Source organism: Cavia porcellus, unplaced genomic scaffold (assembly GCF_034190915.1).
Source record: "Cavia porcellus strain 051 isolate PalLab524CR breed Dunkin Hartley unplaced genomic scaffold, mCavPor4.1 scaffold_24, whole genome shotgun sequence".
NCBI lineage: Eukaryota > Metazoa > Chordata > Mammalia > Rodentia > Caviidae > Cavia > Cavia porcellus.
The window spans coordinates 36,413,691-36,485,158 of NW_026947507.1; the positions used below are offsets into that span (position 1 = coordinate 36,413,691).

The following is a 71,468-nucleotide window of genomic DNA, read 5'->3' on the forward strand; positions in this document are numbered from 1 at the left end:
ACACATGGGTGTTCTCTTCCTCACGCCTTCCTTTTTGGGAACTGGGATCACTTTCCTTAAAGGAGGAGAGGCCTGGAGGCCCTGGGCTGTATTTTAAAAAAGAATGAGCCTGTGGCTCAAGTCTAGCTACTGAAATTCAGGTTCATTTCTAGCTCTCTCTCTCTCTCTCTCTCTCTCTCTCTCTCAACTTCTACAATTATAAACGAACAAGTACATGAAGGCATCACAAGAAAAAAATAGATAAATGGGATTTCATCAAACTAAAACACTCCTGCCCAACAGAAGAAATATTCAACAGAGTGAAGAGACAAGCCACAGATTGGCAGGGAATATTCTCAAATCATAAATCCTATAAGGATATTGTGTTAGTTACTATTTCATTACTGTAATAAAATATTTGAGGCTGCGTATTTGTAAGAGAAGAAGTTGATTTAGTTCATAGTTTGGGAGTCTAAAATTCCAAACAGCCTGGTGCCAGTTCTCATGAGGACCCACCTGGCTGGCTGTATCTTCTCATGGTGGGTGACATCACATTGGTGGTGACATAACAGTGGTGGTGACATCACAGTGGCTTGTAGCATCACAGTGGCAGGAGAACAGGCGAGAGAAGAGCTCATGTTAGCAAGACAGGGCGAGGCCAGGCTTGTTTTATAACACCGTGTTCACCAGAGCTAATTCAGGCCCACAAGGATGAACTCAGCCTTCTGAATACCATGCCCCAGGGACCAGGATGTCCCCAGCCCCGTGTCTTGCAAGTGCCACTACCTCTTACCATTGTCACACTGAGCACTAATCAATCTTCTAACAGGTAAGTAGTTGAGCAAACACACTGAGATCCTAGCAGGGCTGAAATCCAAAATATAAAGAATTCAAACTACACAACGACAAGGAACCAAACAGCCTTATTTTAAAATGGGAGCACCCCTACACACACATACACCAAAAACTCAATTAGATATTGCTTCATGGAAGACAAATCACCAACAGATATATTTAAAAATCCTCAAAATCACTAATCATCAGGGAGAGGCAAATATAGTCATAATGCCTCACCCCCATGAGGGTGGACTTTATTAAAAAGACAGCAGGCAGTAAGTATTGGGGAGAAGGGAACCCTGGTGCACTGCTGGTGGGAATGTGTGTCAGTACAGCCACTATGGAAAACATCATGGGAGCTCCTCAAAGAATAGAATTGCCATAGGATCCAGCAAGCCCGGTCCTGGGCAAATATTCCCAACAGCCAAGATAAGAAGTCACCAATGGACAAATGAATAAAGAAGACTGAGGTGCATAAACACAATGGAATACTTCCACCCTTGGATGAAACTGGAGGACATTAAGTGACAATCAGCCAGACACTGACAGACAAGTACTCCAAGATCTCTTACATGTGGAATCTCAGAAAAGCCAAACTCAAAGAGATACAGATTGGAATCATGGTTAGCAGGAGCTGGGGATGGAGATGGGTGAGGAAAGGGAGGCAGTGACAATGTCTTAGTTAGAAACAATAATTTTCATTAATCTCTTACACAGAGCAGTGACCATAATCAATCACAATGTGCTGTATGTCTCAAAGAGTTGGGAGTGAATTTTAAATGTTCTCACCACAAAGAAATGACAAGTAGGTGAGGAGACTGGTGTGTTAACTAGTGTGACTTGGCCACTCACAATTTGTACTTGACTCAAAACATCACATTGTACCATATATATAAAATATTACTTGTCAATGAAAGGAAAAAATTTTAAGTGCGTAAAAGATAAACATAAGCATCAAGGACTAATAATAGCAAGCAACTGTCCCCAGGACCCACACACCCTGCCAAAAAGCTACCTCCCGTTTCCCTCCCCTGCAGAGAAATACTTTCTTTTTTATTTAATTTAATTTCTTGATAATGGTTTTGCTGCACTCTAATGTCAGGGCTGGGTAATCTCACACAAGCTCTGGGCTCCCAATTCTTTTGTGCCATTGCTATCCCAGCCCTTTCTAGAAATCTGCAGGCTCTCTATGAAGGATGACCTCCACAAAGAAAACTACCGTACTGTGAAGAAGGCGCTTGAAGAGGGCATTGGAAAGTGAAAAACTGAAAAATAGGCAGAATCAACACTGTCAAAATGTCCATATTCCTCAAACCGTCACACAGACTCAATGCAGTCCCAATCAAAATGCAACAGCGTTCTTTACTGATGAAGATAAAAGTGTCTTACAATTCATGTGGAACCAGAAGAGACCCAGAATACCAAAAGCAATTTTGGGGAATGAGATCAAAGCAGGGGGCATAGCAATACATGATGTCAAGCTGTACTAGAAAGCAATGGTGATAAAAATGGCATGTTAATGGAACAAAAACAGTGTGGATCGGTGGAACAGAATGGAGGGCACGGAAACTCCCCGGGTACATTTAGAGATTTAATCTTCAATAAAGGGGCCAAACGCATAGGTTGGAGCAAAGATAGGCTATTCAACAAGTTCTGCTGGGAAACTGGCTACCTGTGTGTGAGATATTGAAGCTGACCCCTTGTCTCTCACTATAAGTGAAATTAACATCAAAAAGGATCAAAGATCTTGTCTTGGGTACTTTTCTCTCCTTGCTGAGACAAAACACCTGACACCCAAAATTAGGTAAGGAACAGTGTTTGGTCTTCCAACGCATAAGAGACAGAGAGAAAACGGAAAGAAAAAGAGGCTTTATTATGGGCACAGGAGGGCTGCCGAAGAGGCGCAAGCACCCTCTGGAAGGTTCAAGAAAAAAACCGTGGGCTTTATTCAGAATTGACGGGGCGGAGTTAAAGGGGCGGGCAGAGTGACGTAGTGACAGCTGATTGGAGGAGCACTGTAGGACAGGCACAAAGTGGAAAATCAGCTTGGGTTTGAGAGAAAAAAATGCAGGGAGGTGCTGTCCAGCGCCGCGTCAATCCATACATGGGGAAAAACCTGTCAAAAGGTTTATTTAGCTTACAGTTTTTGGAGGTTTCAATCCGTTGTCAGCTGGCTCCAGCGCAGAGTGGCATGGCATAGGGGCAACAAACAGTTCAAGGCAGCAGCCAGCAAAAGCAGTCAGAGCAAAAGTGGAAAGAGAAGCCTCTTCTCCTCCTTTGTGCTGTGTTTAGGCCCCCACCCCAACCCCTGCCTCCCAGGGCGGCTGTAGCTCTCACAAAATCTCTGCGCCGTCCTGCACAGGATGAGGATATTTGCAAAGTAAGGATCCTGTCTGCCTGCTGAGTCTCTTAGTTAGACTTCTAAACTTTTAAAGTTGACACAACGTATCAACTGTGACAGTCTAATCATTAAAACAGAAATGTTAAACCTACTGGAAGACAAAACAGGTAAACACTTAAAGTATGGGTGTAGGAAAGGATTTTCTAAACAGAACCTCAAATGGGTAAGTAATAGCAAGAATCAACAAATGGGATTATGTCAGAATGAAAAACTTCTGTACACTAAAAGAATCAGTCAGTAGAGTGAAGTGACAACCTGAAGAATGGTGAAATTTTTTGCCAGCTACTCCTCAGACAGAGGACTAATACTTAGAATATACAGAGAGCTAAAAAACAATTATCACCTAAAATTAATGATCCAGTCGAGAAATGGGCAAGAGAAGTGAATAGAATCTAAACAGAGGAAAACTATAAGTAGCCAACAATTATATAAAATAACAATTATATGAAAACTGTGGTCAACATCTCTGGCCACTAGAGAAATGTAGGTTACAGCAATGCTAAGATTCCATCTTACTCCAGAAAGAATGATGGTCATTAAGAACTCAAACAATGACAAGTGCTGGCAGGGCTGGTGGGAGTGTAAACTAGTACAATCATTATGGCAATCAGTGCAGAGATTTCTCAGTGAAGGGAGATTAGAAATTCCATGTGGCCAAGTGATTCTCCCGCCTGGCGTCCTCTCCAATGACCTTAAGTCACCATCCTCCAGTGATACCTGCACACCAATGTTTATAGCAGCACAACTCAGAGGGGCTAATGCCTGCAGCATCCTGTATACCCATCAATAGACGACTGGACAAAGGAAATGGGCTGTCTATGTGTAATGGAATATACTGGCTATAAAAATGACACACTTGATACATTTGTAGGAAAATGGATTCACCTGGAAAATATCAAGTTGAACCAGACACATACCATAAGCGTATGGTATTTCATTTGAGTGAGGCAAATAAAAACAAAGAGGATAATAAAGGGATTGAAGGGATGGCCTCCTGCAGTGGGAGTGGTCTGAGGGAACCAGGGTGAGGACAGGGGAAGGGGAAATAGGGAGAGTAAGGATGTGGCACATGCAGGAACCTAACATCCCAACGGGAAAGCAAACACCATGTGCCTTAACACAAGCAAAGATGAATATCTACAAGGATGGAAAATGGGTTAGGGGACCTGGAGGAGGAGGAAGGGAGAGAGGGAAGGGAAGAAACGGAAAAGAAAGAAGCCGCATCATAGACATGCAACCACTGCCTCAGGTGACTGTAAGCTGCAGCAACTGCAAACATGCACTAATTAAGAATTAAAAATTAAAATTAAATAAAAAGAAATCTCTAGAGTCCGGTGTCCAGCCCTGTGCTTAGCCAGGCTGCTGAGAGTCTGAATCACCTGGACTGTGCTGTGTCCAGCAGCGCTGCGCTCCTGGTCCTCTCCCAAAAGCATGGCTGTCTTTCCTGCTGCTGGACCCTGGACCTCTATTCCAGTTCCTCCAGAAGCTGACCCCGCCGCTGGAGTCTTTCACTGGGATGACTGAGACAGCCTGCCTGCTTCTACCTTTGGCCCAGTGGTTGATGTTCATGGTCCAAACCAAAGGATGCTTTTAAATATCGGAACCTTGCCTCGGCATCCTGTCACATTAGCAGGAGAGCCAAAGTTCTTACCTCAGGCTCTCAGCACGCCCATCTTTCTAGCCTCACTCACCTGTTATGTCTGTTCCAGTCCTGCTGTGCTCCTGGTGGTCCTCAATGCCCCAGCCTCCTTCTACCACAGGGCCTTTGCACACATTGCTCCCTTGTGCTGTAACTCTTTCTTGAGTGTCCTGGGGGTTCCTTCCTTGCCTCTTTATACTCCTCATTCCAATGCCATGCTGTCTGGGAGAACTTTCCCAATTACCTTCCTGGCACTTCCTACTCACTTCCCCAGCTTTACAGTGCCCCACTTAGGCTGTGCAGCATACTGTGTGCATTATTGACTCTTTCCTTCCCCGTTAGCAGGTCAGCTCCAGCTCTGTTTTTCACCTCTGTTTTGTGTATCTAGAACAGTGCTTGGTTTAATAACTGCAGAATGACTGGATGGATTTCCTTAAGGTCACTAAAATCCCAAACAACAAACATCAGTGGGTACCATCAGTTCCTGACTTCTGTCCTTTGAAAAGTCAGAGGTTCCTTCTCTCTCTCTCTCTCTCTCTCTCTCTCTCTCTCTCTCTCTCTCTCTTTTGTCTTTTTTGAGACGGGGTCTCGCTATACCAGTCAGGCTGGCCTTGAGTTCACTTCGTAGCCCAGGCTGGTCTCGAACTCACAACGATCCTCCCACCTCAGCCTCCCGAGTGCTGGGATTACAGGCGTAAGCCACCACGCTCAGCAGTCCCTTCTCTTTTAAATTAAATTAAATCCAAAGCTGTAACTAAAAAAAAAAAAATTGAATTAAAGTTAAGAAGTTCTATTCAGTAAAAAACAAAACAAAAAAGCAAACCAAACCAAACAAACAAAAAAACTCCTTAAAGATACTCCTGCAAGACATGATATTATAAGACATATAGCCCAAAAGGATTAATATTCTTAATCTTATTTATTTGATCTGTCATACAAATATATTCCATTGCATCATCGCTTGTAGAAATGGCTTAATGATATAAAAATGACCTTGCAACTTGCTCATCTATTTACAAATATACCAGAGACAGCTTTCTGTTATATTTGCATAGTCCATACATTTAGACTTAATTCACTCCATTTTCTCAACTTTCCATTGTAAGCATTCAGATTATTCTGTTTTGGTGATCAGCCAGCAGCTCGCTGTGGTGACATATGGAAGAATGTTACTGTGATGCATTGCTTGGGCTTGAGTCTCAGCTTCGCCCTTGCTAGCTATGTGCCTTACCAAGATACTTGACTAAAATTTCAGCTCTTGATATGACAGGAAAATGGTGATGATTCTCTGCTCGAGGGTTTGTTGTAGAGGAATTACAGTTGTACATGTAGACAGGATGCCTGTTCTGCCATGTGCCTGCCTACACCATGAAAGTTTGAAAGTGTCAACTGTCTATCCTACAAAATGCACACTTGTTCCTGTTTCTCTGGGTGCGATTTCTAGGAGTCTGATGACCTAGCCAAAAGATAGGAGTATTTTTAACTTTAATTAATACTATTGAATTATTTGCCATGACAATTGTAGCCATTTTTAGTCCTACAAACAAGCAGTATATTATGTGACTATTTTACCAAACCTTTCCCCAAACTGGATAGTACTAGTATTCACAATTTGATTTTAAAAAGTAATAAAAACTTTATTAATGAATGTCAGTCCTAACTTTTCCATCCTTTTGATGTGTTTAAATTTCCTGTCTGGTTTCAAGCTTAATTCCTTGAAACAGAGGATATCCCAGAGCATAGGCTGACTGCCTGGGATCACACTTACAGCAATAGAGGGGAAAAGCAAACCCTCGGCTCAGCCCCCAGTGCCAAGCCCACACTACCTTAATTATCAGAAAATACAACATGTAACGGTTTGCTATCACACAGTAACATCATTGCAGAGACTTGTCTTGTTTTTTGAGTGTTTTAGGTGGCTGGGCATGTGGCTCAGTAGCAATACCCTTGGCAAGCATGCATGAAACCTGAGTTCAATCTCTGGCACTGAAAAAAAAGTTTTTGGTTATTCTTGACCATTTGTTCCATACAAAATTTTCAAGCCAACCTATTAAAAAACCTTCTAGAATTTTTATTGGAACTGTGTTGAATCAGTAAATGATTTTGGAGGCAGTTTTGTTTTTGAGACAGGGGCTCCCTATGTAGTTCAAGCCAACCTTGGACTTACTCTGTAGTGCAAGCTGGTCTTGAACTCATGGTGATCCTCCTGCCTCAGCCTCCTAGGTGCTGGAATTACTGTTTGATAATTGTTATCTTACAATCAATATATTCAGCATCTCTACCTACAAAATAAACTCACCTGAGTGAGGTATATTTTTTCCTTCTTGGTCTTCCTTAATGTTTCTCAGTAAAATTGCATAATTTTCTCCAAAAAGATCTTGACCATTTTTGTTGCATTCATTCTAAGCACTTTAGGTCATTTATTACTACTATAAACAGCAAATTAAAAATTACATTTTCTAATTCTGTTCCTAATGTACGGATATCCATTTGCTCTTTGGTATTAAGACCCTGCTAAACTTTCTTATTAATTCTGATACATTAAGCAATTCTTTTACATTTTCTACGGAGGCAAACATAATGGGAAATGTTGGCTGAAGTTTTTCTCTTCCAATTCTTACTATTTTGTTTTCTTGGGTCCTGTTGTTCAGTAACATGGATAAGCAAAATAATCACAGTGGGAATACCAGTTTTGTTTCTAGTTTATTTCTCAGTTGACAGAGTAAAACCATCATATTTCACTAAGAGGAATCGGAGCTGCCGGAAGCTTGGGGCAGAGAGCCCTTGGCAAGCCTGGGAGTTCCTGTCTGATCCTTGTTTATCAGGTTTCAATTACACAAGTATGTGGATTTTATCACCTGTCCAGTAACTTCTGACCTTAGTCTTTGTTCTTGAACCTTGGCAATTTACTTACATAGATTTCTTAATTTTCTCTTTTTCCTATCACTCTTTTCTACTTTGAGTGTTAAGTTATACTGGTTTTGTAGAATAGATTGGGGCACGTTTCCTTTATTTTATATAATCTGGAAAAGTTTGAATTAAGATTAGAATTATCTGTTCTTTGAATATTTGGCAAAAATTTCCCATAAAACTGCTTGTAACCAGTGTGATTTTAAGTAATATATTCTTTTATGAATGTCAGACCATTTCATTTTCTTATTTTTACTTGAGTTGGTTTTGTTGTCATTATACAGCATTTTGTTGATGTTGTGTATTTTCAAAGTGTCATGCATACATTCATAAATATTCTAATTTTTAATGTCTTCTATATGTGCTTCTAACTTCTAATGTCTTCTATATGTTATTTATTCTTCAGTTGATCTTAGCCAAAAGGCTGAGAAGCGATGCTTTTATTCTAAAAAGTGAACCATTTTTTTCCTTTTTTGAACAATCTGGCCTCATATCTATCTTTTCAAAGAACCAACCGTGGGCTTTGCTGATCCTTGATTCTGTGGTCATTTTTTGCTTCTAATTATTTTTTTTTATTCTGCTGCCCCTTTTCTGCCTTGTTTTATCTTTTATAATTTTCTAACCTACACATTTGAAGACCACCAATGTTCTATAAGCAAAACACTTGCTGTCTTCAGTAAATTTTGAGAAGTGTTTATTTCATTCCTGGTCAGCTCTAGTTATTTCCTAGTTTCTGAAATGGCTTCTTTAACCTAAAGTTACCTAAAAACATGCCTTGAAATTTTCAAATGCTGTTTTAAAAAAAGTTATCTTTCGCTATTGGTTTCTAACCTAATGGGATTTTGGTCAGGAAAGGTGGTCTGTATGAAAGGTGGTCTGCTGTTGGGGGTTAAACGTGTCCCATCTCCTAATCCCTGAGAATGTGACTGTTTGGTGGTCTTTTCTTCGCAGGTGGCAGAGATTACATTGGATTAAGATGTCCCCTAAATTAGTGACGTGTGTCCTTAGGAGAGACACCGACGAGACCCTGAAGAGCGTGGAGATGCCGGCAGCTGCCTGAAGCTGGAAAAGACGAGACAGTTTTTTTCCAGTGCCTTGTGGGCAGCATGGGTCTGCAGATGCCTTAAATTTGAGCTTTCAGGCTCCGGCTTTCAGGCTCTGGTTCTGTGAGAGGACACAGTTCTGCCGTTTGAAGCTTTTCGGGTCAGTAATCCTTTGTCACAGTAGCCACAGAAAACGCATATACCCACCATTCCCATTCGCCATTTAACCTGGATTCTCTTCTCCTGCTGTGAACACTTCACCATGGGTTAGGCCCATTTGTGTGAGAGGAGGGCCAGTCCTGCGTGCCCTCTCCCCTTCCTCAGCCCTCCCTCTGCTCTGGTCAGCACCACAGCAGATGCGTGGAAGAAAAGCCCTTCCACGAGCTTCCAGGAGCAGACAACATGGCCTGTCTCTCCCCTCTCGAGCTGCAGTGAGAGGCAGGTAAAAGCACTTTGGATGTCATGGATAAAGTGATGACTTTGACCTGGAATGATTATGCCCCAGATGATAAATGACCTCTGAAGGGCAGTTCAGAAAAGTGGGGAGGACGCCACTGGGTGCTGCCATCTTCCCCCAGCTGGTGAGAGCCCGGTGGCCTGGGCCTGAGAGGAAACTGTCGTGTCAGGAGGACTGAGCTGAGGATGTGGCTGGGAGCTCTGAGCCAAGAGAAACAGACCAGCAGGTAAACTCCTGGGTTGGAAAAGTCTGACTGTAACAAACCTCATTGTATGGAGGGCCATGTATAGCTCTGAATTTTGATTACATATCAAAGGCCCCAGCCTCTCTGTGAGGGACTCAGGGTAAGTCACGTCATTCACACTTTGTAGGAGAGGGGACTAGAGCCTAGAGAAGCACAAAGGCTTCATGAAGGGGATATTTGAAATGACAGGGAAGGAGCTCAAATGAGTCTCCCAAACTGGGCCACAGCCAGACTTCTTGAATTCTATGTTGCTTTCCTAGGACACCTATGATCTCACAATGGTGCAGGGTGTGAGGTCATGGTGACAAAGAAAGATAGATGTGGTCCCTGCCTCTTAAGGAGCTCACAGTCTTGGAAGTGGGGCAGGAGGTGGGTGAGAGGCACAAAAGCAGATGCTGCCAACAACAAATACTATGAAAAGATGCCTGAGGCAGGCAGAGAAGGGCCTGAGCTCAGTCAAACAAGATTTTCCACCAGGGGTTGACCTGTGCCACCCAGAAGGATGTTAAAGTTCTAGCCCTGTCACCTCTGAGTGTGATGATAATTAGAAGTAGGATCTTGCCAAATACCATCGTTAGTATGAGGTCCTTAGGATGGAAGCCATTCCATGCAACCAGAAGCTGAAGAACACTGAGGAATGGCGGCCATGGCCAGAACCGGAAGTGGCAAGGAAGGGTTCTATGGCCTCTCGGAGGAAGTGTCTTGCAATACCTTGAATCGATACTCCTAACCTCCAGAGGAGGTTATGTAACTGCGTGTCTCCTCTACCTGTAAAGTGATGACAGTCACAGCACCTCCTCTGTTGCCTGGTGGGTTATGAGGGGTAAGAGGTGACTGGCACATGAGAAGCTATCAATCCGCTGTAGGGACGACTCTGCATCAGAAGTGCCTTCTTTCCCTCCCATAAAGCCTGGACTTCAGGCCCTGCTTCCTGTCTGCCCCAGGGCAGATGGCAGTGTTAGCATGAAGCTCGCCCCTCTGTCCTCAGCATCCGCTCCCTGCAGGGCTCCTCCCTTGTTCATTCCTCCCACAGATGTTGACGGACAATGTGCCGTATGTCAGACCTGTGTCAGGTGCTGGGGAGGCCACATGGAAACTGACACATGAATCCCTCCTGGACTCCCTCCTAGTGCAGACAGACTGGCAAGTGAGCCAGCTGGGAGGCCTGGAGTCACCAGCCATTCACATTAGCCCCACTCTCAGACTCCCCTTGGGTGTGAGGCGTTCACCACTAAACTCAAGAAAAACCTAGGCAAATCAGGTCACCTGTATTATCCCTGAGAACAACATAGGGCGCTCAGCACTGTGTCCCCGAAGCACCCCTTTTGCGTTCCCCAAAAGCTGGTCAAGTCATAGGACACAGCATGCCCAGACCAACAGGGAGATGGTAATTGGGAAAACTGAAGCTAGCTGTGTAAACTTCCCTCCTGCTCATGCACTACGGGAGCTGCTCCTTAGAATGCTGGTCACACAATGTAACATCACAAGCTCGTGAATAGGTAACCTGGGGTTGACCTATAACCCCCACTCCCTGCAATAACTGGGTGGCCGCTGGACTTTCATCCTTTCCTGCTTCAGCTTCTCCATGAGCCCTCTCCCTTCCTGTGAGTGCCTTCGCACACCATCTCCCAGTACTTCTGCAGGTTCCGCCGCTACTCCACTGCCCTGGCCTGGCCCTGCCAGGCTGACAAAAAACCTCTCGTGTGCCTTTCAGCGCTATGTTCCACATGGAGCTTCTGGATTTTTCTGGCCATAGAAGGTGTCCTTAAGGCCTTGTTTTCTTGTTTAGTTCTCTTCCATGTGACAGACTCAAGGCTGTTGAGAGAAACAGTTGAGTGGCCATGAAGCCTGGAGCCCAGATGTAATCCACCTGCCAAACAGGATCAGGGGCAAGGGACAAAAGTCCCCAGTTCCCCCTGCAGCAGGCTGTCAGCCTTAATGGATGTATTAATAGAAAGAGGCCACACAGGGTGTGTGTGTGGGGGGCAGGCTTGTTAAAAACAAAACACATCAACAGGCACACAGTGCTTTTGTTAAGGGGAGACAGAGAACAGACTGAGGCCCTGCTCCCAGACAGGGGAGGGCTGTGTTAAGACCCCTAAGGATATTGTGTTTCCAAAGGGGCTCAATCTTCTGTACTGTGCTGCGGGATCAGCAGGGCAGCCCTTTGTCTTCTGGTGACCTCTAGAAGCCTGACAAAGGTGCCATCCATGCTTCTGCTCTCAGCGAGCAAACCATTACTATTTCATCATCAAAACAAAACAAAACAACACAAAACAAAACAAATCAAAACCAAACAATCCCTGCCCCAAGCAACCCAAAGAGCCACCCACAGGGAAAACTGAACCAAGAGTAAAAACAAACACACGGGCAGAAAACGACGCCTCTCTGGAAGTCAGCACTGATAGCTTCTGGATAGGCATTGAAATTTCTCTTGCTTTCCAACAAATGGAATACCAATCCAGACATCATCAACCACCTTAGATATTTTAAGGTATGAACCCTCAGGCACAAAATCCTATTTATGTATTGTTGAAATGGCTCAGTTCTGTTTCAGGATTCCATCTCGCAGTGCACTGTCCGCCTCTCTCTCCTTTTAAAGGTGCCTTAGGCCTTTATTTTTGCTGGTCTAACAGCTGGTCTCTTCCCTTCCCATCTGTCTCTATCTTCTATTTTCATGTACGGCTCAGGCCCACTTCCTTCCTCCACAGAAACCTGTTTCTATGTTTTAAAAACAGCTGAAAGAGGCCTAGCTTTTTTTCCCCCTGGTACCAGGGTTTGAACTCACGACCTTGTGCTTGCCAGGCAGGTGCTTATGCCACTGCAAATCCCCAGCCCTGAGACCTAGCTCCTAATTTAGCTCCTAATTTGATGTTTTCTATCAGTTGTTAGAAAGGAGATTAATACTCCTCTGAGAATAAACCAAGGCTTGCAGGTTAGGTTTAAGTGTGAGATGACATAAAGTCAGCAGTTGTGACTGTGTTGCCTGAGACTAAAATCAACCAAATTGAGAAGGAAAGGTACATTTATTTGGGGCTAAGTAGGATTACAATCCACGAAGACATAGATTGAGAAGTCTTGAAAATATGCTTTGTGATTTCATAGCATTAAAGCTGCCAAGGGGGTTGGAAAACACATCGCTGGTTAGTCGAAAGTCATGACCGGTCCTCTGCTACTGATCATCACCCACTTACATTTCAGTAAACTTGTTTGGCCCAGTTTAAAAAGTTCAGCTGCAGACATATCTGAGATCTGATTGGAATGGCCTTTCATCTTCACCGAAATGTGCCAAACCAATGCCACTCCCTCTGACACTGACCCCAACCCAAGCAGATGTGTGAACACCGGTTTCTTCCTCTTAGGTTTGCACCTACACTGTGCCGTAGGCCAGGAGCCCTTATCACTGCGCTCCCAGTAAATGCCAGCGCATCTGAACTCACACTCAACTTATTTTACTGAAATTAGATCCACATTCAACTAATCATTCTCAGAAGAAAATTCAAGGGACAGAAATCTTTAGAGCAATCACAAAGAGCACTGTGTCTACTGGTCGCTGTGTGAACTTTAATTTTATTGATTCTCCAGACCGCTGTGCAAGTGAGCAACATGAGGCTGCCAGATGCAGAAGTGACAATTATTCTTATTTTAAATGAAAAACATTGGAGAAACAAACGAACAACAACAACAACAAAAATATATATATATATATATATAATTGCTCCCTTAGTTTTCTTGATTTGTAACTGCAAAATACAATTTCAGTAGCAGGACTAAGTTTTAGGTCACTCACCTAATCTATTGAAAGGAAAATTCAACATAAAAACAAAACAATGAAATAAATAACTTACGGAAGGTAGTTTTGGTGCATTGCACATTACCACATGAAACTCTAAAGCTGATTTTTTTTTTTAAAGCTTGCAGAACACATTTGCCTAAGTTTCTTGCTATGGGATACACGCTCCTGACAAGGACAGCTACCTCGGGTGGGCCTGTATGTAGAATCTGAGTACCTGCTCATCAAGAGTGCATCATGATACAACACACAGGCGGGGCGGAATGGTGGCCGGCAGCGCCTACAACACTGGCCTCGGGTCACAAGCATCTGTCACCTGACCCCTGAGCTGTAGAGCACTGCCTATGCTGAGCAGCTTAGGGGAAATGTGCAAAAAAGCCATGGGTGCAAACCCACACTTGTCTTTTACTGTGATGGCCCTATATGGACCATGCCTTTAGAATGCAGCAGCACAGGACCCAGCTATGGAACATAAGCATTTCTTGCTACCAAGATTTAAACAGAATGTGTGTCTTTGGCAAGCGTTTTACCAAGCTGCCAGTACAGTTTCCTCTGCATTCTGTGAGTAAACAGAACTGACTGCCTTCTTGCCAGTCTTGAAATGACTCAATTCTTCTCCTTTGCCATCTCACCCCATCCCTCCCCGGAATGCGACTCACTGTGGCTGCAGATAATTCTGCACAAGTGATGAGATACCTGGAAGAGCATATTTTAAACAAACTGGGGCAGGCACATTTGCTGGTCTGGTAGAAAACTCATCTTGAAACTAATCTAGCAGGAAGGTAAGTGAAACTCTGGTGTGTAAATACATTAGGATTGAAGCCTGGTCAATCCTCTCACCCACGGATGGTAACTGGGTTCCTGAAGTAAGAGAATGCGGCTGTCTATTCCCTTCCCTGGGTCAGATTGTTCTCGAGCGCCAGTGCTGCAGTTTGGATCTAGACTCCTCCCATAGGCCCATGTTCAAGCCTCAGGCCCCAGCTCAGTGCTATTGGAGACGGTAGACCCTTTCAAGGGTAGTCTAGTGGGATCTTCAGGCCCTTGGTGCTTGCCCCTGAATTAATTACGGGGCCCTTGGTTTTAGCACCAGGCATGAAGTGATTGGTTCTGCTCAGCCATGACTGCTGCCTTGTCTTAGGCCCAAAATGAAGGAGTCAAATGATCATGGACTGAAACTTTGAAACTGTGAGCCAAAATGAACCCTTTCTCTTTGTAAGCTTGTTATAGTAATGGAAAGCTGACTCATACAGGCAGCAAACTTCTCATAAAGGACCATTTAGTAAGCAGTTTAGGCCTCATGTAGTCTCTGTTGTCTATTCTTCAACTTTTATTTATTTTAAACCTTTAAAGGTTGAAAAATGTTCTTATCTCAAGGGCCTTTCAGATTTGCAACAGCTTAGCAAGCCCCACTTCAGGGAGTTGTCAGAGGAACACGGTGCTTACCAAGTACAATGGGCCTTGGAATGCTGTGTGGGGACTTCTCCTGGACACTGAGATGGGCTGCTGGGCAGGCTGCAGGCAGAGCTCTTCTGTGTTCTTTTCTACTCTGCTCCAAAACTGCAGAGCTGGACTAACATTTTGCTAAATTAAACAGGGCTTCCGAATCTGAATGCTCTCTTTAACCAATGATGCTTAATAAAGCAGGCAGTGAGTCTCAAGACACACATTTGCCACCAGCTACATAAACCTACCTGTGTTGGAGTCAGGAAGTGTATGATATGTGTGTGTGCACACCCACACGCACATGCTCTAAAAAAAGAACTTCTAAGAAACTATGCATGAAAATTCTCCACATTTACAAACTAAAGAGATAAAAAAAAACCTTAAAAATGTCAATTTGGTTGTCTTTTTTTAGATTTCTGCTTAAAAATTTGTTTTTGTCCAAAGGTGAGTTTTTTTGGTATTAAATTCAGACTCTTTCCTGGTGGTGCCAAGGACAGCTGCAGAACAGCAGTTCAGGCTTCAGAACTGGTCATGCAATGCTGGGGCTCCCCAACGACACCGGGGGGTGAGTTTTAACCAAGGGGGCTGTGGACACCGACTGGAAGCTAGAGGGGAATGCAGCAGTGAAGCAGCAGGAGCTCGCTCCTAAGAATCACGGGGTGCCCGGAATGGACACCGACCCCGGTCCTCTTACTGCTGAAGCCCGTGAAACTTCATGAATTTCCCAATTTTTTAAAAAATGAGGTGTTCTAAGGCTGTTGGAAAAACAACAACAAAAACAACAAAAACCAAAACAGGATGATGAAGGTAAGCGCAGGTGGCCAGGAAATAGGAACACCGTGCAGGCAGTGCCATCAGGTAGGCTTGTCTGCAGGAACCAGTCCCAAGGTCCTGGCCCGGGCCGTGGCATCTTTCACACATACCATGCTCTTGTCAGTAGGAGACAGCTTTCATGTTCCTTCATTGTGAACTTTTAAACTGCCTGGTTCCTATTTTTATCTATTTGAACAATTTGCCATTTTTAAATTCGCAAAGAGCACACTGGGTGACAGAGCAAGGCGACATCAGCTCCTTCAGGTGGAGCTCTGAGGCCAGACAGGACAGAAGCCCTAACCGCTTTCTGGTTCTGAGGGCGGGGCACAGCACCACAGCTGGGTGGCACCACAGAAAGCATCTTGCCATTTCTGCTGACATCGAAGTGCATCTGCTGACAACCTAATGTGCCTCTGAGCAGACCCAAATCCTACTAGTTTTGGTGGACACCCTAAGACTCTGGCTATGCAGCTCAACTCCGTGATCTCTCTTTGTCGCTGCTCCTCCGATTAAAGCTGTTAAGACATGGCTAAATGCAATACTTCTACACAGCAGGGCTCATCAAGTAAGGATTTCATTTTAAAGAACAAAAAAGGCAGAGGAGAAACAAAATCACCAAGGATAAAGAGGAGAAACCCTGAGGCAAAAATGGCTTTTCCTGCAGACCGTCCGTGGGAGGAGTGGCGCCTGCTCACAGAGCGCCGGGCCCCTTCTGTGCGGCCAGGCCCTCCTCCATCCAGAGCACTGCGCCTGTGGAGCCGCCCCGCAGCATGCGCTGGTGGATGCGCCGCAGCCGCAGCAGGTAGAGGAGGATGGAGAGCAGGACCACCAGGAAGCAGCCGGAGAACAGGTAGTGGTTGTAGACGAAGGAGACACCCCGCCAGTTGGAGTGACTGGCCCGGAACACCTCCTGCTGGATGTCTCTGCCATGTGGAGACAAAACCAACAGGACGGGTAAGAGGGCAGTGGGGAGAAACTGCTCAGGATGCAGGGTGCAGTGCCCAGTGGGGGCCCAGCCCTGCGGAAGTGCTGCCGGTCTGGCTGCTGACTCTGCTACTTGTGAACTGGGAGAGCATAAGGCCCAAGGTAGGGTGCCTTTAGGTATTTGTGAGATTACATGGGAAAGCCTGTCCCTGAGTTCCTAGCAGTTACTGGCATTACAATTTGAGTCACAAAAATCAGAGAAGGGAAGAAACCCAACACGGGTCATGTCTGTGATGTCCACTGCACACAATTTGTATAGCTGGCCAACTAACAATATTGCCCAAAGATGCTCAAATAAATGGGGGAGAAAAGGTAATATATATCAGTTAAGTAGGGCTCTTAACATGGGATCAACGAAGCTGGATTTATGAACTTGAATTGGGTAAAATGTGTATCTTTATCTTACCTAGACCAAAATTTAATATTTCTTTTGAGAGCAGAGACAACAAAGTACTATAGCAATAGCAAGGCTGTGACTATCTTACTAATGGAAATACAGATTTTTATATCCCATGAGGGTGGCTGCTGCTACAAAATATCATGGACATTCATCATTACACTGACATAGTAGAAATTACTAATTCTGTTGCCAGATCTTGTTATGCAATGAAAATATATGCCGCTATATTACAGATTTGTTTTTTGTGATAGTTTGATGGATGCATTTCAGTGAAATCGTTTTCTCTGTAATTCTGTATGGTTATATTATACATGGAGAAGTCTAAGGACATAAATGTCAAGAACCCCTGAATCAACCCTCTTGCAAGCGACAGGGTACAGACAGCAGACAATACTGCAGAGGGGGCAGCACGCTATGGGGTGGACAGCAAGGGCAGGAGGAAGCATTTGTGGGGCAAGGAGGCTTCACACTCTGTCCACAGGCAGCCGTGACAGCAACAGCCCACACATTTGCACAGCAGCTTCCATGGGACACGAGCAAAGCCTCTGGTGGGATTCTCCTTACTAAACTGGTAGCCTACCTTAAGGGCAAAAAGCGGGTCCGGTAGAGGATGGCCCCCAGGGTCCACTGCACTTCCTTGTCATACACCTGCAAGGCGGTCTTGAGGTTTCTGTAGTTGACAGGAAATGAGAAGCCCCTGTGGAACACCTCAAACATCCAGGCAGATTTGAAGCACTGATACCTGCAAACACCAAGGAGGAACAGGAGTCAGGCGGGTGTCCGGTGTCTGCGTCAGCGCGGCACAGCAGACTGCGCAGGCTCCGCCATGCTGGCTCCAGGCAGCCAGGGGAACTGCACGCTTCTCCAGCTCCTTCACTCTGCCGTGTGCCATGACAACAGCTCACCCAGCAAAATCAAACAGCTTGTGAAACCTGGTCTTGGATTTGATCCATTACCATTACAGATTTCCTTTCCACCTTTAGATAGGCCATCATTTATTTCCTGAATGCTATGCTCATAGGTTATTATAAAATGAGAAGGCAGGAAGGTCCTTTTGAGCTCTGGTATTCTGTGGTCCAAATGTTTACTAAGAGGTTTTTTTTTATACCAGAGATGGAACTCACAACCTTGAACTTGCAAGGCAGGCTGCTTATGCTGCTGTGCTAAGTCCCTGGCCCCTGAGAGGTTTATTTTTTGCAAAGCACTGTGCTAAGTAAAACGGTTGCTACACTTAGATAATAATAAAAGGAAATTAAAAAAATAGTTGGAAAGCACAGCAGAAGAGGAGGAAGTCATGGTGTAGTGAGTGCCCTGGACTCTGGGACAGGAACTGAACCTGGCTGAGTGGACACAGGGCGACTGGCAAGGGCCCATGTCGTCTCCTGAGGCAGAGGTCCAGGGAGGACCAGAGCAAGCAAAGGCATGAACGGGAAGCTGTATAGCAAAACTGAGCCCAAACACAGGCCATATCTGGGAACCAGCACCTGCCCTCATCTGACGGTAGGTGAGGAGGCACGGGCAGACTGCAGGTGGGACTGATGGCGTGCTCAAAGCGCCCTGGGCTGTGCCCGCCCACCACTCACTTCAGCCGATGGAGATCAGCATGCGATGCGTACAGTCCTCGGTCAAAGCGATCCCGCAAGATCAACCACTTTGTTGCACAGTAATCCTGAAACCAAATTTACCCAAAGTAAAACGTTAGTAAAGGACATTTTTTTTTTAAAGCCTAGGTTTCGGGGGCTGGAAACTGGTGATGCCATCAGGCAGGACAGCACAACAGGGTCAGAGTGGGAGGGGAATGGTGGGTTTGCAGCAGTGAGATCTACAGGCCTCGGGTAGGTGAGGATCAGAAGCTCTTCCTGAGGGGCAGCAGCAAACCACGGCAGGGTCAAGGCCCCACTAGAGCACGGAGGCCTGAGAGACATGGGCCAGCATCAGGGGCCACCAAGCTGTAAGGGACTTGGGACAAGGAAACCTTTGGAGGAACCCAAGGAAACACTGACGGGGCTCTCTCAGAAGCACGTGGGGGCAGACAGCTTCCTGGAAGGTCACCTTCGCGGCTTTAGCAAATTTCATGGCGTTGTAGTCTCCCCCCATGCGCAGCACATCCTCAGTGCAATAGTAGAATTCTGAAAAGCCATAGAATTCGCTGTTCTGGAAGTGAATGGGCGGCTGGTAGACCCCGTTGAGGGACGTCTGCGTCTCATTGGTTTTGTTCATCAAAGGCTGCAGAGTCTCTCGGCAGAGGTTGAAGTCTCCAGTGCCCTGCAGGTACATCTTCTGCCCGTTTTGCTGGATCTCATCTTTAATGTCCAGCGGCAGGCAGGGGTCCAGGTACGGGGAATCAGCAGTCAGACCGGTTTGTGTGCCCAGCAGCCTATGGCACATGGAGCAGATTCATCAGGGGCCAGTGTCCCTCTGTGTGCTGGGAAGCAGCTGCAAAGCAGTGTTCCTGCATGCATACTCTGTGACACTTGCAGGGCCCTGTCTGTGGGCCTCGATAACGTGGTCAGGAGAACTGGACCCCTTCCTGGCCCTCCTGGAGACTCCAACACACAATCATGTGTGTGGCAGCTACAAGAACCACGTCCACAAAAACAACCTGGCCCAGGACCTGATGTTCCCAACTCCAGTGACACCCACTGACATCCTGGCTTTCCCTGCCACTCAACTGCTGAGTGTGTGTTCTTCCAATCGGGCTACTGATATGTGAATATAACCAATAAAGAGCTCCACTACAAGCTGTTCACTTAGTTTAAAAATCAATTTCCATTATAAATAGCGGAGTTATGTCAATTTATGACCTAGGAAACACATGCAATTGCTATAGAAGTCAAGAATAGTCAAATACATCAAGCCACTGTATGTGCTGTCCTATCTCTAAGAGCCACTGACTGTATGCTATGAAGAGACTTTTAAGAAATCAGTAATAAAAGCAATGAGTAAAAATAAAGGTTTCAGGAGGTCTTCAGTAAGTCTGCAAATACGTGATTCAAATGTAATTTTCTAGCAAATGTACTAAATAGCTCAACTTGGTCTTTATTGAAGTTTGCGTCCTCACGAATTTATAAGTGGTCAGTAAGGATGCTACTGATTAGCTCTATTTAGGGCTTTACCCTTCAAAATTGTTTCCTCAAAACAAATCAGTAAGACATAATAATAAGACATCTTACATGATTCTAGGTTCCAATTAATTCATTCAAATAGCTTTTCTGTTCTTTTGGATAAATTTCAAATAAATAATTGCTATATACTTAAAAAAAATCCTTAGACTGAGAGAGTGCCACCTTTGTTTTATATGTTCTGTATTCCAGGAACTTATACTCTTCTTTGTTTTTTTGGTACTGGGAACCAGAATTAGGGCCTCACGCTTGCCAGGCAGGCGCTGTGCTGTTGAGCTACGCCCGGCCCCAGTGCGTTCAGTTTTGAAGTTTCACTGGTGAAGTTTTAAAGCCCTCTCACTCCAGATCACTCCCCGCTCCTGAGTGACTCCCTTCTCTCGGCTCCCAGCCACTGAACAGCTGCCCAGGCCTTCCCGAAGCAACAGCATCCTCTGTCTGAGTCTTCTCCAGCCCAGAGCTCACGCTCATTGCTCACTGTGGGACCCCAACAGAGCTGCAGGTGTGACATCACCCCGGCCTTCCCGCTGTTTTGTGGCCTCGGGGAATTCTCTATTCCAGCGGGTGAGGCACAGGTGTGAGAGAAAAACCCAGAAAATGCATTCTTCTGGAGCCTGATGGGGCCAGGACTGGCGGCGGTACCCTGCCACGCTCCTGGTCCTCGAGCTCCCACAGCCTATGTACTTGTGCTGAGTGAACTCCCTGGGGGGCCTGGGTCTGCTTTTGGGGAGGGGACCCCAAGTCTTCGAGGGACTGCTGTGTCATGGGAGGTGCTTTACCTGTTCTTCTGAAACACGCTGGCAAACAGTCTGTCTTCATATCTCTGTCGAGCGGCATTGCCACCAAACCCAAGGAACGTGGCGACATAGACCCGGTATACATGCTCAGTTCGGTGGACATCGCATCCCAAGTTGAATTCAGCTAACAAGTTTTTAGCTACTTCCTCCTGCAGACATAGGATGACGAATTTTAATATTTTTAAAGCAACTTTACTCCTGTTTTAAATATAACAGCTCAAAAAGTCACCTAACAGTGGCAAACATTTTTGCTTGTACGTTTCCCAAGGACTCTTTCAAGTACTCTGTTTTGTTTTTTGAGACAGGGTCTGACTGTGTCCTTCAGGTTGGCCCTAGACTCTATGTAGCTCAAGCTGGCCTTGAACTTGCTGCAATTCTGTCTCTGAGTCCTGACTGCTAGGGGATTACAGGACTGTGGCACGTCCTCTGCTTAAGTATTCTTCGTAATTTGATAGATGGTGCTGACTTGAGAAATTTCAGCTGTGCTGCATATTGGTAATACTGTGACTTTCCAAGAAAGAAGTCAGCAAAATAGTTCATACCTTCTGACCCTAGAAATGTATAAAATCTACACTGTAGACATAAACCTAAATACAGCAACTTCTCTATACACAAAAGTGATCTTTGTGATTCTATGCTTAAAAAATATCACCAGAAGGTTTTTAATTAAAATAGTAATAGTGATTCACAGAGAAACATGGTTATGCAGTGTTAAACAAAGGATACAAAAAGATCATACAAAATAAAATTGTAACTACATTTAAAGGACTATAAATAAGGAAAAAGAACGAAATTTATCAAAATGCTAATAATTTCTTTGGACGATGAGTCTATGAGAAATTTGAAATGTTTGCTATCAGTTTCCCCCCAAATTCCTTTATATGGCACTTGTTACTTTATATTAAGGATGGAAAATATGATTTACATAGAGTGTAACAGTTTGTACGGTAATGTCTGGAAATGGAAAGTGGGAAATGCATATTAAAATCCTCAATTTATGAAGAATTTTTCTTCTTCTTCTTTTTTTTTTTGGTACTGTGCCATGGAGCTACACCCTTGGCCATATAAAGCATTTTTTCAAGGAGCTTAATAAAGACACCCATGACATCTTCTGAGTGCCTTGTTGTGGGGCATGAGGATACCCTGTGTGCACTCTCATAAGATTGTAACGTATGGTCACACAACTACTGAGGGATAGGACGATGGTGTCATCTAGGCACGGCCCGCTCCATAGCCTGTGAGTTACCACACTGGGTCGTGTCCCTGCCTCCTGGGGGACAATGCAGAAGACCAGACTTCTGTGGTAATTTACAGTCACAGACACAGACCAAGTCAGGGCCCCAGCCCCCTGAGCACCACAGCCCGTGACCGAGTGCTGAGGCAGCAGGTGGAGAAAAAGCAGAGGAAACCCTGGGTTCAGTGGACATCACCTTCAGTCCTTTCCAGAAATTCTGAAGCTGACTGAGGCATGGCAAGAAAAAAATTAAAAAAAAGAATTTTCCCCAGTGATAACTTAAAAACCTGATGCTACTGAATTAAGTTTTTAAAACCCTGTTGAGAAAAGGAGTGACTGAAGAGATAATGTAAGCAAAAACTGAAGCATGCAACTGACAAGATATACCAAAGAAAAGCTAAGTCCCAAAAACAAACCAGCTGGCCTCAAGGCCCCGAGGCCATCCTGAGGCTTGGCAGAGCCCGCCTCGTCCTCCTGCCTCCTTCCTCCCGGGCTGAGAAGGTGGCACCTCGGCAAGCACAGTAAAGTTGTGTCAGACTCAGGAAACAAAACAAAAATGAATGGAGACATGTTAAATGAAAACCAAACCAACAGAAGGCAATTTGTACAGATAGTAACCTGCTGCAAGGAGGCAAAGCTTACAGTTTCGGGGACTTCATATGCTATCTGGGTGGACACGCCTCCCATGTCCAGGATGCCGGCTGTCCTCTTCCGGATGATGGCCTTGCTGTTCTCACTGCCGGGGAGGCTCACCTCCACCACGGCCTCCTCATCTGCAGAGACAGGACACACCGGTGGGAGTGGGCCAGACCCAGAGCCTGGGTCCTCCTGAGGCCGCTTTGTTTTCTGAGGTTATGTTTCGCGCAGGAGGGCAGCCCTGCCTCTCCTCCCAGCAAGACTGAGGCTGACAGTGCCTGCTCCCGCTCTGCTCCTGCACACTTGGCCGCGTCACTGACCCAGCTCCCTTCTCAGCTCTGACCACAATTTCCGGTCAGATCCATTAGCTGCCAGCCAGACACTCACCCTCCTCAATATGCTCAAATCGTCCAAGGACAAAATTAATGCCGATCCACGCGTACACACCTACAGTCAGTGAACAGAGCAAAAATAGGAAAATCTAAGTTTTGAAACATTTTCTGTTTCAAACTCTTATCAATGCAGTCTGTGCAAACATCTCATGTATTTTAATCTCTATTCTCAAAAATATCACTAAATGGCATATTTCTATTATTATTTTTTCCTAGTAGTTTCCAAGAACTCTCAAATGTTTAGCATTTTTATATTTTGTTTTCTGAGAAAGGTCTCGCTTCGTAGTTTACGCTGGCCTTGAACTGACGATGCAGCCCAGGCTGACCTCAAACTCAAGGCAATGTACCTGCCTCAGCGTTCCAAGTGCTGGGACTGCTGGCCTGTGCCACCAGGCTTGGCTCTGAATGTTGCCAGTTATAGTTTTATGTCTTTCATAGAGGTTGAAACTATAATTCCTCTGGTACTTGTTTTCCTTTGAAACTTCAAGATTGTTTCAAAATATCACATTTTAAAAATTTTTTATGAAGTTTTATTTTTGTAGGAAATTAAACCTATCAATTGCAAAGTTTTACAAATTCAAGTTACCTTCTACTCTGGTATTTCCTTTATTCCTGAAATTCACTCGTTTGCCAAGTCTGATCCATTTCTGCGTCATTTCTATACCCAATTTCTACCCACTTTTCACTGCCACGTGGTTCCTGTCATTTCAGAGTGTGGAAGTGACGGGCTGTCTAATCGGTCCTTCTGTCCTACCCATCCTGGGAAGCCCACTCTGTCCTCTGCACTGTGGGCTGATCCACAGAACGAAGTTTTAACCCTTGGGCTGGCACGTCCAACAGTGATCTGGTTTGTAATGCTACTACCACCTTTCTCACAGGCCACCATCCAGGCAAACCCGCTGTCCAGGTCATCCTTACCGACCTGAATCGACTCGGGCATTTCTTCTGCTTGGTATGTGTTCCGAGCCCAGCCTCACCCTCTGGTGTGGTCAATTCACAACATCCCTTTGCAGCACAGTGGCATAATTCAAAAGGTGACTTCCCCACTGATGGTCCCACCTGGGGGAAAAAATGCCTCTCTCTCCAACCCCCACAGTGTTTCCCTTATCTTCCTTTGGCTCCTGAAGTGACCTCTTACAGTTCTGTGTTCTTCACTGGTCTGTGAGTAGCTCCACGGCAGTCCGCCTACCTCTGTGCGTTCTGCGGGGCCTTTCACAGAGGAAGAACTTGCTGAACTGACAGACGACTTGGAAATAGACTTTACTTTTAGGTCTCCATTTCTACCAAGCTATGCCCCAAGTAATTCCACTAATTTATTTAATTCTCAAGTAGAATCACTTCTTTGAAGACAGAACTAATTTGAGAATTTCTGTTCTCTAGTGAGTAAGTCAGGGTTCCAACAGCCCAACAACGCTCCCAGTCCAGCAAGCCACATAGCACAAACCTCTTCCATCACAATGAGTTCAAAGTCTGCTCCCTAAACATTGGGAAGGTAAACTGTTATTTCTGCTATTTTTTAATGACTGCAACATTTGGACTAGGGATATAGCTCAGTGGCACAGGGCATGCCTGGCAAATGTAGGCCTTAAGTTTGATTCCCGGTACCAAAAAAAAAAGAAAGAAAATTTGAGTAATAAAGGCCAGGCATTAGGAAACTCATTTAATCACTTAAAGATAGTATTTCAAGGATATGAATTCCCCAAGCTTGTATTAAAAATAATTCAATATAGCAATACTGGGAAGGATGTAAAAGAACATCTCCCCAGATCTCCCCTGAAGGCTCATACACCAACCTTCTTGTTTTCCGGAAATGACTTCAGCGTGTGAGTCAGAAAACAGAAAGTCAAAGTGCACAGGGATGTCAGTCAGGAGGTCTTCCAGGATGGCCTTCTGCTGGCTGTAAGGCAACCCAAAATTCACGTGTCAAAAGAATGTGTCCTCAATTTCTCTATTCTGAAAAGAAGAAACACAATTCCCATGGCTCTGATATAGCCTACATGAAATACTTTTTGTTTCTGCATTAATGGGGTTTGACTCCAAGGCCTTGCACACACTAAGCAAGTGTCCTCTACCAAGCGACAAACCCAGGATTTCTTTTTTTTTTTTCATTTTATTTTGAGATAAGGGCTTGCTGAGTTGCCCAGGCTGGCCTTGAACTTAGGGATTCTCTTGTCTTAGCTTCCTGAGTTGCTGAGGTTACAAGTATGTTAACCACACTAGCCTAAAATAGCTCATTTTAAACATAGAGCAATTCGTTCAAACTATTATTTTAGGAATGATTTTTTAAAACAAAAAGCTGTGTGAACTGTATGATTCCTAGATGTAAAACTGTAACTACACATATGCCTTAAACAGTAAAACAGATTATGTTTAAAATGACACACTTATGGTTTTCAGTTATAAACAAGTACATTGAATGCTACTTGGTGGGTTGTGGCCAGGGAACAGCTCTGGGACCACTCCTCCATATGAAGACAGGAACCTGAATGTCTTGCTTCTGATGCTGGTGGCAATAGGTGACAGTGATGGCAATGAGGGAGGCAGGGAGGAGGGGGGGAGATGGGAGCACTGGCGGCCCCGGCCCTGGTGAGCAGGGTCACCTTTTAGGAAGGACTCTCATGCCAGCTGTGCAGAGGATGTAGAGAGGTGTCTCTTTGTGTTTTGCTCGTGGCACGTGCTCTGCAGCGAAGTTCAGCAGTGGAGAAATGTAATCGCTGACTTTCTCCGGAGAGGTAGCAAATTCTGAGATGCCTAGAGAAACAGGATGAGCCAGTCACAGGCTTCTTCAGTGGCCCAGGCTGGTGCAAAGTAAGCTATCCTCTCCTCCCTTAGTGCTGCCGCCCCGCTCTCCTCACTGCTTGGCACTGAGCGGTCACTCGCATGCCCTCTGCTGTCATCAACCACTTCTGGCCTCACAAGCATCACCCCTCCGTGGGAAGCTCACATACTCACACGGCTGCTGCCACATCTTCAAGCCAGGGGTCTCCACATCTCACCGCCAGGCCCCAGCCCCTCGGTTCCTCCATTTGCTCTAAGTCTGGCCTGTGTACTCAACCACCCTCATCTCTTGCCAAGTTCCTCCCATTCACTAGTGGCTCCGCTGAACTAACAGATCAGCCTACCAGACCTGTGCGCCCCACCAGGAAGAGCCTTCTTTCTCTCCTCTTTCACCTGGCTGACTTCCTCACGTCACCTCAGCTCCTCCTCCATGGCACCGTCCCAACAGAAGCCTAACAGAGATGAACTCTCGCTGCATCCTCCACATCTCAGCCCTGCTCGTTACACTCCCTATGCCATGGCAAAATCACTTACTCGACTGCCTGTCTCACCACCACTGCAGGTTTCTGAAGGGTACACACTGTGTCTTGTTTAAGTGAATTTGTACCCACTGCACCTAACACAGTGCCTGGCAAACACTCAGTGACCATCTGCTGAATGAGCACGTAAGGCATCGGTGGTGAGCTGCTTTGGGCACCTGTGCCACAGCGGGCTGTGTGTATCACTGAAGGCTCCAACATTGACCACCGCCAATGGAAGTAAGAGACTGCCACTGAGCCTCCAAGGGTGAGAATGAATAGACTCTGGAAGGCCAAAATTTCCTTGTTTCACAGATTCAGAGATTGTGGACCAGAAAGGTGAGTGGTTTGTCAAAAGAATCTGTAGAAAATGGACTGAAAGACAAGCCTTTTGTATTACATATAATGCAATTTCAAGACCAACCCCCAAACTGGCTATAATATAAATTTCTATAGCCTTGCTACAAACAAAAGTGCCCAGGTTTCAAGACACAGAAGTGTTATAAAAAGTACCCCAACTGCCCTCTTGACACTGCACAGTGAGAGGGAGCCATGCTAAGGCTGGTTTTACTAAGACGCTCGTGTATACTGTGGGATGATGTAGTTGCCCCTTTGTTTCAAAAGGACAACTCTAAGGTGAGAACACTTTCATTTTACTCCATGAGAAGTGCTTAATTCCCAAGTGAACCTGGTATAAAAGGCTAACGGCAATGCAAGCTGCTTTACTGAGTTTTATTAGTCTTGTAGTGAGCTTTCATTTGATCAACATTAACCCTGAAAATCATTCTAGATTGGTACAAATTTCAGTAGGACCGTAGAAAATTGAAAGTCATTCACTAAGTCTTTGTTCATGGAAATAAGACTTTGATATTACTTATATTTCTGAAATGGGGATAATAAGTTACTATAATTAAGATTTATCAATATTCTTTTTAAAAATTTTTACTTGACATGCAATAACTGCATATTTGGGGGGTACTGCGATAATTCGATACAGGTATACAATGTATGATGATCAAATTGGAGTAATTAGCATTTCAATCTCTTCAAACATTTGTCATTTCTTTGTTATCTTGAGTATTTTAAAAGTTAATTTCCTCAGATAGTTTGGATTTAACGTGAGTTACTACATTCATAGGACAAAATAAGAGCTCTGTACCTTTATTAAGATCTACAGCTGTTTAAAGTTAGGGCCAGGTGTATAGCTTAGTGGTACAGTGCCTGCCTGCCAAGCACAAGGTCCTCAGTTTGATTCATGATACTAAAACAAACAAACAAACAAACAAACAAAACAAAATCAAAGAAATTTAAGATTTGCAGTTATTAACTCTCAAGACAAAGCAAGATAAAGTCATTTTCAAATATTCCTGAGGTCTCTATTCCTAAAGCTCTGGACAGAAGCTGCCACTCACAGAAATGGTAATGATACCTTTAACCACTGATTTAATGGGGGCCAACCCTCAATGTCACGTGTCATATTGGCCTAGAAATGAAAAATGAGACATGATTATATTACCTGTTTTAAATTCTATGATCACCCTTATTATATAATCTAGATGATTAGAAACATTTGGGGTAATTTGTAAAAACCACAAACATATGCCAATGTATCACAGTACAGATTTTCCTGAGTTACCTGCAATTGCCTTGTTATCAGCATTGAGGGATGGGGGAGGACAGAAAGGCACCGCAGAACGTAGGTGACGGCACAGACGGTCTGCGTCACCTACCTGGTTTTATTTTCATCACCACGGGCTTTCGGTTCTTATCCCTCATTTGTCTGATGTCCAGCAGATCATGAGGGTTGCCGTTGTGCCTCGGCCAACAATAGACAAAGACCCGAGAGCCACTGCTCCCACAGTCCACCACGATCCCGTAGTTCACATTGGGGTTGTTGGTGTCTGTGGCTTCAATGTCGGTCACTCGGGCCAAGTATCTGGGGTAGCAAAACACATGCGCCTTTACTGAGACGAGATGCTGTCCTGTGCTTGAATGACAGAGAAACTGCAAAGCACAAATGCCAGCTGGGACTTCCAGGCTTTGTCGGAGGATTGGTACGGCAGTCCCACCACGGCCAGAGAGGGGGAAGAGACAGGAGAGTTGATGTTGATGAATAAGCCCACACTCATTACACCTGGACAGAAGGTCGCACAGGCTCCAAAAAGCAAACTCTCTCCAAACTGCAAAGTTTAGTCAAAACCCAGCTTAAAACACTAGAGAGGTGCGCTTCTACCTAAGTAATTATCTGAGGGCCTCTTTCAGTTTGGCGCTCACGCTACGAGGTGGAACAGAATCTGATTCCCACAACCATGTGGTCCTCATGTGCCAGCCTCCCCACAGAAACCCCTGAGCCAGGAGCTGATGGTGCGCTGCCTGAATACTGTGCTCCCACCACCGAATTCACTTGTGAAAAACCAAACTGCCACCGTGATATTACCACCTGGGGGTGATTAGATCTTGATGGCTAAGAGCCCAGACAGCCCCCCACCTTCACCATGCGAGGGTACAGCGGAAGGGACAGGGTTCCACCTACGATCCAGGAAAACAGGCCCTTGCCAGATGCAAAAGCTTCTGGCACCCTAATCCTGGACATCTCGGCCTCCAAATTATGAGAAATATATGTCTCCACTGTTTATAAGCCGCTGCCCACAGTATTCTGTTACAGCAGCCAGGACACACTGAGCCACAAGGACGGTGTCCCTTCTCGAAACAAATGAGTTTCCCTCTTACCTTTGAAACTTCTTGTCTCTGGAGAGTCGCCCATACTTATTTCGGATTATGACAACAGAGAAGTATACAAGTGAGACAGCAGCAGCCAAGACGCTAATGACAATGATTTGGCGTAAATTGGTATTCAGAATTCGTGGACAGCTCACTGGAGAGATGCTGAAATGCCATGAAGCAGGAAAGAGACAGGAGATGCCAATCCTGAAACACCAAATGAGAGCTTCTAAAGCAACACGCTCTCAAGGGGCCTCCTCTCACCTGAGCGGATTCCGCAGTAAGACGCGTGGCCTCCGTTCACCCTACTTCCCCACCCACTGCTGTCAGGAAGGAAACTTTCCTTCTCAGTTTGTCAGGACAAGATGCTCATTCTGAAACTATTATTAGGCTTTAATGGACTAAAACGGCTTGGTGAACAGGAGGTGGCCTGCTAGCCCCATGAGCTTTGTGGTTTCTTGACTCCATGGAGGTTCAGAGCCATTGCAGCCTCCTCCTCCTCTCAGAAGCAGTATCAGCTCTGCTGTGCTTAACATAATCCCCACAGAACACAGAAGTGCAGGCTTTAACTGCAGCCTCCAATCGGACATTATCACTTTCTTCCTGGGACAGATGTCTCGCTTGGCCTCAGGGGACTAATGGTATTCATCAGCACGACCTCCAACACTTTCCTCTTGGGATTTTTTTTTTCTTCCAGCAAGGAAGATTTTCACACCAAAATCTCACGTATAATAGCACCAGGCACTAGGGTCACCACTCACCTCCCCATACTGAAAAAAAGGCCAGCGACCAGGCAAGGCTATGGGGGGTCCGTATGCCTTACACAGTTACGGCAACAGTGCTGGGGTCCTTCTTGAGTCACCGTCCTTCTGTTCCAGGAACTGGGAAAAATCAAAGATAGCAAAATCAGGAAAAAGTGTATTCCTGTGAAGTGTGTGCTTAAAGCCAACCATCTACCAATGGATAGACAGGTACCTCTGTGCTGAAACTGTTGGAAGGGTTTATTCTGGGCAATCTAAGTTAATTTTATGCTGCTGTTAATGTACGCCTAAATCAAGAGTCTGGAACTTAATTCACACTCACCCCAATACTGAGACATTATATAGGCTTTGAATAGCTCAATACTCTATGTTAAGGAAGGCGTGGAGAGATAGGCAGAACGATGAAATGAATAGGGCGGTCTGCTCAGGAAGGTCTGTATTAGACTTCACTTTTATATACAAAGCACCCTACAGGGTGCTATGTCCCCAAGTCCCTGTTCTTTTCACCTCCTCCTCCTGCCCTAGACCACACATCACAGAGACCAGGGGCCTCCAGCACGAGAGCTGATGGTGCAGAGGATATTTCTCAGTCTCTCTTCTTGGTTCGGGAGGTTGCTTTATCTCTTTGAGCTTCTCCAGTCTTTGATCTTATGTAGTCTGCTTCTTGGCTCTTGATTCTGGATCCTCCTGGCTGTCTGCTCCTGCACCCACCAGGGCTCTGTCTCTTTTAACTTAAGCCCTGCTCCTGTTCAACTTCATCACTGCTGCACTTACCAGGTAATGCAAACATTTCTCCACTGGTTTCTCTCCTGAGCTGCACCTTCAAGCCTCTCCGAGATATCTCCACCTGATGCTTGCACCGGCAATGCAACCCATTTTTAAGCTGTAATTCCCTCTTTTCTCTTGGTCTCATCAAGCTGCACAAATCAAGAAAGCTATGCCTGACGTCTGCTGCCATTTCATCTTCCATACGCCACTTCATCTTCCATACCCAATTTCTTGGATTGCTACCATTTCTTTAACTTCAACTCTCCTAAAACCTTTCCTTTATCACCTTTCCCAAGGCCAGGCAGTACCTCTTCACTGCTGTTCTCCCGCAGTGCCCCCAGGGGCTCTAAAAGGCTGCCCCAATGCCCTCAGGCACAGAGTCTGCCTCTGAGGTTGGAATCCACACTTTCCCCACTCAGGACGGTGATCACATTACTGACGCATCAAATTCCTCCTGGGGCTCCCAGCCACTTACATGCAGAGGCTTTATTGTGCCGACGAAGTCCTGCAGCTCTGGCCACCTGTTCATCTACCCTCTGCTGTTCACAGAACTCCAGCCAAACTGGTGCCCCTTCACTCAAGAATGGCAGGCACACTGGTCTCTGACTTTCTGCTCCCTCTGCTTGACAGCCACCTGCAGGGCTCTTTTCTTCCCAGAATACATAACAGTAAACGTTCCCTCCTACCATTTACCTTTTTCTCCTTAGCACTGACATCTTTCGTAGATACCTACATAAGTATTTATTTTGAGCCAGGGCCTATTCCAAGTGTTCTACAAATATGAATTTAGTCCTAATGACCTAGTAGGTAGGTGCCATTATCAGCCACTTTACAGATGAGACAGAGGGGCTAAGTGACTTGCCCAAAGCCATATAGCTAATAAAAGGCAGAGCTGGTGTCTAAGCGCAAGGTAACAATCCTCTGACACTTCGTGAGCACTGTCTGCATGTCTATTCACCGATCTTCCCACTTAGAACACAAGTTCTGCGGGGCCAGACTCAGGTCTGCCTGGGTGGTGGCCACCTTCCTACCCTGGCAGATTTGAAGCTCTTTCCTGGGTTCAGAGTTTAGGGCTCTACAAGGTTAAGAGTGTCTACAGTGATCTTTCCAGAACACAGAGGAACTCCTTGCCTGCAGCCCGTCTCCCACTGGGGGGGCTAGGGGTAGGGAGTCCTAACCCTGCAAGAAGTAACAGAGGCCTTTCATGTCCTGGGCCTGTACGTGCCATGCACAACTATTTAAAATCTAACAACAGGTGAACGCTTTGTTTCTGGGGGGCAAGAGCCTCACAAATGCTCAAAGCTTCACACTCTCCACAGGCCAGTGCAGGTGTGAAAGAGGGACAGCTACACAGCAAGCGCCGGGGAGCGCTGAGCAAGTCCCTGTCCCGGTCTCCATGTGTACCTGAAGACCCAGTTGGTCTAAACACAGGATCCCCAAAAAGCCTTGTACTCCTCGGCACTCGCAGAACGCCCCTCTCGTGGGTCTCAGCGGGGGTTCCTGAGTCCCCAGGGCACACTCCTCTGCGGCCACCTCCCCAAACTCCAATCCCTGGGTCTGCTTATTGCAGCAGTGCGCCCGGGCTCTGCATCTGGGGCTGACTCATTAATCCTGCGAGTCCTACAAGGGTGGAACCTGCCTGTTACTCTTCTGTTTCCCCAGTGACCCATGACTTGCCACACGAGTGACGCGAAACCATCATTCGTTTCATGCCTGGTTAGAAATGAGGCACACGGAGAGGAATCTAAGCCAGGCATGGTGACACACTTCTGAAATCCTAGTACTGTGGGAGGCTGAGGCAGGAGGGTTGAAGCTCAAAGACAGCCTCGGCAAATTAAAGAGACTCTGTCTCATAAAAAACAAAAGGGCTAGGACTGCAGTTCAGCGCCAAGGTCCTGGGCCCATTCCCACAAGGAATAAATAAATAAATGCAGCGCTTAAGAACTTCGAACCCAGTAGAAGGGATAAAAAAGACACACAAAGATATATGCAGTGAGAAATAATAATGCAGACTGAGGGGGAAATCACTGGAGTGTGAATTTTACTATAGTACCCATATTGTGTCACGCACCCCAAATTCAAGACAAGCAATATTTGTGATTTAACTTTAAACAAACAAACAAAAAACAAAAAAGTACCAATTACCTTGTATTTAAAGAAATTTTAATATTTTTATAAAATAGTTATCTTTTTTTATGTGTGTGGGGTGCTGGGAATTGAATTCAGGACTTCGTGCTTGCCAGGCAGGCACTGCACCACTGAGCTGCATGCCTAGCCCCTAAAATAGTTACCATTTAGCATTTCAATATGGTGAAATTATTAAATCATATCTTTTGCTAGAATTCTAATGTCTTAAAAGATTTAAATACTAAATACTCATAGAAAGAGATAACCTTTTGTTATGTATTTATGTAGGAACCTTATTGGTTCCTACAAATTACACCAATGTCTGAAAATATCAGTGAAAGAAAATATGATTTTACAACCAATCCCTTCCAAAAAATACATGATTTGAGAAAAGCATTTTTAAACATTCATTATAAAAGGCAAACGGCCTATACATATAAGACATTCTTATAAAATAAGAGACACACTGGAACAGAAAAACTGGCAAGGACTTCCGGGAGAACATAGCGGATAGATAACAGCAGCTACAGAGGCTCTCTGAGATAGCCAGCTTAGATTCCAGAAATGGTGCGGTGTGGGGAGTCCTAAGCAGGGGAAGATATACCCTGCTGACCCAGGAACGAACTAAGCTGAGAGAAACCAACTGGAAATGCAATTCTGGTGCTACAACTGAAACAGCTAAAGTCTCAGTGCCGAAGCTGGAACCTGCGCCTCTGGAAACTGCGGCTTGAAATTCCTGCTGCTGCTGCTGAATCTGAATCTGCACAGCAGGGATAAAGATGCAAAAGCTCTGAGAGCAGGAATCGGTAAACCGAATTGAGAGCAGGGCTGGTGGGGAGCCCTGCATCGACCTGTGGTGAGTGAGAGGAATGGGGACCCTTCCATAGACTAGGAGGCTCCAACAGAGGACATTCTGGGATTGGGCAGGCTAGGGAGAACAGGACGCTGCATTGACTTCAGTCACATATTCCCCTCTCAAGTGGGATTGGTGGGGAGCGCTTGACCTGGGTGACGCCGTGGACTAAGACCCAGTAGGCTAGCCCAAACCAGGTCCCTGGGTCATGCAGTGCACTCTAATGCAGTGAAGCCTTTAGCAGGTTGACTGACCTGGAGGGGCGGGCCCAGCATAGGCTGCCCAGGTCTGTGTCTTCCTAGTATACTGCAGTGGGTGGGAATACCTAGCCAGAGTGATTCAAATAAACTGTAACCGACAAAGAAAGAAACTGGGCCTACTACATATGCTTGTATGGAAGGAACAAAAAGTATGGGAAGAGGGAGCAACAAGAAAGGGTCCTCAGTCCCCAATCCTGAGAACACTGATCCACGAAAGGTAAATGCAAAGGAGAATGAGGACAGAAAACACGCAATATCAGGCATGGCACCAATAGAAATAAAGCGATATCTCCGGGACCTCATAGATGAGTTCAAAGGTGAAGTATTTAACCAAGTAAAGCAAGATATAAGTAGAACAGTTAAAGAAATGCTAAGCACCTCCCAAGAAAAAACAGACAGTGGAATGGAAGAACAGAAAAAAAGGGGAGAATGGTTTGATGGAGAAAATAGAGAAAATGTAGAATATATGAAGCAGGTTCAAAGAGATTACCAGGAGACTAAAAACTCTATTGAAAGCTGGCATAACAGCTTGAAAGAAACTAAGGATAGACTATCTGAACTGGAGGGCAGATATGTAATGTGGGAGCATGAAGGAAAAACTTCTTAAAAACAACAAGGAAACAAGCAGTAACAGTACAAAGGCTAGAAGATCATAAGAGGATCTATAACTTAAGAATTAAGAATGTAAAGGAAGAAACAGGGATACAAACAAATGAACTGCAAAGGCTATTCACAGGAATAATCAAAGAGAACTTCCCTAATATGGGAAAAGGTAAAGATACTCAGATCTATGAGGCACACAGTATCCCAGCCACCTACAGTCCAAACAGAACTGCACCCAGGCATATAATATTCAAAATCCCAGAAATCCAATATAAGAACAGAATATTAAAATCTGTCAGAGACAAGAAACAGATCATTTACAAGGGAACACCCATCAGAATTATAGCAGACTTCTCGGCACAAACCATCAAATCACAAAGAGTATAGGCGAAATAATTCAAGCTTTAAAAGACAATAACCTCCAGCCAAGATTGATATATCCTGCACAACTGTCCCTAGAAATTAATGGAGAAACAAGGTGCTTCCAGGATAAAGAGGAACAAGGGGAATTTGCAAGCACCAATTCAACTCTACAGAGAATACTGCATGACATTCTAAAATAGAAAAATACCAAGATTCCAGAAACAGTGGCAGAGAGGCCACAATGAATGGAGCAGAAAGCAAACTGAAGACGACAAACTGACAACTAATGACAGAAAAAGAGCTCCATAGAAATGAGGCAGAGAAAGTTGGATGGTATAAACGACTATTTTGGAGAAAACAAGACACCATGATAGCTAGTGCTGATTTAATATCATCTTCTTTTGAAGTCTCATCAAGTTTTTGTTCTTCTGTCTCCATCAGTCTTAACATGTTGTATCTTATTGGATTTTATTATATGTGATAATATAAACAAAAACTTTTATAGACAAGGAGATAATACAGAAACCACTGTTCATTTTCTGTTAGTTGATTCTAAATACCCTGTAATACTGTCATTCTCTTGAATGGTTTTACATTGTCTTGATACTTTTGATGCTACAGTATACGAAGTTATACTCAAAGATTTCAAGGAAAGAGACACTATAGTAACTACTTTTATGTTGGGATATCTTGTGGTGAAACATTATTTTGCTTAAATGGTTATGTTTTGACCTGTGCTGTTTTGTTGCTATGTCCTTTTATCTCAATCTCCTTTTTTTATTATTAATTTTTTTAATTAAGGGAAAATAAATAAAAGCAGGATATATATTATAGTAACCCACTTTGATTTCCTATTAACTTGGTTTGAAACCCTGTATTGCTCTCACCATCTTGTTTTGACTGATTTTACTCTATTCTGTTTTGCTTGATAGTACCAAGTTTGAGAATATAGGCAACAACTGTGAAGACAGTAAGATTCACTATGATGCTCATTCTGGTTTGACTATTATCTTCTTTTGAAGTCCTGTAATGTCTCCAATGTTTTGGTTTTATTCTTTACTGTTTTGTTCAATTTTATTATAACTGATGATATAGGCAATTCTTTTTAAGATAGCAAGAGGCATTATAGTAACCACTATTGATCATCTTGTATTCTTTTTACATTATGTACTATGTCCATCCTTTTGATTTGACTGACTCTGTTTTGTTATGTCACATTTGGTTTTATTCTCTTAAAAAAAAAGTAATAAGAACTGTGAGAGTAATAAAACCCAAAATAACATTGTCATTGTAAAAAAGAGAGGAAAAGAAAGTGCTCTAAAGGATATAACTGCATGTATATTTAAGCCTATAAGATAGATAACCATATTACTGAGTTTTTGTTGGATCATTGAACAGAACTGTTTGCAGTATCCCTGTTTGAATGTCCACTTTATATGCTTTAATTTTGTAACTTGAACTATTTCTAAAATGACAATATGTAATCAATTAACTAGTGATTTCCTACTGTTTTTTGAAATTCTGTGTAACTTGTACCTTTTTTCTGTTTTTTCCCTTTTTCTCCTTAAATAAAATTAAAAAAAAAAGAAAAATAGGCAAGAGTAATTATAAATTAACAAGAAATTCAAGTGGTTGATAAAACTTTATCGGTAGTCAGAAAAATAGAATGAAAACAAGATTTGACAGCTATCAGAATGGCTGAGATTCAAGTCTGATGATATTTTAATAAAGAGGGGTCATCAAGTATTGCTGTGAAAATCTAAATTTCTGGAGGCACTGGTGTAATATAAACAAATGCACATTTGAAATGTGCTACTCTCTGCAGTCCCTACCACAATTCCAGAAATTTATACTTAGGAAATAATAGGGTACATTCACTAAAATATATGCAGGATGCACAGCACAGTACTGTGCACAAAAGCAAAATACTGTTACTAATGTCCTTTATTGAGGGTGGGTATAATCAGACAATGTAATTTATGCAATGAACACAACATGATTATTAAAAGTGCTGACACAGATTTGTATTTATTGACGTGGGAAGAGTCTATCAAGTAAGTATTAAGTAAAAACACGTTATGCATCCAGGGAAAAACGGGAGGAACAAAAACAAAAATGTTAGCAGTGCTTATTAAGTAGTGACATCATATATCATCTTTAATTTCTCACCTAGGTTTGCCTACATTTTTCAAAGAATGTATATTAATTTCATCTTCAGAACAATGGAACTACTTCTCAAAAGCCACTTATGATGACGATGTCTCCAGTTTCCAGCATTGTACCCCCTTTTGAATGTATTAAGAATGCCTAGGTTTAAAAATTTCTGCCAGGAATTCCAGTCTGAACATTTTAATGAACCAATAATAATTAAGTGATAAGTGAGTGAAGCAGCAAAGGAAAGAAAGTGTTAGCTTAAGGCCCCTATTAAAGGCAAACTGGTCCTTTAATGATCCAAGAATCAGTACTAGGAAGGTGACATGAGAAGGAGTGACAAATTCAACTCCAAGTGCCAAGGTGCTCACAGATTGGTACAGAAAGAATAGTAACACCAGGAAAATAGCAAGAGGGAACTAAAGGAAAAGTTAAATCAAATGAAATCAGAGAATACAAAAAAGGTTACTGTCAACAGGGAAGAAGTCCTGGAGGAGAGAGATTTGGTTAGCTTTTCATCAATGTGATAAAATATCTGAGAACAACAATTTAAAGGGGAAATGGCTGAGGAGGCCTCAGTTTCAAAGGGTTGGTCCTGGTTGGCTGGCTCTGTTTTGGGGCCCGGAAGCACACCATCATGAAGGGAGGGTGTGGCAGAAAAAAGTGGCTAACCTCACCGTAGCCAGAAAGCAGAGAGGGAAAGAACCAGAGAAAGGGCTGTGGATTAGAAAGTTTTCAAAGTTACATCATCCAGTGACCAGCTTTGCCTAAGCAGGCCTCATCCCTGATATTTCTATCATTGTAATTCAAACCCATGAAGATTCCATCCAATCCCTTCCTCCAAAGCCCATCAACCAGGAACCAAGCCTTCAACATACTAGATTTATGAAGAACATTCTAGATCTCAGCCACAGCAGAAACAGGACAGGGTGAGAAAGGAGAAAGATGCACTGTGAGAACCATCACAGCATGCTTAGTAAACTTTATTTCATCTGATGTTTGTTAATAGTTTTTTGCTGTTGTTGTTGTTATATGTGAGGATTTTGACAAAAAGAATAAATACTATCCATTAAAAATTCACAATTTGTAAAGGACAATACTTATACCAATACCTATAAAGGAAAATTTATAAATTGCTTAAGCATTTACCTTTATTCAGGACAAATGTATGGCCACCTATCGCCCAGCAGTCAGCCATATGGAAATGTGACCATAAAGTGTCCTCACAGCTAAGAATCTTGCCACTGGAGCTAATGGAGTCAAACTCTAAGTAATACTGTACTACATACACAATGCTGCCATGTTCCAGAACGGAGTCAGATCTATCACCAGGGAGACAACCTTATGTAACCATGAAACCCTCATGGTTTCAGCTATTGGGTCCTTCGTAGCTGGACAGCTTAGTGACATAAAGCCCATGGGCTATGGGGTCAATATCTTTGTGAGTGTCTCAGCCACAATCCTAAGGATGAAACATCTGCGAAGGGAAATGGCTCCTCTGGCAAAAAAGCAGGATTTTGGGAAACAGGCATTGCTAAAACTCTCAAACCAAGAGCAAACAAAATCACAAACAGGCAAAATCATGAACTGGGGAGATGGGGAGAGCCGGACCTCTGAATTAGAAAAGGTATCACCACATGAGGATTGCTTCAAAAAAGAATCATTTGAATGTCAAAGGATTTCAAGAGTGGGAGAACCCAGCACAACTGTAAGCATTTGGTAGTTCTGTAAGAAAAACTGTCTGATCGTGACCTGTGACCTGAAGGCTGCTGTCTGGCACTGTGACTCAGATGGGTTAAAGATCCATCAAACAACTTGCAGCCAGGCATGGTAGCACATGCATGTTACCCTAACACTTGGGAGACTGAGGCAGGAGGATCACTGTCAGTGTGAAACCACTTGGGGCTACAAAGTGAGCTCAAGACCAGCCTGAACTGCATAGTGAGACCCTATCTCAAAAAGAAAAACCAACCAACAAACAAAAAACCCAAGAAACCCCAGAAAACCAAACCTAAAAACAAAAAACTTGCATCATTTTAAGAAGAATGCATATAGTTGCATTGATGATCTGTTTTAATATATTACAATTTTTCATTTTTCACTGTCAAATCTTATTCAACCCATTTCTATTTATTTGTAAAACCTCTGGTCTGTCTTTGAAATGCACTTTTTCTGGTTACACATTTCTTGCCAGGTTACACATTTCTTGCCAGGAGCATTGCATTGCCCAAAAGTGACCTTCCTCAAGTTTAGCATCCAAGTTGGATGAAATGTGTTACTGTAAACTCAATTTTGCCAAGTCTGGGCTTATGATCTTCTGACAAATAACCATCTTCTGAACCCTTCCTGGAAGTCCAGTATCATCATCCACAAGGTTACCCAGTTCTCAGCTTGAATCCCATTTCTCCTTATTCCACTATTCTATTGTTTATTAAGTTGAACGAGATTCTTCCTCAAACACTCCATCACTGTCTCAGGACAGATCTTGTGTCGGGTCACTGTGCCTTCCCTATGAATACTACTTATGTGTAATATACTGTCTTTAAACTATGACCAGCTTAAGAAGCCAATGACCAGCTCTGGAAGCCAATGGATCAGCACCAACTGCTCCATGGGGCACCTGCAACCTCCAGCCATCAACTGTGTTCATTTCATGTTACCAGACTGTTCTTCCCTCTGCCCTTGTAAGATCTATCTGCTCCGGTGAGCAGGGGCTCTTCCTTCTCACCCAAGGCTCTCCCCTGTTTACCTTGGACTGTAATAACACCACTCCTAAAACCCTGCCCCCTAGGCCAAAGGGCCTGGAGATTTAGCTCGTTATAATTCCTAATGGTTTCCCACACTCTAAATCCTCCTTATTCATGCCCAGTCTATTTTAAATAAACATGTTGAACAAATACGTAGAGATTATATAAATCATCCTTAGATCAACTTTCCTTTTTGCCTCTTTATAGACGATCTACAGTCTCGGGGCCAAAATCATCTATTTCCTGTTAAAGCTAGAAGACCGGAAGGAACAGATGGAACATACAACAAACACAGGTGATATAGTCAAGTTAAGGCAAACAAAGAAGTTAAATCGCTAGCACAAATTAAGAGTTACCTTTAAAACTGAGTGTGTACAATAGAATTAACAAACTGGATATAAAGACAAAAAAACATCAAACAGAAGATAACACAATGTGATTCTCCAAGGTCTCTCCAAGGCCAATTAAGTATTTTCACTTCACAGAACAAAATGAGAACTGCACGGTGCAATTAAGGTCAGATCTTAATCTATACTTGTGGATTCTTTAGGAACCTCTAGTTTACCTTCTAGCATGCAAGGTTCCTAAAAAATAAAGGATCTCGTCTATGTCCTAATGATAAGCGGTCTCTGAAAATGCTCTCTCTGCACCTGTGTTCATCCTCCTGAGGTCTGGGGCCACCTGCAGGTTCTGGGACATAATTCTAGAAAATCCAAGGATCATCTCCGTAGTAGTCCATGCATTACTCCAGCTGAGGTACAATGCTGTGCAAAATTACTTTATTACCCAATTAGCTCCATTTTCCACGGAGATATCTGACATGAAACTTTCCAAAAACAAGGCAAAGCAAAGCAAACGATGCTGTCCACGTAAACCTCATCACTTCAGGGGCAGGCAGGACGCAGGAGGACTGGGGAGCATCCTTCTCCTTGGCCAGGTTCCACTACTGCTACGTGCGAGGGGGGGAAAATGCAGCGTGGTGGCCAGGGGAAGCGAGGGCCACGTTCGCGCTACTCGGGGACCGGAGCCAACACCGGCCATCAGACTACGGGACGCCCAGGCTACGGGGGCACCCGGAGGGCAGGCGCGGGCCGCAAGCCGGGAAGAATCGGGTGAGTCCAGGGCTCCTGCGGGCCGCCCGCCCTGCGTCCTAACCCGCCCCACCGACGCAGGCCCGCTCTCCCTGTCCGCGCGGGAAGGCGGCCTCACCTGCTCCGCAGGCCGGGGCTCCCGGGAGCGGGGGGCCGCGAGCGGGCGCCATAACGGACGGGGAGGACACGGCGGCAGCGGCTGACAGAACCCGGCTTCCTGGAGCCTCCGCTCCGTTCCGGGAGCCTCACTACGCGCAGCCCCGCCAGCGTCCGCGTCACAGTCCTTCCGTGGCGTGCGCGTTGGCGGCGGGAACGCGCACGCAGAGGGGCAGTTCTTTCCCAGGTGTGGGGCGGGGCCGCGCCAGGTGATTGACACTGAGTGCTGAGCTGGCCGCTCCACACGGCTGGCGCTGAATGCGCAGTGTGACCGCGGTGTGGCTAAGCTACGTGGGGGTTTCCCATCCGTCCTAGCTTGACTGGTTGTCTGAGAGTCACAGTGTGCTGAGACCTCAGTTTATCTGTCCTTAGTCCTTTTAAGGACTATGGAAAATGACACTTGTTGCACAACTCTGAACCTTTTCCCAAGTTTGCTGGTTACGATTGATTCCCACTTCATAGATGGAAATGGAGACTTGTGTTACGCAGTGACTCTTCGGAGGGCCCCAGGGTGGCATATATTACAGCCTGTTCTGAGGGAGGCAGATTGGCCTCTTCCCTCTTCCACACCCCACACACGGAATGGTCACCAGAAGAAATGCCGAGATGGCTCAGTCACCTACACGCAGCTCAAGGCGCTCCTTAGCTCAGGGATCAACTGCTTTGAAATCTCAGAGCTTTGCCCCTGAGAGCCGGTAGAAGAAGTGCCAGCCAACACCCTTGAAAAGGTTTTTAAAGATTAGAGCTCTTGAAACACCTACTATATTCCTTTAGCAAGTGAAACAATGCTGGGACAAGTCTAGTGGTTTCAGGGTTTAGGCAGAGTCTTTCACTTAGCGCTAACTTGGGTCACCTGTTCCACCAGGTAATGTCCACCTCTGAATGCAGGTACTATTCATGCAGCAAGGCTAGCCGTGACCAGTGCTTTGGAAATAAAGAACAGTTATCTCTCAGGATCCACCAATGTCCGTGGGCAATTCCGTATGTAAAAAGGTATAATATTTGCATATAACCTATACCACCCTTTCATACCCCAAATCATCTCTAAATTCCTTATAAGACCTAATACGATGAAGTACTACCTCGTGTTTTAGGGAGCAATGGCAAGAAGAAGGTTTATACATGATAAGCAGAGATGTGATTTTTTTTTTTAGTTTTAAGTAGTCCATGTTAGTAATATATAGTGATATTCCTTGTGGGTACTTGGTATTCGTCTGTGACACATCTTGATTCTTTTTCATCTCCTTTCCCTCTCCTCCTCCTCCCCCCTCCATCTCTTGATTCTTTTCCAATTTGAGAAAGACCTATCTCTCTACCTCTTTATAGTTTGAGTTTCTCATGTAAGAGAAACCATTAATACATAACCTTCTGATTTGTTTCACTTAACATAGGGTCTCAAGGTGCATCCATTTTCTTACAAATGACTCAAATCATCCTTCTATATGTTTGAGTGTACTCCATTGTGTATAAATACATTTCCTTTATCTGTTCATCTGTTGATGGACAGGTAGGCTGCTTCCAAGATTTCGCTATTACAAATTGTGCTGCATAAACATGGGTATGCATGTATCACTGTGCTATGATGTCTTTAACTCTTTTGGGAACTTACTTAGAAGGGGAGTAGCTGGTCAGATGGAATTCCTAGTGTTAGTTTTTAAAGCAGTCTCTGTACTGATTTCACTAGTGGCTGTACTAGTTTACATTCCCATCAACACCTTAGAAGAGTTCCTTTTTGTCCTCAGATGCAATTTTCTAAAAAATTGTATTTCCATGCTTTGTGGAACCCACAGATATGGAGGACCAAGGGTACCAACTTTTTAATATTGCTCCACATCCCCATCATGAAGCGATGGAAGGTCAGAGCCAAGGACTGTAGAAACTGTCTGGTCCTGTCACTTCATTTTACAACTAAGGAACCTGGAACTCAGAGACTGGAGTGAAGTGGGCAAGTTCCCCAGGAGATGAGGGGAGAACAGAACCAATGTTACTTTTTTTTTTGTTTTGTTTTGTCTTTTTCGTTTTTATCGGTACCAGGGATCGAACTCACGACTGCCTGCTTGTAAGGCAGGCGCTTATGCCGCTGAGCTATGCCCCCAGCCCCTCAATGTTACTTTTTAAACTTCTTTCCTTCTCTTCTTCCTTCCTTTCTTCCGAAGTATGAGGGATTGAACCCAGGGCTTTAGCACTCAGTTACATTTCCAGCCCTTTTTTAATTTTAAATTTTCTATTTTAAAATTTGAGACAGGGGTCTCAGTAAGTCACTGAGGCTCTTGCTCCTCCTGCCTCAGCCTCCCAGAGTGCTGGGGTTATGAGTATGTGCCACTGCATCTCTCCTGGGAACAGTGTTCTAGAAATCTGTAAAACAAACAAACAAACAAATAAACAGCTTTGATAATTCTCATAGTAGAAAAACCCCGCAACACAGAGCCAAGGTCAGCTTTGAGAATCTGGCATAGTTCGCCGCTGACATGCTCTGATTTTAGGAAGAGGCTCTCTCAAAGTTATCTGCCCTTCAAAATCACTCACATAATTTATAGGATTATTTTATTATATTCAGCCAAAGGGTCAAATGCAAAAGAATGAGAGAGAGCTGTCCACACACTAGAGATCCAAAGAATCCAGTCGAGGATCTGGATTCCACAGCAGCGTCCTGCATGAGTCCAGCTGGAGGCCCAGAGCCCATGACCATGTGTCATGCAAGTCTGTGTCAAAGATCTGACCTGGGAAGGCCCAAAAGGCAATGGTGGAGGCTAGAAAGTCTGCAGCAGTGGGGTGAAGAATCTGTGCCAGCAGGCGGAGGGATCTGTCCTGGAGCTAGGAAGTGATGCTCAAGGTAAGGACCAGAGTGACCCCTGCAGAGAACCGCTGCCATCCTCAGCACAGTAAGGGCCTGAGCTCTTCCAACAAACAGAACAGCTGAGTGTTTGTATCAAGAAATTGAACGTGACAATGTTCTCCAGGAGAATCAGCAGAGCACCATCTTCCCCTCCATTTCTCTTTTTGTGCTGTTGGCAACAATCCTCAGGTGGGCCTCCCACACCCAGAAACAGTCTGATTCAGCTGGATGTTACAGGTTGACCATTATTTAATGCACCACATACAAGAAAGGATGGAGACATGGTACATTAGTTCCCCAGAGCTGCTGTAACAAATTATCCTAAAATGGGTAGCTTAAAACAGCAGAAATGTACTGAGGATGCTGAGGCAGGAGAATTGCAAATTTCAGGCCAGCCTTGGCAACTTAGCAAGAACTTGTCTCAAAAGAGAGGAGGGGATATAATTCAGAAGTAGAGCACTTGCCTAAAATTCACTAAGCCCCTAGGTTCAACTCCCAGTACCACCAAGAAAAAGAAAACAAAACACATTCAATCTTTCTTAGATTGATAGGGCACCTGGCAAAGGCACATAGCTAATATGTAAGTTCAAGGTACTTCATTATGTGTCTGGGGTTTCAAAGTACTGAAAGAAATTTTGAAAAAGGATGCAACACATGGAGCTGTAGCAGCCCTATTGGAATCATGAGGCAGTAGCCATGCAGAAAAGAAGCCAACACTAAATATAGAATGGAAAGCTAGAATTATGTGGCATCATTAGAGCATTCAACTAATACCTGTTCCTGTGTTTACTTTGTGATTTCTTGTAGTGAGAAAAAAATAAACTCTTCATTTGTCTAAAATGCTTTTGCATAGATGTTTCATTACTTGGTTTTTTTTTTTTTTTTTTTTTGGTACTGAGGATTGAGTCTGGAGATTTGCACTGAAGAGGGCCCCCCTCACCCCCAACTCTTTGAGATAGGGACTCATTACACAGCTAAATCACCCAGCCTGGGCTCGAACTTGCCTCAGCTTTCTGGACTAGGACTGCCAAGTCTTTAAACGTATTTGTTCGTTGGTTGATTGCTTTGCTCTGGGTCATAAAACTGAGTGGAGGCAGGAAGATTTAAAGTGAAGAGTATCAGACGTGTTGTGGGGCAGGAAACCTGAATCTAGTTGCTGTTACACTGCCAACTGACCCTGTCAGCTTAGAACATTTAGGGTCTCTTCCCGGAGCTCCCTGCCCAAATATATAATTGTGAAAATGGGACAGGACGGTGCCTAATGACCTCTAAGCTCTCCTCAGGCCTAAAATCTGTGATTATTAAGAGGCAAGAGCAAACTAAAAGAAAGCTTTTCTCCTTTCCTTCTCCTCCTTCCTTCTCTGCTGAGATCTGAAAGTTACAGGGCTCCCGCCACCACCCCCAGTTCAAGTACTGAAACCTTCAGGCCAGTGTGATAGAATCAAGAGGCAGAGTCTGCAGGAAGCCATTAAGTCAGCAGAGCAGAGCCCTCCTAAAGGCTTGAGAACCCTTGTCAAAAGGCACGAGGTCCAATTTCTTCTGCCCTGTGAGGACAGTGTCCATCCTTTTTACCCTTTGTTCTTCTGCCATGGGACGACTCCTGGTGGCCCCCTCCATGATGGACGGGCTTTCACAGGATCCAAACCTGCTGGCATCTCCATCTCGAGCCTCCAGGCTTCTAGATCTGTGAGAAATCAGTTTCTGGCCTTTGTAGATTACCTTGTTTGTGGCTGTTGTAGTCAGGGATTACAAGTCTATAGTCTATAGTATTATTTATAGTACAATAATATTATTTATAGTCTATAGTATTATTTATAATGGTCACCCAAGGAGTCAAATAGAAAGAAAGTGCAGGAAATCTTTCCACACACTAGAGACCTAGAGAATCCAGCTGAGTGACCGGATCCCATGGCAATAACCTGCATGAGTTCAGCTGAAGACGTAGAGCCGTGACAATGCCTCCCACGAGTCCAGCTGGAGGCCCAGAGCCAACAATGACTCATGCAAGTCTGTTTCACGGATCTACATCTGCGCTGGGAAGGCTCCAAGGTCTGCGGTGGAAGCTAGAAGGTCTGTGACAGTGGGGTGAAGGAGCTGTGCCAGCAGGCTGAGGGTTAGGCACTGGAGCCAGGAAGCAAGGCTCAAAGTAAGAACCAGAGCTCCCCAAACAGTACCACATCCATCCTCAGTGACATCAAAGTCCTAAGTTCCTTTGACAATGAGAACAGCCAAGTGTATAGCAGGAAAGAAGCTCAACAAGCTCCTGCAGAACTTGCAGCAACAGAAGAACCAACTGTACTACGGAGAACCAACACCACCAAGGAGAACCCACAATGCTAAACTGTTCCTCTCCAGTTCTCCTTTTTATGTTGGCAACAACCCCCAGGCAGGCCATCCACATTCAGCATCATGCTGATTCACTTCATCTGGTATTATAAGTTGATCACCAGTTAAGATCCACCGACGCTCACCCAGAAGCATGCTTTCCGAATCCCATGGGAGGCTCCCAAGCCAACCAAAGTGACAGTTAAGCTTTGTCAACACACAACACAAATGAACTACAGCACTCTCCTCCTCTTCTTCCTCCTCCTTCTTAAGAAATCAAAGGTAAGAGAGATTTTTTTCCTTCTTTTACTGAAGTGCAAATTTCTTTAAAAACTATACATGTGAGAACCTCAAAGAGGAGGTGAACAATTCAGTATTCAAAACACAGAGATGGTTTCATTATCTTTCTGAAAAACTACCCACCATGGCAACTGCTTAGAATTTGGTTCCAAATATTTTCATTCAGCCTTTACTCCAGAAAGCCTAGACTGGCTAACTGGTCAGCCCTGGCAATGTGAGGGTACTGGAGGGAGAAACTGTGAAGGGTCAGATGTCAGAGGACCAAAGGAATCACATGGCCCTTAGAATGATGAGCTGGTTCCCAACTCTGTTTTCATGCATGAACTAGCTTGGTGCGGCTTGGCAAATCACCCTACACACCCCTGCAGCATCTGCCTTTGAGGAGAGGCTAGCATTTTGCAGACATGATTTCACTTATGAGCCTAGCATTCCTAAGCAGGGAGGGGCCAAGGGAATTCTTATTTTATGGTGTTCTACTGTGGAGAGAAAGCACTGGCGACCCAGAAAGCGAAAATACCTGTGCAACCCTGCATCAAAGTTCAAGATTTCTTTCCCGCTTTTCTCATCAGAGTGAGCTGCGGTCTAAGGGAGGCAGATGGATTACAAGCCATTGAATGAGCACCAGCAGGTAGTGGAGGACATTCTTCAGCTGCTTGCCATGTACCTCTAGTTTTGGTAACAGTACCTCAAATTCCCAAAGGAATAAGCAGTCTCCTATTTATTCCATGAAGGCCAGAAAATGGGACTCTGGCCTGGTTTTGTAGGGTAACCTCAGCTCCCTGAGCCCTGGGATTGGCACAAAAGTCAACGTTATTCTGGTCAGATAAGAGCCACATTCCACATCAGCTTCGCCTGCAGTGGAGGTTCCTTTCTCCTTCTGGCACCTGTAAGGGAAATTTCCAGTTCCTGAGACGACTGGCTCTGGGCATTGATGGTGGATGTTACGGATTAAAAACTGGTGGGCAACTTAATGCCAATGGAATTAAATCAGCATGGTACTGAGTATAAACGCCCACCTGAGGAAAGTTGCCAGCATGAACAGAGACATGGAGAAGGATAAGTGAGGTGTTGTGGGTTTTTCTAAGTGTTGCTGTCTGAGCTGATGGTTCTCCTGGAGGAGCTCATCATGTTGGCTTCCTCAATATGAGTTCGGCCATTGTCATCAGAGGAGCTCAGGACCTTGTTGGTGAGAGTGGTTGTGGTTCACTTTGGGGGAGCTCTGGTCCTTACACTGAGCATCCCTTCCTGGATCCAGAGGGGAAGATGTGTGCTATTTAATATCCAAGAGAAGCTTGTCACACTGGCTTCCTGGCATGTACTCGACTGTTCTTGTCATTGGAGGATCTCAGAACTTCTATATCGCTGAGGATGGCTGTGGTGCTTTTCAGGACAGCCCTGGTCCTTATTATGAGTATGATTTCTTGGCTCCAATGTAGAACCTCAACCTACCAGCACAGCTCCTTCACCCCACTGGCATACACTTTCTAGCTTCCACTGCTGACCTTTGGGCATTCCTAGTGCAGATCCATAAAACAGACTGGTGTGAATCCTTCTCATGGGTTCTAGTCCTCCAGGTGGACTTGTGGGAGGCATTGTCATGGGCTCTAGGTTTTCATCTGGACTCATGCAGGACATTGCTATAGGATCCAGGCCCTTGGCTGAATATTCCAGGTCTTCAGTGTTGTGGATAAATTTCCTGCACTTTCTGTGTTAAACTCTGGGTGACCATCATAAAACAATATTATAAATTCTGTGTCCTGATTCTAATTGTTCTCTGCACAACCTCTGACTACAACAATGGGAATGGGGTGGTGCCACGGCACGTAGGGAGGCCAAGGCAGGAGGAGGCTGGGTTGCACCCCCTTCTCTAGCATGCCAGCCATGACTGAGCCTCACAGTCTAACACTTTCCCCACTCTTGGCCCTAGAACACTTTTCTGCACCCTTCCATTTGCCCCCTGAAGTTGTGTTGTTTATTTGCCCTTCATGCTCCAGCAAGATGGCCCTTCCCATCAGTCTTCCCAGCACTGCTGTTCAAGGTGAGCCCCGCTGTTTCCTGCTCTTCCTCTGTGGGTTCCCCACTGGAGCAAGCAGGGGTTCACTCAGTCAGTGCGTTTTGTGTGCCCCTGAGTGTCCCTCCCACTCCCCTCAGAGCCAGGATGGGTCCAGCCGCCCTGCCTTGCACAGCCAGGGGTAGGGTCTGCTTCTGATTTTGTTTTCCCTTCCTGTTTGCAACCCACGTTGTGTGTTTGTTTGGTTTTGGTATTGAGCATTGAGCCCAGGGCCTTCCCACTGAGCTACAGCCCCAGGATGTTTCTGTTTCTTTATTTTGAAATAAGGCTTTGCTAAGTTACAAGCAGGGCTTGAACTTGCAATCTGCCTGCCTCTGCCACCCGAAGTGCTGAGATTACAGGTGTGTGCTGCCATCCCTGGCTCTGTGATGATCCCCATGTGAAGTCACAGGCTGTCCTCACTCAGGTCCTCCACTCTCCTCCACTCCTGGTTGTGTTTCTCACTGTAGCTTGCATCGCCATTTGATGTATGTTAATTATTTAGTTAGCTTATCACTTGTTTCCCTGGATCAGTCTGGAGACAGAGAACACATAGAGTATTTGAATTTAAACTTGAAGAATTAATGTGAAGAATTTATGAAGAATATGAAGATTTTTAAACTTAATATGAAGAATTATTAACCATAAGAAATAAAGGGAATTAGTTTAAAAAAAGAGTGCGTTTCATTTACTGCTCCATGGTCTGGATTTTATCTGGATTTATGATCTTAGACATTTGAAGACATGCCTGTACTTCCAAGAATGACTGTAGCCCTCTGGGAACGGAAAGGACAGATGAAATCAGCCTGTGGACCAGGGAGACAGGGCTGAGGACATGTAGAGGGCAGGATCAGGGAGGAAGAGGAAAGACTTCTTTAAAAAGATTGTGGTAAACTACTTGTGACATTGATCTTTTCTATTCGTGCAAGGCAGAAGTGCTACATAGTCTCACCAGGTTGTGCAGCCAAGCTCTGGAAGCTTCCCGAGTCCCACAGATAGAACTCTGTCCCCAGGAAGCATGCTCCTCCTTCTCACCTCTGCTAGCTCCCTGCAGTACTCCTTTACTCTCTGTCTCTGTGGAGTTGACTGCTGTCAGGACCACATAGAATGTAACCACACGGGATTGGTGTTTTGGCATCTGGTTCATCTCGCCCTGTACAGTGGGTGTCACGACGCTCTTTTTCGTGAAGCCTGCATAATTCTTCACTGAACACACAGGCCATGTTTTTACTTCTCTGCTCATCTGCTAGGGATACCAGGGACACTGCCACTTTGAGGTGTTGTCAATAGTGCTACTAGGAGCACAAGTGTACAAAAATCTCTCTCTGAGACCACAAGTTCAGTTCTTTTGGGTGCATACCCCGAAGTGGGGGTGCTAGATTTCTTCATCTGTTTTGTGCAGCTTGTGATGGGATACCATGGACTAATGAAGAGAAATGTGTTGGCTCACTGCTGTGGAGCTGGGAAGTCCACATGAAGATGCTGGATCATTGCATTACAGAAGGTGGAAGGACAAGTGAGGGTGAAAGAGAGAGGGGATGAACTATCTGACTTTCTTTTTCTCTCTGTCTCCCCCATCCCAAGTGTTGGTCCAATACATTTCTTAGAGCATCCATCAAAAATGATGAAGGGGGCCTTGAGCTGAGATGTGATAAAGTTAAGGACCTTGAATTGTATACATTCTCCTGGATGACCCAAGTGGCCCCCTGTAATCAGAGTCTTCAAGAGAACCTTCTCGAACTTTCGTCAGAGAGATTTCAAGGCTCTGAAAAAGGAGGAAAATGTCCATGCATAAACAAGACCCGAGATGCCTCTAAACGCTGGAACCAGCCTTCCCACTGAGCTGAAACCCCAATCCTTTTTAGTTTGAGACAGGGCTTCCCTAAATCACTAAATAGCCTGGGCTGGGCTGAAATGTGTGATTCTCCTTCCTCTGGCTCGCAGAGTGCTGGGATTACACAGGGCTCAACTCAACCTTTTATAAAGAAGCCACTCCCAAGATAGCAGTGTTAATTCAGCCCATCCATTCACTCCACCCTGTGGCTCATCATCTCTCATTAAGCTCCACCTCCCAGCCTGGTTGTATTAGGGAGGACATTTCCAGACGAGCTTTGGTGCTGGTGGTTGGGACACATTCAATTCATAGCCCTGTATAGAAGGTAATTCTATTTCAGCTTTTACAGGAACTGCCTTGGTAGGTACATCATTTTACATTGTCGTTAGTAACACACGGGTCTTCCAGTCTCTCTACATCATTTTGTTCCCCCTCATATGAGCTATCTTGATGGGTATTAGATAATACTTGGTGGTTTTGAAGACTCTTCTTTTGAGATCAGAGGGAAAGAGTAGAGGATGTAAGGGAAGAGTTATTTTGGAGGAAATAAGAATATGGAAGTAGAGGAAGCAGCAGCGTGCTCCCATGTGCCTGGAGCATCGGGGCTGGCTGGGGAGAATCAGCAAGCAGCACCCTTCCTGTGAGTCAGCTGGCGCACGGGCAGGGAGAGAAGATCCCCGTCATCCCCAAGTGACTGGCTGATTCAGAAGAACGCAGGCTGAGATGATAGCAATGAAGTAAAAAAAGAAATTAATGCTTATATTGTTTAATTGACTATGCAGACCTAAAGCTGGTAGTCTGAGCATTTATTTAAAAGACAACAATATGCAATATAGTAACTATTGTAGAGTCCTACTGTCTTGTTTTTGCCATTACTGTTTTCATTGTTCTGTTTTGTTTTGTTTTCTTTAAAATAATAGTAAAAGAATATGAGACCAGCTCATAGTGAATCCCCAGTTCTTCAGCTGTTTTGGTACAAGACCATTAACCCACAAAGGAGGTAGAGCCGGAGGGGCTGGAGGGGACTGGCTGGAATTAACGTAGGAGCCAGTGGGCTGTGACAGGTAGCTCATCCTGGGAGGATTACAAAGGTAAAGGAGCAGACAGGCTGGCCATCTGAAGTCACGAAACTTGAGTACTGAGTGGACTTGATTCTACTTTTGTGACTGTCCCCAGCAGCTGACAAGTTAGGAAGGAGGTGATAGACATGGGCTTGCCTACATTAGTGCCTGAGAATCCCCTTTTGTTGTAGTGGAGCAGAAGGGTACCAAGCCATAGCTGTGGAAATGGCTGTTAGGACTGGAGGAATTAGAAACGGTGGGTCAAGTGTGTCAGATAGATCAGTGGGACTGACACTTTTCTGTCTTGCAATCAGAGATCTAAGGAGAGAAACTACATTATAAAGAACTAGCCTGGAAATCCAGGTTTCTTTCTCCACAGCACACAAGGGTGATTTGCTTATGATGGGGAGGGTTACCAATAGAGGAAAACAGAACAGAGCAGAGATTGCTGGAGCAGGGATTCTCCACCAGCTGCATCAGCATCATGTACAAACTTGCAGAGATGAGCGAGGATTCAGACTGGGCCAGCAGTCCGTGGTCCAGGTATGCTGTTGCAGGAAGGTGCAGTCTGTAACGAGAGCTTGTCAAGGCGAGGGCAGGGAGAGCAGGACTAGGACAGAGCTGCTCTTCGAGTGTGACCTGGAGAGCCAGAGACATTGCATGGGCAGCAATTGGTGACCAGACACGCAGCACACAAGAGGCTGGAGATTGGGTGTCAGTGAGGCAGCACGGGATGGGACATATAGTGTGAGTAACTAAAATCAGCTGCTAATTATTATTAACTAATACTACTTTATTGTTATTATTAATTTTTGCTAACAAACACTTCCTGGGCTGGCAGGGACAGTAATAAGCTGCGCAGGAGAGCGCCTCTCCACAGACACCTTTCCTAAGCAGACTCTATACAGACCTGTGGCACAGCTAATGTTCATTGAGTTAGTGAGTCTTTTTGGTTTATTTGCTAGCAGTTGCGTGGTCGTCTAAATATTCCTCCTGTTTACATACCATAAAGTTATCATTAGATTCCAAGCGCTCAGGGGCTGTGTCTGCCTAGGACTCCTCTCTTGGTGTAGGACAGCCCCTACCTCCATAGTCCTCAGAAGTGTCACACAGGGAAACTGAGGCCACATGTGTGGCTTGCTCCACACAGAGAGTGGGGAAGCATCTGCTTTCCTGCTTAATCTTGTGGCAGCTGAGGAGACAGGTGTTACTGTCCCTCAGGGCTATGGTTAGTGTTGAAAGTTTCCCAAATATACAGAGGATGTCCGTTTGGGCTCCAAGGGGGGTCCCAAGGCTGACCCTCCTGGGAGTGACCTGTATGTGCAGCTGGCTTCCTGCCCCCTGCTAGGGGAGAAGCTGACCTCTGGACTCACTGGGCTATTGTTTGTTGTGTTTCTAAACATTCTGATCCTGCTTCTTCCACCTGGACCTGCAGCCACCCTGCTCTGCAGCAAGTAGCAGCGTGCCTTTTGGCTGCTTGACCCTTTGGCTATTCAGTGATAATGATTACTACTGAGAAGGCAACGAGAGGGTAAGTGTAGTTTCCATACCTTAACTCGTGGGCTCTTCCTCTGAACAGACTGCTTACATTTTTATGATCAGGGCAATCCCTCAACCTCAAAGGCAGACAGAAAATGTAATTTGGTGACCTTTAATTACTTCACATTTGGCATAATGTCTAAGACTGCAAGTGCTCTGGGCCTCTGCTTGGCCTGGGACAGCCCCCATTGCGGTGGTTTCCAGAGGCGTCACTCAAGGAAACTGAGGCCCGTATGTGTTGCTTGCCCTACACAGTTACGGTCAAGGTCCATTAGTGATTACTGAGGGAATACTGTTTTGTGATGTGCTATCTTCATTTAGTGTAAGAATGCTTCTTTGGGTTTAATGGTACAAAGGACTGTACTTTTCATGCTTTTGTATTGGCATGTAATAATTTATTTTGTGAAAATATTTTGTGAAAAATTTCACTCTTTAAAAATTTTTATTATTATTATTTTTGGTCGTTTGAGACAGGTTTTCCCTATGCAGTTTAGGCTGAGAATTCCCCTTTTGTTTGTAGTGGAGTAGAAGGGTACCAAGCCATAGCTGTGCCTGCCATAGGAACCTAGAGTGGAAATGGCTGTTAGGACTGGAGGAATTTAGAAACCGTGGGTCAAGGTGTCAGATAGATCAGTGGGACTGATACCTTTCTGTTTTGCAGTCAGAGAGCTAAGGAGAAAAACCACTTTATAAAGAACCAGCCTGGAAATCCAGGTTTCCTTCTCCATGAAACTTGAGGACAGTTTGCTTATGCTGGGGAGGATTAGCCACAGAGAAAAACAGAACAGAGCAGATATTGCCGGTGGAGAGCAGGCTGGCCTTCAATTCACTCTGTAACCCAGGCTGGCCTCAAACTCACAGCAATCCTCCTGCCTCAGCCTCCCAGAGTGCTGAAATTACAAGCGTGTGCCACCACGCCTGACTCCCTTTGGCTCGTTCAGATTTAGTTCCTTAGGATAAATCCCCAAGGATGGAATTACTGTGGTAAGGAGGTAGGAACAACTTTAGCACTCACTGTGTGCTTCTCAAGGACCCAGTACTCCCTGGCAGAGCAGATCTGGTGTGAATCCTTTCTTTAGAATACACCACCAGGCCTGGTGGTGCGTGACTGTAATCCTAGAACTTGGGAGGCTGAGACAGAAGAGTTTGAGGCCAGCCTGGGCTACATAGAATGTACTGCTGTTCTCTCTAGGGAGTGTGCGGAATAATCATGAGGGACACAGAGCCATCTCCAAAAGCTCCTGACTTAGGGACTCTAAAGACTTGAAGACATTGGCCAGAGGCCAGGAGCACCGGTTCCCTTGGGTGGAACTAAGTATATCTTTTGGCAGATAAGTAATAAAATGGATTATTAACAGAAATGGTGCCTTTTCCTGCAGGTCCTGAAAGAACATTTCCAAACACGACTTTTATCAGAATGCAAAGTCTGAGAGAGAGCATAGCGCCTGGCAGTGCTTTGATGGTGAATGAGCCCTCGTGCCCTCAAGGCTTAGAGGGCAACCTATCATTACACCTATTTCGTATTGCTCATCCAATGAACTATCACAAACTTAATGAGTTCATACAGTGTAAGTTTTGTTAATCTCAGGGTGCTGTAGATGCGGTCTACGCCTAGCAAAAGTCCAAGTAGCCCCAGGGCTACACTCTTCTCTGGGGATCCAGAGGGAATTAGCATCCTTGCTGTTTCCAGCTTTTGGAGGCATCCTTGGTCCTTGGTCACTCACGAACCTCTTCCTCCTTTTTCAAAGTCTTGTATTCTCTCTGACCAAAGCTTGGGAAGGGTCTCTGAAGGACCGACTTGATTACAGGGGGCCGCTTGGGTTGTCCAGGAGAATGTCTACAACTCATGGTCCTCACCTGTGTCACAACTGCAAGGCCCCTTCCATCACATGAGATAATAGTCAGGGAAAAGTGTCTAAAGCAAAAATGCATTTTTAAATAAAAAAGTGTATACATTTAATAAATATATAGCATTATTCATTTATTTATGTAATGGGTGACTATATTGAGTGAGACTGTCATCTGTCACCTGGAGGCTCCCCAAGAATGATGAGAAACCTAGACCCACCCTTCAGAGAGAGAGAGAGAGAGAGAGAGAGAGAGAGAGTGAGAGAGTGAGGGAAGAGAGAGATTGAGGGGGAGAGAGGAGCTGAGCATATTTGTGCAGTTTTGGTCATGGAAATCTGAAATTTGTTATTCTAGGAAAGTCCACCTTGGCCTTGGCTTGTAGGATAATGGAAGCCCCACCCACTGAAAGATAAAGGCTCATTTTACAGGTAAAAGGCATGAACCCTATCATTTTTTGGATGGAGAATCTAAGAGATTTTGCTTAAAAACATTCTTTGAACTCTCTCAATCTGTCCTTTAAATTTAAGTTTCTGCCCTTTATCAGCTAGGCTAATTTATGGATTTAAAGTATCTTTAAGGAATTTTAGGTGTCATGAGCACAGACATGAGAAGCATAAACAAACCTATGCATACTGATCCAAGTAATTTTGAGTAACTTTGACAGTGCTCTGGAGTTGCAGTCTTCTTAAAGATACAATTTTAAATTATGACTATCTTCCTTCTACCTATCTTTATTTCTTCTATCTACCTTCTGTGGAGTATGAAAGTTGGTCCCGTAGTTGCCTCTTATCCTATGGAAAGTTTCACTTTCTGTGGTTTCAGTTACTTGTGAGCAATTAAGTATTAAATGATAAATTCCAGAAATAAATAGCATATAAGTTTAAATTGCACACCATTCTGAGTAATGTGATGCAATCTCACACCATCTTGCTCTGTCTCACCCAACTTGAATTGTTCTTTTGTGCAGCGCTTCCACACTATATATGCTACCCACCCACTAGTCACTCAGGAGCCAGTTTGGTTATCAGATGGACTGTTTTGGAATTGCAGTGCTTATGTTCAGGTAACCCTATTTTACCTAGTAATTGTTCCAAAGAACTAGAGTAATGATACTGGCAATTTTATTATGGTGTTTTGTTATAATCCATCTATTATTAGCTATGGTTAATCTTGTACTTAATGTATAAAATTAATTTATAAAATAAGTACAAGATTAACTTTAATTTATAAATTAAAGTTTATCATAATTATGTCTGTAAAAACATAATTTCTTTTTGGTATCAGGAATCGAACTCAGGACCTCACGCTTACCAGGCAAGCACTGTGCCACTGAGCGATATCTGTGGCCCAGAAAAGTAATTTATACAATTAGGTGCTGTGGCTTTAAGCATTCACAGGGAATCTTGAAATGTACCCTTTGGGGATGGGGGAGACAATATATGTGCTCAGAGAACTATACATCACTCCACTGTATTCACAAGTATTCTCCAGTGTTGTGGCTTGTGTCTTGGTGTCCCCCAAAGCTTCCTGTGCGCATAGGTGGGGCTTTCAGAAGAGGCTGGATCTAGGGTGTGTGAATGTGGCTTATTGCTGTTTGATAGCTCGGGTAGCGCACTGATTGAATTAGCACAGAGTTCCACACCAACAAATAGGCTTGTAGCCTGGATGGAATATAAAGGGACAGAAGGAAACCATGCTTTCTGTTTCCTGTCTTACCTGCCATGGACTATTTCTCTTCTGCCATGCCCCTCTGCCATGCCGCCCTGCCTTGGAGCCAGCTGACTATGGACTGAGACCTCTACAATCTGTGGGCTGAAATAAAACTTTCCTCCTTTAATTTGAGAATATTTTGTCTCAGCAACAAGAAAGTAACTGAGATGTGTAGGAAGCCAGGTGGCTCTGAGCTGTGGTCAGTCTGTTTCCATGGTGACCCATCTACCTTCTTGTCTGGTCCCAGCTCTGCACAGCTGGGTGCCACTGTTGGAAAGATGACCTGGTGCAGAGGTGTGACTTGCTGTGGTGCCAGTTGAACAGAAGGGAGAGGGGGCCCTGGATGTGGGCTTCGGACCTCATGAGGTCGTGAGGATGCCTCTGGCTCCTAGGTTCCATTTCCTGGGCCTCCTTTTTATTTTTAATTTTTTAAAATTTTTTTGCAAGGACAACATTTTCTCCCTCATCACCTGACTTCCCAGGCCGCTAAATTTTGTCTGTCTCGGACTTACACTTAGGAAATGCTCCCTCGGAGAGGCTCTGTGCTGAACAACTCACCAGCAGATAGATGTAGAGGTGCACAAGGGCGCACTTGTGTTCCAGCTGCAAGTCTTGATTAGCTATTTTTTTCTTTCTTTCTTTCCTTTGTCACTAACATGAATGGAAGCAGAAAGGAAAGTGAGAAGGGTAAGTCACATTCTCTCCTGCAAGCCTGGAAGGCGAGGGGTGAGCAGAGAGGCCTCTGAGCTCAGGGACGCGGATCTGGTGGCAGCATTCTCCTGGGATACTCTCACGGGCTCTGCACCGGGCCTCTGATGCTCTGGGTACCAGCAGAGCCCGACAGCGAGGCTCGGGACGCGCCACTAGAGGGCACCCGAGCTGCGGCTGTCAGATCCCTCCCAGCCCCTTGAGCTTGTTCCAGGCTCACTCCTAGGGATGCCGCCGAGTTCTACCGCAAAGACGCCTCCGCTGTTTACCCCAGTGGGTGAATGTCTTTGTAAGACCCACCAGGACTAAACTGGGAAAATTTTGCTCTATTCTCTGGGTCCAGTCATAGGGAAAACAGACCTTTTTATTCTCGGGGACTCCCGCAAGGAGGAGTGTACGTTCCCCAAGGGAAGCTGATGGATTCCCTGATTACATTTGGTTTACTTGCGCACAGGTAAATAAAAAGGAGCAGGCCGACTTGGCTTTGAGTTTTGGCACATATTTTCTGGGCTAGGTCCTCTGTGGACCTAAGTTTTCTTGCGGGACTACTGCTTTGCCACACAGAAGGGGGGATGCACGGGGGTCATTTGTAGGGAAACGAATGTAGGCTGCAATATTAAAGTGAAATAAACCAGACATAAATATGAGAAATCCAAAATATAAATAAAGAGCAAAATAAAGCCTAATAGGAGACAGGGAGACTTTTTGCAAGAAGAAGGGGACCAAGGGATTGGGGAGAAAGAAGGGGGAGAGATTGAAAAAAAGATTTGATGTGTAATGTTTGTGTTTCAACTCCCCATGAGGGATGTGGTATTAATAGAATGTGTATTAATAAAAAATTAAAACAAAGAACCCCTGTTAAATATTTAAAAATAGAGCCAGTACGATGGTGTATGCCTGTAAGCCCAGCACTCAGGAAGCAGAGGCAGGAGGATCTCTGAGACTACAAGGCCAGCCTAGGTTTCATAGTGAGTTCAAGTCCAGTCTCAACAACATAGTGAGACCCCTGTCTCAAATAACAAACAAACAAAAATAAAATAAAATGGAATTAGTAGTTCCTGCTTGCTGGGGTTGTCTAGGGTTAAATGCCATCAGGATTCACATGTGTAGCATCCATTCTGGCACTGAGGAGGTATTTTTTATCTTCTCCTCTAGAAGGATCCAGATGTTGGCTTCCTTCTGTTCCCTTCTGGATGTCACAGTACAGAGCCTGTCCCTATCCTCTCTGCATGTTTTGAACAGTTAAAGTCATGGATGGAGCTTGCTGACCTTGCTTTTAATCAAACACTCACCTTTAACCGAGACGCTGTATTGTACGCAGTTCAGAAGGTTACCACGGGAGGAAGAGACAGGATTAAACACAACACAGTTAGGAGTGGACATGGTGCTGTGTGCATGAGAAGTAATGAACAATTTATGACACGGACCATTTATAATTAAGCTTATGTTTCCTCAAGTGAGATTCTGATTTGCCAATTCTGGATTTTTCTTCCGTAGAAGGCTGTCTGTCAGGTGCTGGGCTGGAGGGGCCGAAGGGTGGTTTTGCAGCTGAGACATGGTGTATGGAAGGTGACTCAGGATGGAGAAGTGAAGAACATGGACAGCATTATTCTCAGACTGTATCATTTGGCTGGTTTGTTTTCCTCCAGGGTTTAACAAATGTCAGAATACAAGTGTCAGAACTAGAAGGATTCTGGTGGTACCCCATGTCTAATATGGGGATGTTTACACAAGAGCTCTGATTGCAGGCATCGAAATCACTATTTCCGCACTACCTAGGAAGAAAGCCATTTCTACAACAGATAGTTCTCCTTTAAATTTACAGATAAAGTTACTTGTTTACATTTATCATTTATCCTGCAATATGTTTTCAGAAGAAAAAGATGAGAGTCCTATGGCTATTTGTTATTCTCTTTGTTCTCACAACAAAGCCCCGAGGCACCTATGGTCTCTGTTTTAGAGATGAGGGGCTTAGGAAGATTAGAGAACCTGCCCATCGCACTAAAGATGCTGTGTGGTGCTGCAAATTCCAACCTAGCTGAGTGTCATGGGACACACCTGCAGTGTCAGCATTGGGGAGGCTGAGGCAGGAGGATCGTCTCGAGTTCGAGGCCAGTCTGGACTGCCCTGTCTGTAACCCTAGGATTTAGAAGACAAGGCAGGAGCATTACACATTCAAGGCTAGCTGGAGCAATTTAGGGAAATTCTGTCTCTAAATTTAAAAATAAAGAGAGCTGAGGATGTAGCTCAGTGGTAGATTAGGTCTGGGTTTGATTTCCAGGGCTGGGGGGAGGTGAGAGGAGAGAAGGTGGAGGGGAGGAAGGAAAGAGGAGGAGAGCCAGACAGTTCTGACTTTAACAATTCTCCGCGAATTTCCTTCTAGCTTCTGCTCACAGAAGCTAGTTCTGTCCTAGGGCCACGTAGATGGTTTCATCTCTCTTCCAGAGATCAGTTCTTGAAAGTGGCAACAGTCGATCCCACACCTCCCTAGCTTTCCTCCCACAAACTCCCTTCAAACCTTTGTGCAATGACTGGTTTTTTCAGGCCTCGAAACTGGAGTCAGTGGTGAGCAGCTACCCAGCTGTTTTGCTTCAGTCCCTTGCGACTCCACAATATAGCTCTAGAAGGCGCTACAGCCAAGGCCCTTAGGGTGCGCCAGGGGCTTGGGACTGCAGGAGCCTGTCCACTTTCTCAGGGAAGCTCCAGCATCATTGTCCTGATTCCCTCAGTGATCACTGGAAGTGCAAATGCAGCTCCTAGAATGATTCCTGGCCACCTTGTCCTGCTCTGTGCGTGATGGAGGATGCCCGATGGTTTACAGTCCCCTACCCTGGCTTCTTCTCTGGATGACAGCAAAGCAGTTTTCCTTCGAAGAACCACTTCTTTATTTGCCAATGTGTGGTTCTGGTGGTCCTATGCCCCCTGAGAGCTGCATCCCCCCCCGACCGCAGCAGCTGACTCAGTGTAGAAGGTCACTCGGGTGACACAGGAGAGGATGATGCTGAGGACCCCCTGCCCTGGAGCCTCGGCTGCAGGGTGGAGGCTGCTGCCTGAGACGAGACCCAAACAGAGAACAGTGAGGCAGGGTAGCCAAGGAGAGGCGCTGGGGGGAAACATGGGTCCCATGTACCATCACGATGGAAGCCGAGCAGGGTGTTATGATACATGCATGTAAACTCAGCACTCGGGAGGCCGAGGCAGGAGGATAGATGTAGGTTGAGGCCAGCCTGGGCTACAAAGTGAGGTCAAGGCCGGCCTGATCTGCTTAGTGAAAGCCTGTCTTTAAAAAAAAAGAAAAAAAAAAAAGGAAGCTGGCAGTCCATGGGACTTCTGGTTTGCCAGCCAACAAATCCTCTCTTTTGCTTAGTCTACTGTGAGTTTGGTGCTGACATCTGGACCTGAGAATCCTAGTATAATCCCTAACCTGCCTCCACCTCCCACCCACTCTGGAGGATTCCATCACACCCCTTGGAGCACTCTGGGACTCTTGCCATCTTGCTGAGACACACAGTCCACTTCCTCTCCCTGGGTGGAGCCTGGCTGTCTTTCCCTTCCAGGGACCTGCTCCCTGTCACCCTCAGGAGAGCAGCTGTGAGCTGCAGCTCCCACCAGAATCGTCCTCATCATGCATTCATGGGCTTCTTAGCAGGTGTTTTGGTGCCACTGTTACAGTGAAAAACAGGGGGCGGGGGTGGGATGGGTCCCCAATAACAACAAGAGAAATTATGATGTATATACCCTGGGCCATTTCATAGTAATTAAAGTCACATTTCAGAAGAATTTTTAATGATGTGGAGAAACAAATTAAAATAAATGAGAGATACAATTTTTCCATGCAGAATTATCACAGAATGGCACAGAAGGAAGAGAATTTTGCCAGCTCTCTATATGTGAAGGAGAAAATTGCATCCATACTGAATCCATTCAGACTTTTTGCTTCTCTTAGTCCCTAAACGATAGTTTGCCACCTGTATGACATTTACCTTGTGTTAGGTATCACAAGAGGACAGGGTGTACTTGGATACCACGCCATCATATATAAAAAGACTTGGACAGCTTCAGATTTGAGGATGGGGCAGAGTTTCCTGGGTTAAAACCTGAAAACTGAGGGTTGGTTTTATATGAAAGGGCCAAAGTGATTATTTTGGAGTGATGGGGTGATTAGTCATTTCTTGCGTTCTTTTTATTGTTGCTACATGTTAACATTTTTACAGTGAGACTGTGTTACTAATGCTGTAGGAAGCAAAACAGAAGACATTTTAAATGTCTGGTATTGTATTAAAAATTATATGCCTTGTACATGTTCTTACCCTTTAACTATATGGATTCCACTTGGGGAATCTACTCTTAAGGGAATGATTTAAGTTACAGAATATGCTGTGATGCCAAGATGTTAATATGACATCGTTCCTAACACTGTAAAGTTGGACACAGTCTAATAACACAGGAATGATTAGAGAAGAACACATTACGTACTAAAAATCAAAGAAAGACTTTTATAATTGTGTGCGCATGAAGTCTGTAATAACAAAGAAAGCTTATAAAGTATTCTGAGTCAGAAAACATTGAATAAAATTATATCCTGACCATAGCTATGCTATTTTAAACACAAAACAATAATACACAAAAAAGAATTTGAAATACAGAGAGTGGTTGTTTTGGTTGGTGGGACTCAGGGTAATTGCTAAATATTTTTGCTTTTGTTTCTGTTTTAGGTATGTGTACAAATGGTATATGTTTTAAATTTTTTAAAAATTGTATTTTTATTAGTACATATTTGCAGGTATAAGTTGATACATGGGCATAACATATCCTAATTTTTTAATATCCCCTGCCCTTTCTTCTTTACATCTTGGTCCCTTTCCATTTACTTTTTCATACTTTCCAAATATGATTATTTATTGTTTGTGCAAATGAGAAAAAATGCACAATTGATTGAAAATGCAGGGCGCTCACACTGTGGAAACGAGGCTGATGACTGAGTTTATCTTTCTGGAGAGGCTTCTGGAGCTGGGTGGAGACAACTGATAACTACTCTCCTTATTCAAAGGCCTCCACCCTGCAGCAGGGGCTCCCCAGCCCTAAGCTACCCCTTATCAGGTGCAGGTCCTGAAGCCCAGCTCAGAATTTGGGTCTCGCCTAGGGCTTCCCGAGACCCCGGAGGGGCAGGAAGGAAGATTTCTACTGCTCACTATTTCCAGCAGGCTCCCCACCCCACCCCAGACATTCCCTGTGCAAGACACTGCCACCTCCTCCTACTGCATCCCTAAGGGTGCTTCGGTCAGCCTGGACCTTTTGCTAATGATGCGGGGTGCGAGTAGCATGCTGAGTTCCTGTGTCAGGCCAGTCTTGTTACCTAGAGCACGGCAGTGCGTCTTGTCAGCAGGAGGTGTGGACACTATGTGACGGGTACTGTTACCGTGTTTAACAGAGGAGGAAGTGAGACGCAGAGACTAAGAGATTTCCTTATAACCACAGGGCTAGGCAATGGCAGATCCAATGGACGGTTCCAAGCCCTTGCTGAGCCAGCATCTTGGTGTCAGATGCTCAGCCTGTGCTGAGCTGCAGTGCCCGGCCCTCCCTCTGCAGGTACCAGCCCACTGTGTAAACTGGCTAAATGTTTTTCTTGTCTTGATCTTTGTCTATCCCTCTTCGTCAACACTACAACCACAGCCTGGCACTTAAATGATGGCAGAAGTGAACGCCTCTCTCTGTTCCCCATAGTGTCTGAGAATGGGAAAAGCTGGGCCTGGAACATTTCTTCAAGGCACATTTCTTAGAGAACATGTTGCTATTGAACTGCTGAACGGACCCCATGATCAACCACCCCACTGCAGGGTCCTTGTGCCAAGCATGTTCCTGAGCCCACAGCACTCAATGCCCTTTGAGGCCTCAGAGTTGGCCTTCAGGACTATGAACCTTGGTTGGACCCAGACCGGGCTTCCTTTGGGACACTGGTGGCTGCCAGAAGCCCTGACCTGGTGCTCTGATTTTCTGAGCACCTGCTGAGTGTCACAGCTGGGCTGCAGCTGCTCAGGCATGAGCTCCCCACTCTGGTCTCCGGTGAGGAACACCTTGGGTAAACCGAGCTGCGCAGAGGCCTGGTCACAGCTCCCTGGGTTTCCGGAGCTGCCTTCCCTCCTGCACTGGAATCCCCGGCCCTGAGCATCCTGCCAGGAAGCCTCCCATGCTGCCCCTTACCCTTTGCTCTCCTCATTGCCTCCTCCTGGGCCTTCTCCCTTCCTGTCCACAGAAGTGTCTACCTGGCAACATCTTGGAACAGCATTTTCAAGTGAACAGACGATAAGGAAGAGAAGGAGTGCGCACTCCGAGTGCTGGTGGCCCAGATGGCACAGATCTGAATCAGGCAGGTTGCACTTCCCGCCACCTCTGGAGCAGTGTTTCGCTGCCTGCTCTGATTCGAGGGAAAAGCTTGATTTCCCTCTGGCGAGAGGATCCCAGGTTACCACCACACCCACACCCGGGTTGCAGTTAACAAAGAGGGGCCACGCTGGCTGGAAGTGGCAGGGCCACACATGCTCCCCAAAAGCTGTGTGGGAGCTCTGTCATCCAAAGCCCTGCTAAGAGCCTCCCTGGTAGCTTCACAACTCCTGGAAAACCACTAGGAGGAACAATAACCACTTTCTATAGGAGACTCAACCTCTCGTTTCTGAGTACGGCCAGAGCTGACTAGCAGGATCAGCGTTTCATTTCATAGATGGGGAAACTGAGGCTAGAAAAGAACCCTTGTGTGCACAAGGCAGTGGTTCTCAGAACTGAACTTTCTGGACTCCAAGGCTCACACCCTTCCTCCTGCCAGCTCTTCCTCAGTAAAATTGGCATCGATGTGCTTCAGTGAGTGACAAGCTGAGGTCCAGGAGGGCCAGGGTGCGCCGCAGGAGTGACACCTGGCAGAGCAGTTGCTTCAGGAGCAGAGACAACCTGCCAAACTGCCTGTCAGCCAGGGCCACCCTGCCAAAAGCCATGTTCTGGGCTCCTACACATTGGCGTCTGGTTGATGCCTGAGGTGAGATTTCGTCACCGTACCGTGCAGCTAATTGAACTCTCTGCCAGTTTTTTCTTCAGGGGTGAGAGGGGCCATCTTCCCCAGGCTCTGTCAACATACGTCGGCTTGACGGCCACCCAAGTTCCACCATGAGAGTGGCCCACACAGTTACTGTCACAGCCCTTCTTATCTCAACGGCCCAGTTGCATCTTGGTGTGCCTCCAAGTCCCCTGCACGCCTTGCTGGAGTGGGGAGCAAGCCCCACGCTTGGCAGCTGGAGGAGCCAGCTGCAGGGAGCAGCTGTGGGCTCTGTGGCCAGGGAAGTCACAGCTAGAGGGACACAGGCAAAGGTGGGCCAAGCACCCACTGGTGTCTTGGAGTTTCTGAAAGTGGTCATCTGCCACTGGGGTTCCCAGAGCACCTTCCACCATATTGCCTTGGTGATGAGATGGCTTTGCTGGTTACTTACAGATGCATGAGCCCGAGGTGCACTGGGCTGGGTCACCCCACCACTCCTCCTCACCTGTTCACCGAAGCCACTGGAACTCACAGAGCTCCTAGCTCCAGCATGGCAGCGAGGCACCGGTGCTTTGTGCTTTGCTGCATAATCTCACCATTATGTGTTCAGGCTTCTCCTGCCTCATTTTACAAATGAGGTTTAGAAAAGTTTAAAAAGAGACTAAGGTCACCCGGCTGGTAAGAGGCTGCCTGGAGCTACTATCCACCCACACCTGCACTTGTTCTTTAAAGTCTGGGGGTCACTTGAGACTTCAAAATCCACTAGACTTTTGTTCCCTGATCCAGCCCTTTCAAACAGCAGGTGTCTACAGGACCTCACTGGGGGCCTGGTCACCTCCAGAGGCACAAAGAAGACCAGGCCGTAGCCTTAACCAAATCACTTCCCTCCTCTGGGACTCAGTTTACTTATTTGCGAAAGGAAGGTGGTGTCCTAGAAGAGCACATTCAAAAATCCTACTGGTCCATGATCAATTGAGTGTACCACACTTAACAGGAAGGTGGGTAAACTGAGGCTCAGGCAGTGGGGCTGTCCTAGAAGGGAGTTGGGGCAAAGCTGGAAAAGCAAATCAAACCGTAATAGAACGGGACTCCACACCCAAGCACGAGCCCCACAGAGCGCTGGGAGAGGAGGCTCATGTACTTCCACTCCTTAGGGATCAGCCCACACCCAGTGTGTAAGTCCACTCCTCGCCCACGTGAGTTGAGACCATTGCTTGCTCCAGGCCCTTTTGCTTCCAGGTACTGCAGGGTTCTCTGAGGGCAGGGAGGCCCCAAGTGAGTCATTCCTAAACCATTTCCTTCAAACCGGAAATGGAGTTTGAGTTCGGAGAGTGACTGCGATGGGCCCCTGAGACCTGGGCTGGAGGATGGACTGACCATGGCAGCTGCCCTGGAGGGGTGAGTGATGGAGGGCAGAACCGGGGCAGAGGGGAGAGCTGGGGGTGGTTGGTGGTGGTGCATTATTTTGTTGCAAAACTCTTTTCCTCCCTGTGCTTGCAATTCTCACCAGGCTGAAGCAGTTGGCAGGTTTTGACTTCAAAGTGAAAGTTTACTTCTCCTGACCGTGTCCGGTGACAGCTGCTAACGATGCTACCTCAGAGGACTGTAGCCATTTACGGGTGCTTCACACACACTGCCTTGACTTGCACATGGCCACTGTTTGTGAATATTAAAGTGAGGCTGAGTGCACACGGCTACGTCCACTCACAGACAGGGACACTGGAAGTCAGGAGGTAACCTGCCCAGCAGGACATGGAGGTAACAGGCACATTCAAATATCGCTTCCTGCCTTTGAAGTCCAGGAGCTCCTATCTTCCCATATTTTCTTCTGTCCATCTTCCTTTGCATCCTTGACTCCTACTTCGTACCCAAAGCCATTCCACATGTAATCTTCCACTCACTCCTCCCGCTGTCCTGTTCCTCTCTCCATCAAACTCCACCTCTCCACCTGGTTGGGAGAAGAGGAGAGGAAGGTGGACTGCACTCCTTTGTGGTTCTAAGGACGTGGATTTAGCCAGGCATCTGTTACCCCAGCACTCGGGAGGCTGAGGCAGGAGGATCACTGAATTCAGGGCCAACCTGGGCTACATAGTGAGTTCAAGGCCATTCTGAATTCCATGTCTCACCTCTCAAAACAAAACAAACGAAAATGTCTATTTGTATTTCTGAGATGTTTTCAGCTTTCAGAAAGTTAAAAGAAAAAGCGTCAAGTCTTATTTCTTCCCTCTGGGGTGGAGCAGGAAGGTCTCTGCAGGCACCCCCTTAATCTCGAGACTGGCCTGCCTGGTAGGTGAAATGACATCCCAGGGAGTTCAGCAATTTACCAGTAGCGCTCAGTTTGGGAGTCACAAGCAAGATTGCTAAGCAGGCTGGCCTGTTTCTCACAGCTCTGCCCACTGGCAGGGAGGACACAATGGGACTCAAACTCTGTCCTCTCCACTGTCATCCCAGCACCCTCCTCTGTACCAGGCCACACACAGTTACAGCACCTCATCAAGAATACATTTTGGACCTTTCATAAAAGAAGGCACTCGTGAATGCAAGGTGTAAACACGGTCAGGTGGGAGCTGGAGTAGCCTAACAGAGTGCCCCGCCAGGATGTCCTTATCCCAGTCCCAGGAACCCAGAATGCAATATGAGCTCTACGTAAGGCTCTCAAGAGAGGGAGATTATCCTGGGTTAGCCCGTGGGCTCTAAAGGTAACTAAGGTCTTTGTGTATCATGATGGCTTTTGTCTCTTTCTTCAGATCAACTTATCATTTAGAAAATTTTTGGAGTCTATGTTTGCAATTCGTACTGAATATATTGCATGTGGGGTGTTGGTACAGGACGGAGTGAAGGGGCAGGGCTGTTTACTACTGCTCAGGGTGTAGTACGTTCCCGTGCGAGGCCCAGGGTCTTCAGAAAAGGGAGGCAGGAAGGTTCTGAACCAAGGGACTGGGTGTGAGGAACGCAGCAAGTGGTGGGCAGGTGGGAGGTGAGGACCCAGAGGCGAGCGTGCAGGTGACTCTGGCACAGCCCAGGAAAGCTGCCAGGCCTGTCTCCCAGAGCCTCCTCCCAAAAGCAACCTGTGGGCAGCACCTTGAATTTGGCCTGCTAGGACTGATCTCAGAGTCCGGCTTTGGGGAAGAGAATCAGTTTAGACTGTTTCAATCCACGAATGTGAGATGGTGTTTCAGAAAAGCTAAAAGAAGCAGTGTTTCTTATTTAAGAGAACACTACCTTATGCATTTAAAGGGTATTCTCTTACATATAAATAATTTATGACCATTTCCTGTACATGAAGGTCATGTTTGTTTACATTGTTTCTTGGATATTTGAATTAGAAATAATTGTAAATGACATAGTAAAGCCAAAGTGCACTAGACCAGGCTTTGCAAGTGTAACTCTGTGTTACAGGTCTGGAGCTTTTGTTAAATATTAAAGAAATAAGTTATAACAATGGTTTACATACACATTCTGCTACTTATTGATATGCCTAGGAGTATACAACGAAGACAAGGGATGCTAACAAGATTTTTAAAAAGTCAGTTAATTAGTTGCTATTTATTTCATGTTGACTTCCATTTTGATGAAGGATTATTCAGCTATAGATTTCTGTTTTGAACAGAGGTGTCTACCTAGTCACTGTTCTGTTGCTAGGATAAAATGTCTGACCTACACAATTTAAAGAAGCAAAGGCTTATTTCAGCTCATGGTTGCAGAGGCTTCAATCCATGGTCTGTTGTCTCCAAGGCAGAAATATCATAGTGCAAGGGAATGGGGGAGGCAAACTGCTCCCCAAGGTAGCTAGAAAGTAGGGTAAGAGGTAAAGAGCCAGAGAAGACGGGGCCAGGGACTAGACACAGTACCCAAGGTGAAGGCCCCTATGACTGCTTCCTTCAGGTAGGGTGCTGTCTCCCGAATACCCCATCTAATTATGACTTCGTAAATGGATTAATCCACTTGGTGAAGTTAGAGGGGTCTAGTTATCCTCTGGAAACCCTGCCTTGGGACATGTTTAGGGGACAGTTTTATATTTAAACCATAGCCACTTAATACATACATGTTTGGCAATAATGTAATTTATCCACTTCATATTTAAATAACTTGTAAATCTGAATTTTTTAATGAGGCAAACATCTTATTTCAACTAGTAGTTTTGGATCTGGACGTGTAAATGGAAACAGACTTCATGCTCTGGTTTTCATTCCTCTCCCAGGAGGTAACGTGAGTGTCAGCCTTGAAATATTTCTTAGATGTATTCGTACTTTTATAATTGTTGTTCACAAAGATGATGTTCATTACACACATTACCTTGTTGAAATTACCACTGACTATTCAAATCATAGCTTGTAACAATGACTGTGTCGGCTGTAATATTTTTGCTGATAAATACTAGCTTGAAAAGTGTAATCCCAAGTCCTAATTGGCACAGGCAAAGGTTCAAGTCTGGCGTAAACCTAGGTACTGACCCACCTACTTCTCAAAGCAGCTACCATCTGTGCCCTGGAGGTCATTGATAGTCAGCTCAGAGAGCATGGGCATCTAGACACTTAGGAGGATGTTTATAGTTCTTTTCCTGCTGGCAGGATTGACAAGATACCTGATATACACAATTTAAAGGAAGAATTTTTCTGATGCCCATAGTGGCACTCAGACACATATACAAAAAAGAAACATAAATGTGTTGGACATAGTGGTATGCACTTAAAAAGATCCCAGTACTCGAGAGGCTGAGGTGGGAGGATTGCCTTGAGTTTGAGACCAATTTGAACTACATAGGGAGACCCTATCTCAAGCAGAGAAAAAGAGAGAGAGGGAAAGAGAGGGAGAGAGAGAGAGAGAGAGAGAGAGAGAGACAGACAGACAGACAGAGACAGAGAGAGAGACAGAAACAGAGACAGAGACAGAGACAGAGATAAATATAAGATGGAGTGTAAATCATCTCCAGATTTTCATTTAGTAGCATTGACTTGGAGCTCAAAGATCAGTTGAAGACCCAGATGTGGTGGCTCATGCACTTGGAAGGCTGAAGCAGGAGGATTGCTATGAGTTCAAGGTCAGCATGAACTATATAGTGAGACTCCATCTCAAAAAAAAAAAAAAAAAAAAGACAGTTGGAGACATCAGTGACAGGAGACAATGTAAAGTTTGAACTGGCATCCAAAAGCAAGAAACTGTAGGTCAATTCAGAGAACCCTCCTCTGCCAGTGAGGGTGGATGGGGTCCCCTGAGATGCAGGTGGACCTGCCCGAAGCGGATGCTGTCAGAGTTCACCTGGGTTCCAGTTAGTGGCTTCTCTTCTCTCGCCTGACCTCTGGCAGGGCATGTGTCATCTCTGTCAGAGACACTTATGAAAGCCTTGGCTGCTACGGGCTGCAGTTTGACCCTAGGGTGCAGGCCAGTGAGGCACCCCGGTCACAGCACAGGTGCTCATCCTGCAGCTCCCACATCCTCAGGCAAACACCACCGTCTCCTGGCACTCTTGACCCCTACCTGGACTCAGTTTATTGGTTTTTGTGGAGGGAGTGGTGCTAACTTGCAATGAACCCATTTCCCAGACTCTGCCACATCACTTGGCTCAGTTCTGTTGTCTGAGCTGCTCCTGTCACCACCACCCCTGGTTTTGGGGACCCCAATACCACGCCTTATTCTGGTTTTTGCCTTCTCATATCTTGCCCTGTGCTAGGTGCACTTAAACCTCAATCCATCCACAAAGCCCCACGGAGGCTGGTGTAAGGGTGGGGTAGCAAGCCACAGAGGAAAGCCTAAGAAACTGTGAAGCAAGTATGTGTTATTTTTTCCTACTGCCCAAATTCCTGTGCCTCTTCTGTCTTCTTGCCTTGAAATCACTGCAGGGACAGGTGAGTGATGGTCTTCAAGTGCCCTCAGGATACCTCTAGAGCTGTCAGAGCTGCATGTGACATTTTAGTGGCCATGAGCCACTGATATGTCTCTGGGTTCCATTCTATTTGGGAAGGAAAAAGATCCCCAAAGCCCATTTTGCTGTGACAGTAAATGGACAGACCCATGACAGCCCTCCGGGCTGTGTGGGCCTGCAGAAAGGCCAACCGTGGGTGACAGTTTCTCGGGCTGTCGGCACTGTCATCAATGTGACATACACAGGAATAGGGCAGAGGCTGCTACCTAGCTCTGAGCTTGCTGTTGACATTGCTGAGCCGGGAGGTGTTTCTTTACTGGAAGCCGCAGGTGATAACCATCTGCTCCGACAATCAGATCCAAATGGGCCCACGTAGGAGGCAGGTAGCCTGCACTTCTGTAACTAGTAGGCAGAGGTCTTGAGAGGTCCTTTTGTCACCCTATGGGTCATATTCTCCTCTTACTAGAGGGGCACTGGCTGGGGAAGGGGGTACTGGGTTTTGAAACTGGGACCCTGGGCCACAGCGGGATGCCCCGTTGGATTGCCCAGTTTCTCTACTGTCTCTCCATGGGTGCCCAGCAAATGTATCTGCTTTATCTAGAGACATTTTTCTCACATTCTCCGTTTCTGTTTCTTTCCCCACCCCCACTTGTTTTATTTTGTTGTAGACACATTTGTCAGGCAGGCAGATCAGGGAGGTCCAAGAGATCTGCCCGCTGGGGCTGCTATCACTTGAGGACACATCTGTCCCCTGGGCTCACTCCTCCCTCACAGCTGTGTCTCTGCAGCCGGGAGATGACTGTGCATGGCAATCTGCAGAGGCACAGCTGTCTGCAGAGCCCAGCTGGTACATGGCGGGCCACCCCTGCAGGTTGTTGGGGTACCACCCTCACACCTGACACACTCGGGGCCACAGCTGCTTCCTTTCTGGCTCCTTCTTGCTGTCCTTTAGTTGTGCTGCTGTGGCTGCCTCGATGTCCTGAGTTGATTCAAAACATTTCTCTTTCACAGTCATTTTAGCTTTGGGGAAGAGCCAGAGATCACGTGGTGCCACAGCCAGAGAATAAGGGAATAAGCACACACTGTGGTGCTCTTGTAAGCCTCCATTTTCACTGGATGGCATCTGGCGGGCAGCATTAGCTGTATTTTTTGATCACACCTCGTAGAAATGCTCACAAAAGACTTCTGGAGCAGCTTCAGAAAGTGGCAGGAACTGGATAAGTGTGTTTGCAGCAAGGGGGAGTTTTCTGAGGGGGATTAATGTCACTGAGTTTTTTTACTGTAATATACTTTGAAAAATTTTAAATATACATGTATAGGTTAGCTAATGGTCAACTTGGAACACCCAGCTG

General features: G+C 45.4%; 1 protein-coding gene and 2 long non-coding RNA genes across 5 annotated transcripts in view; 2 read left to right on the forward strand and 1 right to left on the reverse strand.

Moving 5' to 3' along the window:
* Window positions 1–528: 528 nt before the first annotated feature.
* Window positions 529–9,293, forward strand: LOC134472607 (uncharacterized). The gene is made up of 2 exons (XR_010042495.1): window positions 529–808; window positions 8,718–9,293. It is a non-coding gene; the product is annotated as an uncharacterized LOC134472607 (long non-coding RNA).
* Window positions 9,294–13,060: 3,767 nt separating this feature from the next.
* On the reverse strand, window positions 13,061–41,158 carry Entpd4 (ectonucleoside triphosphate diphosphohydrolase 4). Of its 3 annotated transcripts, none has more exons than XM_063234882.1 (13): window positions 40,981–41,158; window positions 29,900–30,019; window positions 29,148–29,303; window positions 28,148–28,353; window positions 25,722–25,872; window positions 24,915–25,018; window positions 23,117–23,176; window positions 22,712–22,866; window positions 20,842–21,008; window positions 18,996–19,320; window positions 18,527–18,612; window positions 17,524–17,685; window positions 13,061–16,482 (listed from the first exon to the last, which is right to left on the reverse strand). In XM_063234882.1, the coding sequence occupies exons 2-13, from the start codon at window positions 29,905–29,907 to the stop codon at window positions 16,251–16,253; spliced, it is 1,812 nt and encodes a 603-aa protein (XP_063090952.1). In that variant the 5' UTR covers window positions 29,908–30,019; window positions 40,981–41,158; the 3' UTR covers window positions 13,061–16,250. The 3 variants fall into 3 exon arrangements, with proteins under 3 accessions (XP_063090952.1, XP_003479713.1, XP_005008173.1); XM_003479665.5 differs by having other exon boundaries at window positions 22,736–22,866; window positions 29,148–29,345; XM_005008116.4 differs by having other exon boundaries at window positions 29,148–29,345.
* A 23,991-nt stretch (window positions 41,159–65,149) lies between these two features.
* The window catches only part of LOC134472723 (uncharacterized), a 6,941-nt gene continuing 622 nt past the window's right edge, over window positions 65,150–71,468 (forward strand). Inside the window, exons 1-3 of the long non-coding RNA XR_010042650.1 lie at window positions 65,150–65,651; window positions 65,764–66,011; window positions 71,436–71,468. The exon at window positions 71,436–71,468 is cut by the window's right edge and continues 622 nt beyond it. This is a non-coding gene — a long non-coding RNA (uncharacterized LOC134472723). The remainder of the gene's footprint in view (window positions 65,652–65,763; window positions 66,012–71,435) is intronic.

Bases quoted from the DNA above. Each gene is read 5' to 3' on its own strand.
- Entpd4 (XM_005008116.4), bottom strand. The intron at 22,867-23,116 runs GTGAGTGTCTGG...CTGTCTCTGCAG, and splicing joins ATTTGAGCATATTGAGGAGG to ATGAGGAGGCCGTGGTGGAG. The intron at 18,613-18,995 runs GTGACCTTCCAG...ATTTGGTTTCAG, and splicing joins AATTTGCTAAAGCCGCGAAG to GATTACTGTGCAACAAAGTG.